The sequence below is a fragment of the Hemiscyllium ocellatum genome, unplaced genomic scaffold, assembly GCF_020745735.1.
Source record: "Hemiscyllium ocellatum isolate sHemOce1 unplaced genomic scaffold, sHemOce1.pat.X.cur. scaffold_2221_pat_ctg1, whole genome shotgun sequence".
Taxonomy (NCBI): Eukaryota; Metazoa; Chordata; class Chondrichthyes; order Orectolobiformes; family Hemiscylliidae; genus Hemiscyllium; species Hemiscyllium ocellatum.
The window spans coordinates 2,776-74,864 of record NW_026868013.1 but is presented as its reverse complement, the minus strand read 5'-3'; the positions used below and the strand labels follow the sequence as shown (position 1 = coordinate 74,864).

Sequence of the window (72,089 nt, the reverse complement as noted above, 5' to 3'; positions counted from 1 at the left end):
TGCACATCCACTAATTTCATTTATTGTATCCGTTGCTCCCGATGTGGTCTCCTCTACATTGGGGAGACTGGGGGTGCCTCCTAGCAGAGTGCTTCAGGGAACATCTCCAGGACACCACAACCAATTCATCACACTGCCCTGTGGCCCAACATTTCAACTCCCTCTCCCACTCTGCCGAGGGCATGGAGGTCCTGGGCCTCCTTCACCGCCGCTCCCACACCACCAGACGCCTGGAGGAAGAACGCCTCATCTTCCGCCTCAGAACACTTCAACCCCAGGGCATCAATGTGGACTTCAACAGTTTCCTCATTTCCCCTTCCCCCACCTCACCCTAGTTCAAACTTCCAGCTCAGCACTGTCCCCATGACTTGTCCGGCCTTGCCCTACCTGCCTGTCTTCTTTCCCACCTATCCACTCCACCCTCTCCTCCCTGACCTGTCACCTTCATCCTCTCCCCCACTCACCCATTGGACTCTATGCTACTTTCTCCCCACCCTCCTCTCGCTTATCTCTCCACGCTTCAGGCTCACTGCCTTTATTCCTGATGAAGGGCTTTTTCTCTGCCCTTTGGATGCTGCATGAACTGCTGTGCTCCTCCAGCACCACTGACCCAGAATCTGGGTTCCAGCATCTGCAGTCATTGTTGTTACCTCCCATCACATGACCCAACATCTCAGCACAAGCAGGACACACTGCGCATGCTCCAGCCAACAGTGACCCCGGGTGATTGATGTCAGCACCGAACCAATGAAAGGACGGTGGGCGGAGCAGGAGGACCTAGCGGGAGGTTAGTCCTCCAACCAATCACAGTGAATGAAGGGCGGAACTATTGTGAACCATGTGATCACCCTCGCGCCTGACTCAGAGTCGCTGTAATAAATGCTCGGGAAGTTATGGCGAGAAAGGATATGGTAAGGAAAGAAATAAACAGGGAAACGGGAGAAAAACTGTGTTGCTATGAGCGGAGAGGTTTTACAAACAAATTGTGCATGTCGGAAAACTCAAATGTGAACGTCCCAGTCCCGTGTTTGCAGTAAATGGGGAATTGCCTCAGCGGCTGCAGGCCTGAGTGAGCGCCGCCATCTTTATTCGGGACAATGATTCACTGGACACGTGCGGAGCCGCCATCTTTGTAGGGGGCAAGGTGCAGCCAGGCGCATGTGCAGAGTCATTGTGATGACAGCAGCCAATCCTGCTCTGAATCACCTCTGGGCTCCCTCAGGACCACTTTGTCAATGTCTAGCCTCCTCAGTCTCCAACCATGGGGGTATGTTTGGTCTGTTTAGTACTGTATTATTACTTTTATAGACCCTTTGTAAATGAGTTTTTCACTGTGGTCCAGCTCCTGACCATGTGCTGCTCTATTATCAGATTACTTTGTCTTGAATATTTTTGACAGTCAAGAATTATTTTTTCCAATAAGCAAGTGTATTTTCCTTCCATTTCTGACTATCAAATTCTGAACCATTTTCATTCCCTGTAATTCATTTTGCACTCCCTGAAACATCAACTGTGTTTCTCCTTCCACAGATCCCAGTGATTAATGCCAAAGCCCTGTTGCCTGTGGAGAGGGTGATGTTTGACTTTCTTGTACAGCTGCAGTTTGTGTGGTGAAGGTGCTCCCACAATGTGGTTGGGCAAGAGACATTACAGATTATTCATTACAGCAACAGTGATGATTTGAAGATAATGTCCAAACCAAGAACAGTATGTAGTTTTATTATCATGCTTTCACAAAAATATTATTGAGAACTTTAGATATGAGGCCAGAGATGGAGATATTTTTTTCAGGTGACCAAAAGCATTGCCAAAAAGTAGGTTTTGAGGGATGTCTTAAAGGTGGAAAGCAGACCTGTGAGGTTTTGTCTGCAAATTCCAGAACATGGTGCTTTAGCAACTGTAGAATCAGCCAAACAATTGAAATAATGAATTAACAAATCATTGGGAGTCTCGAAGAAAATGGATTGTTGACGTCTCAAAGGATGTGTGGTGAAGGGAGCTAGGGATGATCACAGCCAGGAATTATATGAAGAGTGAGTTTTCTAAATTGTTGTTGCTTATGAATAGGAGGCTTTAGATGGATCAACATGTTTTGGGAGAAGTGAGCACAGTTTTCAGTTTTTCTTGAGATTACAGAGAGGTTGAATTTGGGAGGCTGGCTAGGAGTGTGTTTGGATAATGAAGTCTGGAGATAACACACGATGGATGAAAGTATATGAGCTGAGACAAGGGTAGAATCAGCTAGAAATAGTGGTGTTGGAGTGGGACTGGACTGTCACTCTCATCTCACCTCTGCGATTCAGCTGGTTGTCAGGTTGTGAATCAGGGCAGTAACACAATCGGGAGCTGAGTGGCCCTGGTGGAGCCTAAAATGAGTGTCACTCAGCTGGCTGTTCCTGAGCAGCTGATGCTTGGTTGTCCTGCTAAGGACTACCTCCATCGCTTTACTGCTGATCGAGTTGGACTGATGGAGGGAAATTGCCGAGATTGGATTTGCCCTGTGTTTTTATTTGGGCAATGTTCCACATTGATGGTAGATTCCAGTGCTGGAGCGGTATGTGGCTTGATGGGTGGCAAGTTCTGGAGCACAAGCTATCAGTATTATTGCCAGAATGTTAGCAGGACCCTAAGCCTTTACACTACTTAACCATTCTGTTGATATTATTCAAAGTAAATTGAATTGGCTTAACGCTCACATCTGTGATGTGAGGAACCACTGGAGAAGGCTGAGATGGATCATCCCACTTTGCATCTGGCTGAAAATTGCTGCAAATGCTGTCATCTTTTGCATGGATGTGTGAGACCCCTCCATCAGTAAGGGTGGGGATATCTGTGGTGCTTCCGGCAACTAGTTGTTTAATTGTCTATTACCATTCACAACTGGGTGTGGCAGAACTGCAGAGCCCTGATCCACTCCATTGGATGTAGGATCACTTAGCTCTGTTGCTTGCTGCTGATGCTGTTTGATTATGCAGATAGTCCTGCTTGGTAGCTTCACCAGGTTGGTACTTCATTTTTAGGTATGCCTGGTGCTGCTCATGGCATACCCTCCTTTCCTGTCCGTTGTGATGGGTGAGAGCGGGATTTACAAACATATGAGATTACAGATTGTGCTGGAGTACAGTTCTGCTGCTGTTGTTATCCCACAGTGTCTCAGAGAGATCCAGTTTGAGTTCCTACATCTGTCCCATTTAGCACGGTGATAGTACCACTCAACTTTTTTTTCTCAACTTTATGGCGAGGCTTTGTCTCCAAAAGGACTGTGGGATGGTCGCTCTTACCGATACTGTCATGGACAGATGCATTTGCAGCTGGTAGATTCATAACGATAAGATGTAGTATCTTTTTCCCTCTTGCTGGTTCCCTCACCACCTGCTGCAAACCCCATTTGAACAGTTACGTCCTTGAGGACTGAGACAGCTCAGTCTGAGCTACTCTCTCAGCTACTGAGTTAGACTCACCTTCCCAGAAGTCCTTCGCTCCTGCCTCGCACCTGTAATGTTCCATGCCTTTTTTTCACTGGAGAAGGATGTGGAAGCTAGAGAGTTTGGAGAAATGAATAGTGAGAACTTGAAAAGTGTCTGTTACAGAGGAGGAGTTTCAGGATGTCTTAAATTGCATCAAGGTGGATAAAGCCTTGGGGCCTGATCAGGTGTGTTCCAGAAATTTGTGGGAAGCTCGGGAAGTGATTGCTGGGCCCCTCCCTGACATATTGGTATTATCGTTCGTGACGGGTGAGGTGATGGAAGACGGGTGCCATTCTTTTTTTTTAAAAAAAGGTAACAAAAGGCCAAGGAACACGAGAACAGTGAGCCTGAAGTCAGTGGCAGGCAAGTTGTTGGAAGGGATTCTGAGGGACAGGATTTACATGTATTTGGAAAGACAATGAATGATTAGAGAGTCAGCATGGCTTTGTGCTTGGAAAATTGTCACTCTAACCTGATTGAGTTTTTTTTGAAGAAGTGCTAGGAAGATTGATGAAGCCAGACTGTGGACATTGTCTATATGGGCATTGAACAAGGTTCCACAGAGCAGACTGGTTAGCAAGGTTAGATAACATGGAATGCAGGGAGAACTATCTATTTGGATACAAAACAGGCTTGAAGGTAGGGGACAGTGGGTGGTGATGAAGGGTTGCTTTGTGGACTGGAAGTCTCTGAAAAGCATTGTGCTGCAGGAATGGATATTGGGTCCTTAAATAAATGACTTTGATGTGAATATATGAGGTAGGTTTACAGAAAATACAAAATTGTAGGTGTAGTGGACAGTGAAGAAGGTTAGTTTAGAATACAACAGGATCTTGATCAGATGGGCCATTCGAGTGAGGAATGGCAGATGGAGTTCAATTTAGACAAATGTGAGCTGCTGCATTTTGGAAAGGCAAATCAGGACAGGACTTAATGCATTTAATGGTAAGTTCCTGGGGAGTGTTGCTGAAAAAAGAGGTACATTGTTCCTTGAATGTAGAGTCGCAGGTCGGCAGGTAGTGACGGTGGTGTTTGGTATGCTTATATTTATTGGTCAATGCATTGAATACAGAAGCTGGGAAGTCATATTGTGGCTGGATAGGACATTTGACAATGAGAACCTTTTTCCACGTATGGAGTCGGCTATTACGAGGGGGCATAGCTTTAAATTAGGGGGAGGTAGGTATAGGACAGATGTTAGGGGTAGATTCTTTACTCAGCGAGTCGTGAGTTCATGGAATGCCCTGCCAGTAGCAGTGGTGGACTCTCCCTTTTTATGGGCATTTAAACGGGCATTGGATAGGCAAATGGAGGGTAGTGGGCACGTGTAGGTTAGGTGGGCTTGGGTCGGCGCAACATCGAGGGCCAAAGGGCCTGTACTGCGCTGTATTTTTCTGTTCTTTGTTCTATGATAAAGCCATTTCAGGAATTCCGTTTTCAGTTCGAATTTTCCTGTTCTGAGAAGGATGTTGTGAAACTTGAAATGGTTCAGACAAGATTTACAAAGATTTGCTGCAGTTGGAGGATTTGGGCTACACAGAGGCTAAATAGGCTGGGGTTAATTTCCCTTGAGAATCGAAGACTGAGAGGTGACATTTGGGAGATTTATAAAATCACGAGGGGCGAGGATATGGTGAACAGCTGGGGTCTTTTTTTCCCAGGTTAGATGAGTCCCAAACAAGACCACGTGGGTTTAAGTTGAGAGGGCAAAGATGTAAAAGGGATCAAAGGGGCAACGTTTTCAAGCTGAGTGTGGTGTGTGGATGGAATGAGCTGCCAGATGAAGTAGTGGAGACTGATACAATTACAACATTTAAAAGGCATCCGATTGGGTACGTGATTAGAAAGGGTTTTGAGGAATTCAGACCAATATCTGGCAAGTGGGACTCCGTTAGTTTAGGATTCCTAGTTGGCATGGGCGAATTGGTCCATTGTTTCTGAGCTGTACATCTCAGCACAGATAATTCTTGGATCTGAGAAGGTTAAGCAGTGATTTCGACAAGGGGGAGATTTGTTTCTAGGATATTTTAGTTTGCAGAGAGAGGGGAATTGTTAACAATGTTACAATATTAGTAACTACTTTAAGTTAAATGGAAAATAATGTGAATATGTGACCTATATTTTACTGAGTACATTCTGAGCATCTGGAACAGTCTGAACAGCGGGTGGACACAGATTCAGCAGGTGTTCTCAAACAGATTTGCAATTTTACTACTTACGGAAAGATTGGGAGGCTGTGGGTAAATGCGAGGGGAGTTGGGACGGATTTGCAGCATCTCCAGAGGGAGAGAGTACAGCCTCAATGGGCTGAATAGCCCCCAGCCCCTGTGCTCTGTGATACTGCCCTATTCACTGTGAAGTATGAAGCTCATCCCAAGGCAGAGAGAGCGAAGAGCCCACCACTCACCTCACAATGGGGGATGGCTTGATTGATGGCAGCTCCAGACCAATGGGAGGAGAGTCTGTGCGGTCCTGCAGCCAATGGGAGTGAATGAGAGGTGTGACCAGCAAGACGACACCTGTCCATGAGCTGTGCAGGTGCAGTGTCACTGGGTGGGGGTGGGAGAGACAGCAGGGACTGGGACAGAGGCTGCTGGACCTGAATTACAAACTCCCGGTAAATTAAAACCAAAAGAACTGCAGATGCGGTAAATCAGAAACAACAACCAGGCGGTTCTAGAGAAGCTCAGCAGGTCTGGCAGCATCTGTGACGAGAAATCAGAGTTAACGTTTCAGATCCGGTGTCCCTGCCTCACAGCTGATGTTACTGTGAGAACAAATGTTGGTTTATATGTAGAAGGTAGGGTTTGGGGAGGATGTAAGGAGTAAAGGATAGGTAGGGATAGAGTGAGAAGAAAGGTTGGATAAAGGAGTGGAAATCGATCTGGCTGGGGGAGGGTGACTAGCTGTTAATGGAGACTATTAGTGGCTAACCATAGGTAGTGTGTAATGACAGGCTGTGAGACAAAGGCCTAGTGTGTGGGGTAGGGAGCTAGGACGTGGGGTTGTTAAGCTGTGGTTAACCACTAACTGTCTCCGTTGTAAGCTGTTCCCCACATACATCACTCCACGATTTGGAGCTGCAGATGGGCGGCACAGTGGTTAGCACTATTATATCACAGCGCCAGAGACCAGCGTTCAATTCCCACTTCAGGCAACTGTCTGTGTGGAGTTTGCACATTCTCCCCGTGTCTGTGTGGGTTTCATCCAGGTGCTCCGGTTTCCTCCCACAGTCCAAAAGTGTGCAGATTAGGTGAATTGGCCATGCTAAATTACCCGTAGTGTTAGATGTAAGGGATTGGGTCTGGGTGGGTTGCTCCTTAGGGGGTTGGTGTGGGCTTGTTGAGCCAAAGGGCCTGTTTCCACACTGTAAGTAATCTAATCTAAAAACAACCTCTTGAATATCTTTCCTAACCCCCTCTGTCCTCCTTTAATATGTATCTTAAAGTTGTTCTCTTTAATCAGCATTCGTGAAACACTTTCGGAGAATTGTCAGTGTGAAAGGCTCTATAAAATGCAGGTAGTTGTTGTTAATGTCTGACATCAGGAGAAACAGGAATGAACCCTCACTCTTATACCTCTTATAAGAAGATGGGGCTGGGACTGGAAGACCAGGCAGTGCCTGTCGGTCCTCCAACCAATCGGAGTGAATGAGGGGCGTGGCTATAAGCAACCACGTGATCAGCTTCACTGGCAGCACAGTGTGTGTTGTGACCAAGGCATTGGGAATGTGTGAAGGTGCAGGGCAGGGGTAAGGAAAGGCATATTGACCAGGAAGGGAAGGAAATTTTAATGGAACGGGCTGAGACGTTTTACAGAACTTAGTGCACATCGGAAAACACAAATTTGAAAATCCCAGGACCGTGTTTGTGTCAAACGGGAAAATGCTTCAAATGGTGAATGGTGCGAGTGAGCTCCGCCACCTTTATTGGGGGCAGTGATTCATGGGACATGAGTGTGGCATCCAACTTTGTGAGGGGCAAGCTGCAGGGGGACACATGCACAGCTTTGCCTGGCAGGGAGTGATAGGGCAGGATTTACAGAGTGTCAGAGTCAGGGTGATTTCAATGTCAGAGTGTGATGCTGGAAAAGCACAGCCGGTCAGGCAGCAGCCAATCGGTGGGAAGGAAGATGGACAAGAAGGTGGTGCCGAGTTGGAAGGCTGGATTGGGGATAAGGTGGGGGGAGTGGAAATGAGGAAACTGGTGAAATCCACATTGATCCCATGTGGTTGGAGGATCCGAACACAGAAGATGAGGCGTTCTTCCTCCAGGCATCAGATGCCTGGGATTTGGCGGTGGAGGTGGCCCAGGACCTGCATGTCCTTGGTGGAGCGGGAAGGGGAGTTAAAGTCTTGGGAAACAGGGTGTTTTACTGTTCCTTTCACACACCTTTTGTGAGTTAACTTTCCTCTGTTGCCCAACCCCTAACAACGTGCTGCTCTCTAAACGGACTGAATTTTCCACAATCACTTTGCCAGTGAATAATTCCTTTTTACAACAAAAGACTGCATTTTCCTTCCATTTCTGACCATCAAATTCTGCAACATTTTCATTCCCTGTAATGCATTTAGCACTCCCTGAAATATCAACTGTGTTTCTCCTTCCACAGATCCCAGTGATTAATGCCAAAGCCCCATTGCCTGGGGAGAGGGTGATGTTTGACTTCCTTGTACAGCTGCAGTTTGTGTGGTGAAGGTGCTCCCACAATGTGGTTGGGTAAGAGATGTTACAGATTATTCACTCAGCGACAGAGAAAAGTTGCAAATGTATGTGCAAATCAACAACAGTTTGTATTTTTATCATTTTTATAATTTCACAGAAATATTATTGATAATTTCTGACATTAGGCAACAGATGGGTATATTAGGTCAGGTGATCAAAAGAATTGCCAAATAAGCAGGTTTTCAGGAATACCTTAAAGGAGAAAACAGATATGAAAGGGTTAGGATAGGAATTCCAGACCGTGTTGCCTTGGCAACAGTAGAAACAGCCAAGCTGGTGAAGCAATGAATAAACACATCGTTGGGAGTCTGAAAGAAAATGAGTTGTCGAGATCTCACAGGTTGTGTGGTGCAGGGAGACAGGGATGTTCACAGCCAGGAATTACATCAAGAGTGAGAATTTGAAGTTGCTTGTAAACGGGAGCCTTTTGTTGGATCAACAAGTTATAGAGCAAGCAAACACTTGGGCAGTAGAGTTTAAGATATTCTTGAGATTATATGTAAGTTGAATGTGGGAGGCTGGCCAGGAGTGTGTTTGGATAATGAAGTCTGGAGATAACACAGGGATGGACAAGTATTTCAGTAAATGAGCTGAGACTAGGGTGGGGTTGGGTAATCTCACGAATGGAGAAATAGAATGTAGAGTCAGGCTCCTCCTCCTCATCATCATCATCACCCCCCCTCACCGATTCACAGATATTGTTCCTTGTTCTGTCTGTCTTTTCTAGTTATGTCCTGCTCACCCATTCTGCTACTAACTAATATTTGACTTCAAGGTTGTTGGAAAATCCTTCTCCATCCCCACTCTCCCTTTCCTTTCTGAAGTCCTTGTATTTGGTGTAACTCAAAGATCTATCCTTGATCCCTCCAGTTTCTCACCTACATACTGCCAGGAGGTGACATCGCCCAAAACCACTGTTAGGTTTCACATGTACACTGACCATGTCCAGCTCTCCCTCCCCATCATCCCTCCCCATTACTCCACTGTTATTCTGTAATCAAACTGCTTGCCACACTCCCACTACTCGATTAGCTGCAATTTCCTCCAATGAAACATTGCAATGGTTCAACCCATTGCCTTCAGTTGCTATTACAAATTCCTTTCCCTCACTGCTGAGCCCCCCTCTCTCACTGGGAACTGAGGCAGAACTACACTCTTCACAATATTGCTCTGCTATTCTGACCCCAAGGTGACCTTCTGCTCAGACATCTACACAATCCCAAGCAGCAGGAATTCCAATCTGTAAAATGTTGCTTGTCTCCCCCTCGCCCGTAGGAAGCCGATATGTTTGAAAGAGTTCACTTCTCATTCTTCCCAAATCGAGTGAGTAGAGTCCCGACTTCTTCAGCCTTTTCTTCAAAGAGAATCCCTTCAAACCAAGGATCATCCCAGTCAACCTTCTCTGAATGCCTCCGATGAAGTGATGTATTACCTTAAATAACGGGACCAAAACTTCTCTCATTACTCCAGATGTGGTCTCACTCGCACTGTATAAAGTTGCTCTCAGGTATATACTTCAAACTCTTATACTGCAAATCCCTTGAAATCAGGAGCAATATTCCATTCCCCTTCCTGATAGCCTGGTGTAACTTTGTGCTAGCTTGCTTTGTTTCCTGCACGTTTACCTCTTGCTCCCTTTGTGGTGCAGCTTTCTACAGTTTCCCCCAATTAAATAGTCCTCTGTTCTTTTTATTATCTCCTCCAAAATGAACAACTTCACATTTTCCCAAGTGATACTCCATTTGCCAACTTGTTGCCCACTTCTCCAATGAATCCCTCTGTGTAAACTGTTTATAGTCCTTTTGGAACTTTACTGTTATGCCTTTCCTAGGAGATTTTCCCCATCATTCTTCTAAACTTTTCCTGGGAACACTGGGCAGTGGGAAGCATGCAGAGTTCCTGTCTTTTAAGGGATACTCTATGGAATGACTGGGAGGAGCTTACTGCCTATTTGGTCAGAATGGAGACAACTTGCCCCTGAAGCTGCATGAGCCTTTCACCCCCCCCCCCCCCATGTGTTATTGATGACGCACAGCGGCAGCACAGAAGGGAAGAAGCAGCAGCAAAACCTGCTCTCCACATCTCACTAACACTTGGAACATTCTCTCCCATGTGTCCAAGATCTGCCCTGTTTAGTCACATGAAGTCCCAAGATGGAAACGGATAGAAACCCACGTAGATTTACCCCTGAACTGACTGCTGCCCTCCACAAGGGGTAATGTGTCCTGTCATCCTGGGCCAGGAGGAGGGGATGGTGTGAGTTTCTAACCTGAACTGACAGTAACGGATTATAATTAATTGTGATTACTCAAATGAAAATTAACCAGTGTTCACCCGATAATTGGGCTGGGAATTAATTTGACTGTTTCTATGCAATGGACTGAGAATGAAATGGTAATTCACAATAATGATGGTACTAAGTATATAGGCTCTTACGTAAAAATTACTATCGTGACAATTGAAGGAAAAATAAATAGATATATCATGCGCTTATTGTAAATTCATGAAAAATACAACTGCTGAATATGTTTAAAGCAATTTTTCTGATAATGAAAAGATAATTAGAATGCTTAGCACCAGATGGAATCACCAAAACAAAAATTATTCACTGTGACTATTCAGCTGCAGGCAGCTCCCCTTCCTTCCACAAATGTACAACTTCCAACAATTCAAAATGTACTCTGATTGATAAAGGGAAGAACAAACACATGTACGTTTTTTTCTCGTGTTTACAAAAAAAAGTCACAAATTGAATATTTTTAGCTTTAAAATATTTAACCCCTGCTGAAATCAGAAATACAATAAGCCTTCACGTTGAAGAAAAATGTAATCAAATCAAATCAAAATATACATCGATATTCACAATAATTGGGAGAGTGAACACTGCAATATCTTTCCATCAGTTGATGTACTGAGCTATAATTCCACTTTTATATCCCTTACTGGATTGATCAGTTATTAGTTATTAGCAATAACTAAATTATTAATATGCTATCAGTGAACTGAATATTAAAGAGAAATCTCACATTGCTGTTTGAACATACAATGTTCTAAAATAAACTGTAATTATTGGTGAAATGTCATTAGATATCTCTGAATCGATGAGGCTATGGTTACTTTGATTGTTGAAATGAGTGGCATTCAGATATTTCCAATGAGCATGGGACGGAAAATCAATCTTTTTGGTATAGACGTAAAAAAAAAGTTTTATTGGAGTATTGTCAATAAGAAATATAGGATTAAATTATGATGTGCATCTCACCTTACCGAATATTTTCAAGTTTTCTAAAAGGTTTCTAGTCCAACCATCAGTTTAAAAGGGGTCATTTTGGTTCAGCAGATCAGTAACTGCAAACATTTTCAACACATCTCCATCAAAGCTGATAATTCAGAAAAAAATACCAAAGCAATACCAAATGACAAAATATATCTTTAGGTTAGAGTCAAGTTCATTCTCTACTTATTTTATTCCTATTTTTGACACCAGTGACTAAATATTGATTAGATTAAATGTCATATGTGTTAGACATGAGTTTTCTCTCAAAGATCTGTGCAACACAGGAATGGGCCCTTTGGCCCATAACGTTGTGCGGAACATAATGCAAAATAAACTCACCCCTTCGGTCTACCCTTGGTCCATATCCTTCCAAATTATCTAAATGAACATTTAAAAAGCCCTAATGTATCTGCCTCTACCACCAACCCTGGAAGTTCATTCCAGACACCTACCACCCCCTTTGTAAAAAACAAATTGCCCCTCACATGCCCCTTGAACTGTCTCCCCTAACCTTAAACGCGTGTCACACACTTTTGACGTTTCAACTCTGGGAAAACCATTTTGACTGTCAACCCTATTTACATATCTCCTGATTGAATAGACTTGCATCAATTCTTCCTCCATCCTCCGCCACTCTACAAAAAAGCAACCTGAGTTTTTCTCATGTCTCCAAATCCAGGCAGCATCCTGGTAAACGCCCTCTGTACCCTCTCCAAAGCCTCCATACCCGTCCTATAATGTGGCGAATAGAAGTGAATACAATACTTTAAGTATGCCTTAACCAAAGTCTTATAAAGTTGCTTCATGCCATCCTTACTCGTGTAACCAGTTCCCTGACCAATAAAGGCAAGCATGCCATTTGCCTTCCTGACCACCCTATCTACTTGCATGGTCACTTTCAGGGAGCCATGGTCTTGAATGCCAAGATCCCTTTGAACAACAAAACTGTTCAGTGTCCTGCCATAACCTACTTTTCCTTAATATTTGAGCTCCCATAGTGAAACACCTCACAGTTGTATGAATTAAACTTTGCCTTCAATTTCTCTGCCCATATCTGCAATTTATCTTTTTCCTGCTGCATTCTTTGACAACCCTCTATATTATCCACAACTGCACTGAACTTTGTATCATCTGCAAACTTATTAACTCACCAAATTAGATTTTAATCCATGTCACTTACATATATTTGTCCTGCAAACAGAAGGGGTCCAGTGCAGATCCCTGTGGGAAAAAGACAGAAAATGAGGAAAATGCAGAATTCTTGAATAAATGAGGTTTCTTTCAATGACAAAACTATTCTGATGAATAATCTCTGAAGGTGTGATTTTTGTTTTGAAATTAACCCAATATTTTAATTCTCAGTTTACTGATCTTATTGAATATCTAGTGCAAACTGCTTTGAAAATATTGAATCATTTTAAGTGTTGAGTTCTAACATTAATTATTCTTTAATTGTAATTTCAATTATCACGCCATCATGAGAGTTGAATCTATTATTTCTTAGTGCCAGTATCATGATGAAATATTTACACTCGTTTCTGGTCAACACACCTGCAATCAAGCAAAGTTTTCTCACCCAACACTCATAGTAACTATCTCATTCTCTTTCATTTGAATTCTCATTTTAATTAAATGATTATTAATCAGTCTTATCAATTAAGAGATGGCTAACTAGTTTTCACATCAATATTTTAGTTCTTTCCCACATATTGCACAATTACATTGCAATAAGGGTTTTCTCATCATTCTTAAATTTGTTATCAGCTATTTTTGTGTCTGATTTCCAGTATCCACAGTTTTTTGCGTTCTGGTATTGATTGTATTTCATTTCAACGCTAACATTTCTATATTTCTGATTATTACAATAGAGCTAAGTATTTTTCATGTTAAACATTGTGTTAATTTCATGTGTTTCTTGTGTATACAAACCAGAATTAACAAATGTTTGCTCTATTCTTTTACAATAAATCTTGAATTCTTATAAATCACAATTTTGTGAAAATGAGGGAAATTATCTTTCGCTTAATAGTCACATTGAATGACTAATGCTTTACTTCCAAGTCATGAGCATTACAAAGCAGTTTAATTTTGAGTACATAAATAACTGCTTCAAACATATTTAATTACTTGATTATCATGAGATTTATATTTGTTTAAGATCATTGTCGCTTCGTTCCAACATTTTTAGAAACTACTAATTCCTTTTATGTGTCCATTACACACTGGAATTGTCGAATACAACCCAGTCTGATTATCACAAAAATATTTGAGCAGTTTTCCCTGTGAGTAAGCACAGTAAGTATGTGATTATAGTCCTGCCCTTCTTGCATAGGAACATTATGTAGGGCTCTGGTAATGTCTGTACTGAAAGACCAGGCGGTATGGATTCAATTCTAACCTTCAACAGAGATGTGTCAAAGCACATCAGAGTTGATTAGAAAATATCTAAGTGTCTACTGAATTGTTTTCAAACCAACATTTTATCAACTTGTGTCTGTTGTTCATTGTAATGTTCACAATACCTTGAATTTATTTGCTTCCGTTCACTGACTAAACTATGAATGTTATTATGCTGCTTCTAAGTACCTCTCAACTTTTAATAACTTTGCAGTCATAAAGATTCTACAGTGTAAATTACATTTAAGGTAAGGGGAAACGATTTAACAGGGATCTGAGGGGCAACTTTTTTCACAAAGTGTGTTTGGCTCACACGGAATGAGCTGTGAGAGGAAAGGCGATGGCTGGTACAATTATAACATCTAAAAGACTTTTGGACAGTTACATGGATAGAAAACGTCCAGAAGGATATGGAACAAACACAGGAAAATGGGGCTAGTTTAGTTTAGGGAACCTGGCCGGGCTGCCTGAATGGCCTGTTTCCGTGCTGTACCAAGCTAGCATAGTACAATTCAAACTTGACTGCGATGGGTAAAGGAGAGAACAAACGGGTGTTGATTCGATTTTGCGTCTATAAAAAAGTGACATGAATTTTAAATAATTTTGTCACAAGAAATAGTTCACTCTTATTGTGATCAGAAATACAATGAATGTGAGCATTGAAGTCAAATATAATTAAAACAATTCAACTGTGTTTATATGGTTAAAATAAAAATTGATATTCACAATCATTGTGAGTTTGTACACTGCCATATCTTCACATTACTTCATGTACTGAGCCATTATTGCATTTACTGAGCATAAATATACCCCCGACTGAACGGAACAATAATTAGATGTTAGCAACACTTAGATTTTGAAAATCTATCAGTGCACCGTGAAGAAGGAGAAATTGATGTAATTTTATCCTGATCGATGATCCAACATTTGTGTCTGAATCAGGAAGAGAGTAAGGAGATAACCAAAGTGAATATCAGAGTGACCACAAGATACAGTCCATGACATTTGATAGAAAAAGGAATTTGCATAATTCCATGGTTATTGAACGTTAATAATTAATTCCCTCCGCCGCTACTGAAACAGTCCAAGTCCAAGTACAACAAGATCTGGACAATATCCAGGTTTGGGCTGACAAGGGGCAAGTAACATACATCCCACACAAATGCAGGCAATGTCCATCACGTATAAGAAATAATCTAACCACCATCCCTTGACATTCGCTGGTGTTGCCATCATTGAACACCCACGATCAACATCCTGGGAATAATCATTGATCAGAAACTGAATTGGTCTCAGCACATAAATACGGTGGCTATAAGAGTAATTCAACTGCTGTCTCCTGAAAGCCTGTCTAACATCTACCAGACACAAGTCAGGAGTGTGATGGAATACTCCCCACTTGCCAGGATAGTGCTGCCCTAACAACACTCAAGAAACTTGATACCATACGAAACAAAGCAGCCCGCTTGATTGGCACAGCATCCACAAGTATCCACCCCCCCCCACCACCACTGATGCTCCGTAGCAGCAGTGTATACTATCTACAAGATGCACTGCAGGAAATCACTGACCAGCACCTTTCAAACCCATGGCCACTTCCATCGAGAAGGACAAGAGCAGCAGCTAGATGGAAAGACAACTATCTTCAAGTTCCCCGATAAGGTACTAATCACCCTGAATTGGAAATATATAGCTGTTCCTTCACTGTCGCTGGGTCAAAATCCTGGAAATCCCCACCCCAAGGTATTACATAGAACATAGAAAAATACAGCACAGTACAGGCCCTTCGGCCCTTGATGTTGCGCCGACCAAAGCCTACCTAACCTACACTCGCCCAATAACCTCCATATGCTTATCCAATGCCCGCTTAAATGACCATAAAGAGGGAGAGTCCACCACTGCTACTGGCAGGGCATTCCATGAACTCACAACCCGCTGAGTAAAGAATCTACCCCTAACATCTGTCCTATACCTACCACCCCTTAATTTAAAGCTATGTCCCCTAGTAACAGCTGACTCCATTAGCGGAAAAAGGTTCTCACTGTCAACCCTATCTAAACCACTAATCATCTTGTACACCTCTATCAAATCTCCCCTAAACCTTCTTTTCTCCAATGAGAACAGACCCAAGTGCCTCAGCCTTTCCTCACAGTTTTGTGCTGTATACCCACAGCAGGTAGAATGCAGCGGCTCAAGAAGACAGCTCACCACCAATTTCTCAAGGGCAACTAGGGACGGGCAATAAATGCTGGGCCCAGCCAGTGACAGCCACATCACATCAAATAAATATTATTATAATGTCTGCAAGATCAAAACAGCTCCACGCTGTCCTAGCTGCAATCTCTGCCCCTTATTGAAAAAGATAAAAGAATCTGACATTGCTCAACTTTCTCATCAAAACCAAGTACAGTATTCACCCCAGCCCTCTCTTATATGAACCAGCAGCATTTCCACCACCAACCGTAGATCCTCTTAAAATATTTTGTCAGTAACTTTTAATTAACTGGTTACTACAATTACAATGCAATCTCTACAAACAGATTAAATACCTTTTATGCAACAACAAATTTTCTAACAACTTTTCTCGATCTCTGTCATTCTTTTTAGTTCGATGAGGTAGGGAGGGATGGAAACACGACAGTGATGTAAGATATATGTAATACAGTGAGACAGGGAAGCTAGTATGGCTCATGTTGACTCTTAGACCCCACACAGTGAAGCAACACATTCACTGCATAATAAACATAACATAACATTTCAACCCCACTCACACCCGGCGTGACAGAAATAAAATGTGGATCGGTTGGACAGGATAGGTTTGTTACAGTTAGAGTTTGGGAGAGTGAGGGGTGACATGACTGAAGTATCTAACATCCTGAATGGTTTGAAAAGGTGGATGTGGAAAGGATGTTTCCACGTGTGGGTCATTCCTGAACGAGAGGGAACTGCTTTAAAATTGGGTTCACCCTTTCAGGACAGCGATGATGATATTTGTTTCCCATCAGAGGGCTGTGCAAATTTGGAACTCTCTGCTCCAGAAGGTGGGCTCACTGAGTATTTTAAGACACAAATTGATAGATTCTTGTTAAAGGACGTTGGCGGAAGATGGAATACAAATCACAAACAGATCAGGCCTGGTCTTATTGAATGGTGGAGCAGGCTCGAGGGGCCGAATGGTCACCTTCTGCTTCTCTCTCACATGATCCCCGGACTGAGAGCTTTGTTTAAAATTCATTCACTGGGATGTAGGTGCCACTGGCTGTGGGCAGCATTATTCCCCAGAGGGCAAATAAGAGCCAACCACATTGCTGTGTGTCAGGAGTCACATGTAGGCCAGACCAGGTCAGAATGGCAGCTTCCTTCCCCAAAGGACACCAGTGATCCAGATGGGTTTTTCCTGACAATCGAGAATAATTTCATCAATAGACTCATAATTCTAGATGATTATTAAATTCAAGTTCCACATCTGCCATGGTGGGATTCGAATGAGGGACCCCAGAATATTCACTGGGTCTCTGCATTAACAGTTCAGCAATGATACCACAGGACTGTTCCCGAGCTACAAAGGGTGGGAACCAAAACCTTGATCAAACAGGGAGAATTAAGGAGCGTTGAAGGGAATGGGGGAAAAGAATTACCAAGTTTAGGTTCAAGGCAACTGAAACTAAAGCCACCAACAGGGAGGAGAATTAAAAAAGAAACCCTCACACAGCTGGAATTGGATAAGTGCAGATACCCCAGGGAGGTGTGGAACTACACAGGGAGGACAGGGAGAAGGCACGGGTAGGTTTAAAAGCAGTGAACCAAATTTTGAAAATATCTTTCTGAACATAATGTAGATCAGGTTAAAACTGAGATAGGTGTCTGACACAACTTGCTGCAAGGACACAGACAGTAGAATCTGAAGTGATCATGAGGTAATGGAGGTAGAATGTGGGAGACAAGCTGGGACTGTATTGGAGTAGTCACGGTGAGAGGGAACAAATGCTGGATACAGGGTTTCAGCAGCTGATGGACTGACGCTGAGGTGAGCCATCGGAAACTGAGCAAGTGACCACCATCTAATAGGACAGAGAAACTGGTCCCTCAGCCTGAAACTGACTGACCACGTGGCTGTCAGTGACTCCATCACAAGTGAATGGAAACATTGCTCAGAGCCTGTTTCTGTAACATTCTACACAACCAGGAAATAAAAAGCGAAGAATGAGCTGAAAACAAGGCCCTGCTCTGTTAGAGTCTAAACTATTCAATGTTCAGTTACTGAACGTTATTGATTCACAGAATATTCTAACCTGCAGAATCACAGTAAAAAGGGAAAGTAAACAACATTCTTGGTAAAGACATAATGAAACAACTGCTTGTATAAAACAGCTGAGAACAAAGGGGCTAAATTCGCCACAAACTGACAAACACAGATACCATCGGTTTATAGATAGACAATGAAATTCTTCAGAAAAACACTTCCCTGCCTCTGGTGTGTGAACTGCCACTTATTTCCTTTGAAAAGAGTCTCTGTTTCCCCTCAGAAAAGCAGGTGTGTCGCGCACTTACAGACTGACTGACAGACAAAGGAAACCTGATCTGAGACTCGCAGGTTAATGAAGCTATTAGTGACAGTCCATTGCACACAACAAGAGCTTAGACCACAACAGATTCTAGTGAAACCAACAATGCAATGAAAAAGGTGAATTAGTCTTTATAATCATGCAGCCTCTCTCAATCAAATAATCCTAGTCAACTTCCAAACATTTTAAAACTATTAATACCAATGTATACATATTTATTTCCTTCCCTAATTTCCTCTAAAAAATATATCTAATTATTGTCTTCAAAGTACATTTTAAATGGTCAATTCATAATCACAATTCATTTCCAATTATTCTTAGAGCAAAACAACTTGCAAACTAAAATAGTTTTCATGTCAGTAATGACACTGGAAACTTTGTTATGTAGTTTAACCATATTTCCAAATATAGTTTTGGTTTATTATTGCAGTGAAGCTAAAATTAAAGTCTATTGATTTTCTCTGATATCCTTCCATTATTTTATTCCCTAATAACAATGCCCATGGTGTAATGGGTGACAAGCATTAAAATAAAATTGAATTTTCAATGCAAGAACTGGTACAAATGATCACATATTATTCAGTTCATTCATTGTCGTTGATGTTAAGAGTTATTTTCCCTGTATGATCAAGTTAAATTCACTTAAATAATCACAGTACAATTCTCACCTCTATAGATCTGTAAAGTGAATGTCAAGTTATAAATATTTCAAGTAAAACCAAATTCACATTTTGTTCTGTTTTATTCCAGGAACGATGGAATGTGTTACATTATTATGAGAAACAGGAACAAGTGAAGGTGGTGGCTCTCAGACGTGAGGCCTTAAAGCCAAACAGCCAGGTGGTAGTTACAGTGGGGGATGTACCTAGTGCCCCGCTCTCCTCAGAAGGCAGTGAGAATGGTGACACTGGGTAGAACAGGTTAGATAATGAAGCGCCCACATATCGACAGAGGGACGGCAATGGGTGGGATGACCCACCGCCCTGTAAATCCCAGAAGGCCGTGTCCATGGCACGACTGGGCATCAAAGCTCAACGTGGCTAGACAGTAGGGAGCAACAAAGGGAACTGACAGAAACCAAACCTTAACCGTTTACCCGGCTGAACGACAGGTGTTGGTGAATGAACACCCAGCCTGATAGAGAAATGGTAATAATGGGTCTTATTGAGACAATATGGATGAAGTAGTTGAGGTACACAGTCTCACCGAAGATGGTGTCAGCCAAGATCTCTCAGGCCAAGATTCCCTGATGTGTACAGCAGAAACTGTCCCTGCAATGTGAGGGTGGGGGTGTGAGCCGGTCCCCCCCCCCCACCCCAGTGCACAGCCGATCAGTACCTCCAGGCATTTACAGATATTACAGGGACACACTGGGGAGGAGACAGACTGAATGGTCTAAAATAACCTTAGTGTCTCAGGGACCTAAGGGTAATATCAAGGATCATACAGAGAGGAAGCCTGAGGTGTGTAAGGAACACGGGGGATTACCAAACCCCAAACTGTGATGATGAAATAGGTTTGATGTGTTTAAAAGATGACATGGGACCCCATTTAACTGTAATTATAAACATTGGACTCCCAGTGGGAGATAATTCTAACCACCTTCTGAATTGGTCATGAGAGCTGAGGCAAACGCAGAAACACAGAGGAATAGCTTCAGTACAGGGAGGGTAATCAGACCCACAATGGTACAAGGGAAGCAGGAAAGGGCACATAGCCAAGGAACGTAGGCAGAGAGAGGGAGGTAGATGTTCACATTGTGTGGCCTGTGTTCACGTAGGCACATGCATAGCTCATGAATATTTATTGATGCTGTGTTTGCCGTATTAATAAATATTAATACAGGAGCAGCTATATCAGTTACCGATATGGATTTGCTCCCACCCTCTCAATTACTAAAATGAGAGCAGTTGGAGAGGGAATCGAGGAAGCTGGATAAAATAATCCGATGCAGATCACCGATATGGCAAAATATATTCAGATATGGGAGTGTGAAACTGAGGAAGGGACCATTCTGGGAGTAGCCATTTTAGAACAGTTAGGAGCAACTAGTGATGTAGAAACCCGAACTGTAATATGGGAACAACCTGGCCAGGCCCGGGACAGGAAGCAAAGGAGAGGCGACATCTCCAGGGTAGATACCTTGCAGAGAGACTGGAACAGTCAGAGAATCTGGGGAGTTATAGCTAGGACCCAAACAGCAGTGCGGGGAACTCAAACAGGAATGTGGGTTATTACCTGTAGATCCTGTAAAGATCGAGGGCCCTCTCACTCCCCACACACACAGGATCCCATTAAAGCTGGGGCTGAGGAGGCAGTCATTGTGACAGTAACAGATTGAGAGAAGCAGGGAACAGTCAGACCGACAGTATCCCAGACTAATTCACTGAATCCAGACGGCTCATCCCATCTCACTATTGATTATACCTCCCTCAGTAAATCCGCCACTAAAGAGTATCCTACAGTAGCGAACCACACCACTGTATTTAATGGATTGAAATCGCAACAGGATATAGTCTCAGCCCTTGATATTGTGAATGGGTTCTGGTCCATAATGGCAGAATAAACTGATGTTTACTATCAAAGGAAAACAGTACACCTGGATCCAGTTATCTCAGGGATCCCATAATATTCCAGTATATCCCACCGATATATGGCTGATGGAGTTAGTCTATTTAATCTTACCAACACCTCATTACCTCAGTTGGTGAGAAAGAACATATCCAAATATTAAACATAGTATTGTGTCAGTTCAGGCAGGCCGGGCTTAAAATTAACCCACAGAGAGTGCAACTGGGAAGGTAGGGAGAGACGTACCTGGGACATCATATCAGGGAGATCAAATCAGGAAGGCAGAGGGGATAATCCCATTGGAACGAAAGGCCATGATTTTAAAACTATCCATCTGCACATCGCGAAGGGGTAAGGCAAACTTTAGATTGTTTAATTATTGGAGGCCTTTTGTGGAGGCCAGAATTGGCAGAACCATCACAAGCCCTGACAGAAGCACTGGCATTAGCCAGGGGTCAGGGAGTCAGCATATTCACAGACAGTCAGCATGCCTTTGGTATCGTTCATGACCATGTGTTGGTCTGGGCTCGGTGAGGGTACATCACCTTGTCTGGGGGCCACATAGAGCATGAGGAACCCGTCAGAGAGTTAGTGGAAGCAGCTGACTTTCCCAGTGAAGCAGCAATAATGAAGATTAGAGCTCACAGGGAAGTAGAAACCCCACACCAACGGGGCAGTGAGTATGTGGCTAAGGCAGGTAAAATACTGACTGAAACAGTGCAGACATTTGAGGAGATGGCAGTGGCAGGAGCTGCAGAAGTGAGAGAGGAAGGTTGAAAGATATTCCCAGAAACAGTCCCACAACAGGAGAAACAGGAATAGGAAAAGGGTGGGGCAGTAATAGGACAAGACAGAGTCTGGATGATCCAGCAGTGCCACCACACTGTAAAAGACAAACATTATTAAAAACATATCATGGGTCAGCCCATATTGGGCAGGATACAATGCAATATCAGATGCTCCGCTACAGGGGGAGGCCTGGATCAGGGAGAGATACAGCAGCTTTTTGTTGAAGGGGTGTAGTTTTGTACACGCTATATGAGCCAGGGAAAGCAATCAGGATAAAATGGAGGCACAGCAGGGACCTAGGGACCCATGGGAACAATTACAGATTTTACATACACCCCCATCCCAATCCCAGGGAAGGAAATCCTGCTGGGTCTTAATAAACAGGTTTACGCAGTGGGTGGAAGCATTCCCCTGCAGATTCTGACCAAGGGACACATGTTACAGGGAACGTAGTTAAACAGCTCTGTGGCCTGTTTGGTACTGAACAGAAACCCCATCTCCCATCCCACCCCCAGAGCTCAGGGACAGCAGAAGGAATGAAGCAGACACTGAAAGCTAGTCTGACTAAGGCCCTCCCAGAGACAGGCAGAGATGGGTTAGAGTACTCCCCACCATCCTAATTAAATTACCATCAACTCCAGCAAAGGGAACAAGGCAGTCCCCCTTTGAATTAGTGACCAGACGGACTACGCAGGTGCCACAGGGTGTGGCAGTGGGAGTGCCCGAGATGTCCAATGGCAAGGATAGCGTTAAACAATTCTTGAATGAACTGGCAAAGCAACTGCATGAGCTGAGATGGGAAGTTGCAGAGGGACAGCGAATCAGAAACTGGGAAAGGGAGCACAGAAATATCCGAGTTGACATTCCAAACCCAGGAGATCAGGTTGGGAGAAAATATTACCGGAAAGCATGAAGGAAACCCAGCCTTACTTGGCTGGGGAAGCCACAGAGTTCTCGAGAGGGAACTCTCCCATCATGCTTAAGTAAGGAGCGCTGAATAAAGGTCACCACGCTGCTAAACTCAGGCTCCTCTTTGATACTTCTCCCAGCAACAGTTGTGCAGGGGCATGTTGCTGTCTGGAGGTCTGTGGCCAGTGCCTCTGTTCCACAAGGATCAGAACTGGGACATCTGTTGTTTGCAACATATATCAGTGATTAGCAAGAAAATGTAAACAACTGAATTAGCAAGTTTGTAGATGGTACAATTGATGAAGCTGTGAACAGTGAAGAATGTTGTCAAAGGATACAACAAGAAAGATGAGTGAGAAGGTTATACGGAGAAATTACAGATAGATCTGATTTGGACAAATGTGTGGTGATGCCTTTTGGGAGGCACATTGCAAGAGGAATGTACACACTAAACGGAAGGGCCCTGAGCAGCATTGATGTACAGAGGGATCTTCAGGTGCACGTTCACAGCTCCCTGAAAGTGGTGAAGGAGGTGGATGGCAGGCTTGCCTTCTTCTGTCAGGGGAGTGAATATAAAACTGTAATTAGGCCACCTTTGGGGTATTGTGTGCCGTTTTGATCACCACATAAGGAGGGTGTGGAGGCTTTGGAGAGGTTGAAAACAGGTTTACCAGGATGTTGTCTGGATTGGGAGAGGTTGGAACATCTTGGGTTGTTGTCACTAGAAAGTCAGTGGCTGCGGGGTGACCCAAGAGGCACAGAGTGAATAATCTGACTCTTTTTCCAAGGTGGAAACGACAAATTCTAGAGGCCATAGGTTTAAGGGGAGAGGGGGGACGTTTAAAGGAAATGAAAACCAAAACAACTGCAGATGCTGTAAACCAGAAACAAAAACATTTTTGTGAAAAGTTCAGCAGGTCTAGCAGCATCTGTGAAGAGAAATCAGCGATAACGTTTCTGAGGAAGGGTGACCAGACCCGAAACATTAACTGATTTTTCTTCACAGATGCTGCTAGACCTGCTGAGCATTTCCAACAACATCTGTGCAAGTTCAAAGGGAGGTTGTATCAGGCAAGTTTCTCATGCAGAAGGTGGTCAGTGACTAGAATGTACTTGCCTGAGAGATGGTAAAAGCAGGAACAATCACAATGTTTATGAGGCATTTGGGCAGACACATAAGCAGGCATGGGTTGGCAGGGATATGGATCATATACAGGGAGATGGAATTAGTTTGGAATGGCATCATGATCTGTACAGACATAGTGGGCCGATTATCGCAGTGCTGTCCGGTTCTGTTTTCCGGGGGGTAGAATGTATGGAGTGAGAGATAATATTTTGAGTGGAATATGTCTCTTCTTCAGAATACATAGGAAGTTGATGCATTTTGAGAGAAGCAATGTAGAAAGGGAATATATATTTGATTGGAACAGACACAGGGAGCAGGACAGCAGGATGGGGGACAATGTGTACAAATCATTAAAGGAGAGAGAACATAAAGTGTTTTGAGTAAACGTATAGGATACTGGGCTTCATTAATAGAGCGAATGATAACAAACTCATGGAAAAGATGCTGACCATTGACAAAGCTCTAGTTAGGTCACAATCAATCATTGCATCCAATTCTGATCAACAGATTCCTGGTCAGAATGGGGAAGTTAAAATACCACAGAGGGGCCAGTTCCATACTTTGCTTTCTTTCAGGATGCATTGGCGACTCAAGGGTTAAACATTCTCCTGGCAAAGGACTTACTGCTGCATTGTAAGAGTACGAGGCCTGTACTCTTACAATACAGACAGAACACCTCAGTAGGGGGAGGCGGACTGTACCTTCGAAATAGAACATATTGCAGCCACACGTGGATTCCCCTGTAACCCCAGACAGAGGGATTTGTCCTTTCCAGACAAGACTGAGAGCCCTGGGCACAACCCTGTGAAACTGCCTCCCGCTCCCATTGTCTTACCTCCCCTCCATATTAGCATAGGTAACTGAATTCCCCATTTACTGAAGGAAGAACCCTTCTGCCTTAATCTCTTCCCATCAACACATAATCATGAGCAATACGATAATCAGTTTCTGTAATCCATTCACACTTTATCACAGGACGTCACCATTCATCAAGCTTTGTAAGGTCATAATCACCTACTTTAAACTATGTAATGGCAATCGCCCATGTGACTGATATGTCTTTGTCTAATTCCTATTAAATATACTGTCTCTATGGGTAAGGCAGAGATTCATGAAGAACAGTCTCTGCAAGTAGACACTCAGCTACTTTAGAGACACTTTGAAACTCTCGCTGGCTGCACAATAATAAAGCTACTGCTGTTGTGCAGAAAACTTGTCTCGTCTGGATTTGTGGAACAAAATAAGCACCAACAATGAAGGATATGAGTGATCTTCAGAGTGTGGAGTACAGATTACTGGAGAGGTTCACGATGAAGAAAATGCAGTCACTGAATTGATTTGAAGAAATTTGTATTTTCTTTGAAGTAAACAAGTTGAATATATTTTTGATAGAGCTGTATAAGATTATAACATGTCTAGGTATAGCAGTCAAAAATATCTGTATTCGATAGGTGATCGCACAAGAATTAAGATCAGATGTAAAGTTTTGATACAGCGGGAGATGAGCAAGTGTTTCTGCTGACTGTATTGTTTGGAAATATGCAGAACATGCTGCCTATTATGGTGGTGCAAGCAGAGAAGATGAATGATTGATAAAAACAAATAGATCAGATCCGAGGGAAATAAAATTGCAGAGTTTGTGTGGACGTATGGGGAATGAGAATATGGGATTCTGCTACAGTGCGCCAGCTTGGATTTGATGGGCCTCTCTCTGTGCTATAATGCATTTTATGTGGACTTGCTTTACTTGCTCTGGTCACCGATTAAATTGTCATTGAGGTAAATCTGCTCAGTGTTCCTACTCAGTCTAACACAGGCTGTCCTTCCTCAGCAGGAGATAATGTTTTACTGCTTTATACTGGGTTCTGGGAGGGGGAGGGGTGGTGGGTGGGGTGCGTAATGGTGTGTATAACAGTCTGCCAGCACTTATCTGAAATCAAAACACTAGTGCAGCCACACTAGGGACAGACTCTGGAAATGTGGGGAATGCCAGAAGGGAATTCTTTACCCATTCCCATCTGGAAACGGGCCAAACCAGACAGTGTGAGGAGAAGCTGTACACCTGCTCTGTGTGTGTGTGTGTGTGTGTGGGGGGGGGGGGGGGGGGGGGGGGTTGAGAGGAGGGGAAGGGATTCACTCAGGCATCCATCCTGCTGAGACACCAATGAATTTACTTATAACCACAAGTTGAAGGACTTTTTTTTTCTCTTTTCACACCAAGTAATGAACAATGGTATTGCCAGTCCATAAATTTTTTGCATATACAGAACTTAGCTTTGGAAATGTTCACAGCAGTGTTGAACATGTACAGATTCACACTGGGTAGAGACTTTTATTTTCCTTTATTCATTCACAGGATGAAGGTATCGCTGGCCCGGCAGCATTTCCTGCCCATCCCTAATTGCCCAGAGGGCAGGTATGAATCAACCCCATTGCTGTTTATATTGATATTAATCAACATGAATGTCAGACTAGATTAATTATCATCAAACTCAAATCCATTTGATATTCATATATTTACAATTAGTTTTCAATTCACCAAATGTAGCTGAAGGGAGTAATCTTCAAGTGATTCTAACAGAGAAGATACCTGAATACTTGTTCAGCAAATTAAAGCCTGTTGTGTTTAGATAGTAATAATTTTAAAAAGGTGACTTGAGAATAATGGAAGAAGTTGATTGTTGAGTAACTGATAATCTTGTTTTAATCTGGAGTTAATTTATAATTAGTTAGCAAATGGTAGGGAATCCCAGCCCCATGAAGTGCATATCCAGTTCCATGTGGGAAAACCAGGACATTTCTTGTATCAGCGACAACTACAAGAACACGGAGGTGACACTGGAAATGTCAGGAACACGAGTTAATCCATGGTTAAAGTACTACACTCACTCCTCGTCCCCACGTTGATGTGTTCTCACCAGAGAGGGTACAGAGGAGATTGATCAGAATGTTTCCATTATTGGAGAATGTCTGCTCTGAGGAAAGGTTGGATAAGTTGGGGATGTTTTCCGAGGAGGATGAGCTGAGATTTAATTTAAGTGATAAGATGCTGAGGAATCCAGATCGAGTGAATAGGAAGGAGCTATTCATAACAGAGAGGTCAGAAACTGGAGGTTTTAGATTGAAACTAATTCTCAGAAAGAAGGGGAGTGGATGGTGGTGGGCAGGAACTCACTGATGGGGTGGTAGAGGCAGTAGCCAACATCACGTTAGAATAAAAGGACATGGATGTAACTGAAACCCTGGAACATGCAGGGCTATGGACTAAAGTCTGCAGAATGGGATCATTGTGATTTATTTGACATTTCTCCAGAATATTAAACTCAAGTCCAATTTGAGAATTTATGAATATCATCCGACCTGAATTCCAAACGTCAGACTAAATTTGTCAGTAAGTTCCAGCACAGATCGAGGCTACTTGGTCCATCCTGTATGTGTTGGCTGTAATAGAACGATCCAGGCCTTACAGCGTTCTGTACTCACCAATGACAGCAACAATTTCAGACTGTGTACTCTGCCCTCTATGTTGATATAATCTGTTTGTTTTTCGATGTATTTCTTTGACAGCTGCTCAACTTGTTTCCTTGTTTCGTTCCCAGCCCTAACTCCATTCCCCGTGGCCTTGAGGGACTACCATTTCTGCTGTTTAATCTCTCCTGTCTTCCCCCGAGTGACAGGCTGTCTTTTTGTCCTTGTCTCACCCCCACCTTGCTCACAACCTGTTACATTTCTGATTGTTCCCAGACCTCTGTAACTTTCACTGCGCCCCCTGGGTCAATGGCACGAGTTTTGAATTTTCTTCCTCATGAGATAATCAGAAATCTTTCTGGTTGCAGTTTCCCCCAGATTTTATTTTGGAAAAAAAAAGAGCATTTGTGTCAGAGTCAAGTGTTTGTGAGCCTTCATCCACAATCCTGAGCACTTAGACATAATATGTGACCCTCCCACAGATGTGCAGGTTTGATGGATTGGCCGTGCTAACATGGCCTGTAGTGTGTAGGTTAGGTGGGTTGGTTTAGCCATGCTAAATGTGGGGTTATGGAGGTAGGGCCATTGCAAATTCGATGGATCGAATTAGTCTCTTTCTGCGCCTCAGGGATTCTGTGATTCTAACTAGTTGTGATTGTCGACACGTTTTCCTCATGCCAGGTTCATTCAGCTCAGGTACACATGCTGCCTTGGTGTTTCTGTTGGTTCTCACTCAATCCTTTCCTTCTGTTTTACAGCAATTTCACACTGTATGTGAGGGTGAGAATGCATTTGTAAATACAAATACTCCAACCGAAACCCGCACAGCTCAGGACCTGTTTCTGCTGCTGATGTCACTCACAGGGAACAGGAAAATAAAGGTTCAGTCATATATCTTACAAGGACACAGAGGTTACAATCACCAGGAATGGCTACACAGCTTAAAACTCTTTTCTCAAGAAATAAAGGACGCTGGAGAGACCCAGAGTAGGAAGCTTTGTGTCTGTATTTTCAGAGATTTGAGGTTGAAATCATTGGGTTTGAAGCATGTTTCATTGCCCCAGGTCATCAAAGCTGCTATTTAAATGTGCCTCTTTCTTTCTGTCCTTTTGTCTGAGTTAACAATCAGATGGATAGGTCAGTCAGTGTCTGTGTTTTCCCAAATCCCTGATTGAATCCGTCTCCCCCAACAAACTCAGGTGCCTCACCACACTCTGTGTCAGGGAGAAACTCCTGCCCTTACAATGAGAACTGTCTTTGCTGTCACCTCTCCTCGTGCTTCCGCCTAATCCCCACTTCCCTTCATTAAATCCCAGCTGCCTCTAGCCCACCCACATGAGCATGTTGAAGAGCATGACAGGAGAATGGATTGAAACCGAGAGTTCAATAGCCAGGATGAAATAGGAAGAAGGAAATAAATGGGGTTTTTGGATTCCAGGGGATACAGACTCCTGGATTAGTCCTTGTGGGCATTCCCGCAGTAATATGAGACAGCATTCCATAATGACAGTTAAACCCGGGAGGCAGGAGAGGGAGCTACTGAACATTAACAGGTTTAGTTCAAACACAGGAAGTTTGTTCAGACAGTAACAGTGTGTTAGACATGGAGGTGAAGTGAGCAGTGAGGGGAAATGTTACCACAAGCTGCAGATGGACAACTTTCATTGGAACAGGAGGAGGCCATTCAGCCCCTCAACCCTGCTCTTCCATTCAATAGATCTTGGATAATTTGTGGCCTAACTTGCAATTTTCAAAACTCTCCAAACTCATCAATAAACTCCTCTGCAACACACAAGATGAATATTGAAAAAACTAACCATCTGCAAATGCTGGGAAATCGGAAACAAAACCAGACAGTGCTGGAAATTTTCAGGAGGTCTGGCAGCATCTGTGGAGAGTGAACCTTTGGGTCCAGTGACCGGTCAGGTGACCAGCTGCAGCTGACCATTCTGCCTGTTCTGTAACACTCTCTGGAACAGGTTCTGGTGCGGGGGGGGGGGGGGGGGGGGCGGTGGTGAGATTGTCAATAATAACTGAGAAAACAGGAGGACAGGCTCAATCAGAATAAAATCCATTTTGGTCTTTCAGTTTTAATTCAACTGCAAACATTATTATTTCTGAAATAGGATCATAGGCCAGAAAACAACTCTTCATGTCATTGGATCTGGGAAACTGTGTTAATTCTGACCTGGTCCAGCCGACATGTGAGTCCAGACCCTGAATAATGGGGTTGACTCTGAACCATTTCCTGGGCAGTTAGAATGGATGACAAATGCTGCCCCAGCAAGTGATGCCGTGATCCCATGAACAAACAAAACAATCCAATCGCTGTGGTTAGTTGTGAACTCGCTGGTGTTATTGGAAGGTTTATGGGGTAAAGGGAGAAGAATGGCATTCAGTGAGGTGATCCTTTGGAGAGCTGATCAGCCAATCAGCCTCCTTTTGTACAGTAACAATTCTGTGAATAATTAATTCTGAGCCCTCTAAGGAAATATCAGAGCAGGGTTTGTAAAGAGATCAGATTGAATGAGTGTCTTGGTGAACACAAGTGAGGCACAGGCACAGAGAGGCTTTGGGATGGATTAAATTAAATTTTATACATTTGAACAGTCAGGAACATTACAGCAGTTAAAAATTGGAGTGATCAAGAGAGTGGAATTAGAGCAGCAAATAAATCTTCAACATCGATGCAGCTAAAGGGGATGTTGGGTAAAGATACTGTAGTTAGTGCTTATTTCATTCCAGGCACACCAGCCAGGGAGCACTTCCTTCCTGTATCTATCCTCTTGAGCTCTTGAAGATTTTTGTTCATTTGAAGTGTTTCATGTTTAGTTAGTCCAGAGAAGACAGCTTCAAGCTCCTCAATCTCTCCTGCCAGGGCAATGCTGCTGTTAGAATTCAATTCACTGGGGCATGTTACTGGCTGCTTCATGGACTGGAACTTGCAATTGAGACTGTAAGGTAACTGTATAAAATACCTTCAATGGTATTGCCAGTCGTGAGTGGTTTTAGGAAAATGACCTTGACTTACGGGCATTGAGTGCCAGAGCACTTCCTGTTGTGGGGCATCCTGTTTAGATACAATCTATTGATAACTATTAGAACTGACTAGCACTGGCTCTGTCAAAGTGGTCAGAGCATTATGGCTGTCATTGAAGATGGTAACAAACTTCCCATGGGTTAAAAATCGTAAATGATATAGTAGGTACGAAGTCTCATAACACTGTTGGAGTATTGATGTTGTTGTTAATCACATTAACTCGGCAGGAGTTGATTGAATTCATATTGTCTCTTTCTGAATCTCAGGATGTCTCTCTGGGCAATGAGTCTCCACAAACAGCAATGAGCAGGGGTCATCTGTTTTGATTTAAATTGCTCTATAGCACTGCTGCTTCACAGCACCAGGTACAAGGTTGGAGTCCAGCCTTGGTCAACAGCCTGTGTGGAGTTTGCACATTCTCCCCAAACTCAGCAATTAGAGATAGAAACCATTTCCAGGATATGGGCATCACTGGCTCAGCCAGCATTTATTCCCCATCTCTAGTTACCCTTGAGAAGATGGGAGTGAGCTGCTGTCTTGTACCATTCACAGTCCATTTGGCGCAGAAAGACCAACAATGCTGGGAGGGAGTGTGTTGCAGAATTTTGGGCAAGTTATTCTCCATGTTTGGTTCTTCAAATGCTGGTTAACTTAATCACAATCTGCATACGAGTTTGAGATTTCAGTCTGCAAATCTTCACCGTCTAGCACCCTGTATAAAGGAATATGTACAGGTTAGAAATTCAGAACAGACAATTCTAGTTTCTCTATAATATCTTTTTCCCCTTTCTTCCCCAAAAGCTGTAACCCTTCAGCCCACTTACTCTCTCCCACCATTCTGCCTCTGCTGTCCCTAATGTACACCCTCCCCATTCTCATGGAGTTACTGATAAACAGATCCATGCCACCACTTCCTGTTCTGGTTAGACTCTGCACCCTTTCTGGGTTTACTCCATTTCACGTCAGTTACTGCAAGTCAATAATGTTACAGCAGAATAAATCAAAAGAAAACAGAAATACTGGTAGCAGATCCTGGACAGAAGAGGAACCTTCAGTCTGGGAGAATGACTCAGATCCTTCTTTGCTTCCCATTGGTCGATTCACAGCATTACGACAAGTTGGGGATGAAACTTGGTCCCATGTGGGTGTGGTGACACTTTGAACCCCCAACCCATCAATACTACAAGCTGATTGATTGGCTGGAGGAGGAACCTTCCGCTAATTACCCCAAAGCACATGCTCCAAAATCCGCCCATATTCTGTACATGTGCAGTTCTGGGCTTCCCCTCACACGGATGGTCCCTGCCTCAGGGATTGTGGGAGTTGTCGTCCCCATGAAGCCACTGGAGACATGTTTCTACATAGTGAATGAAAAGTGTGGGCTGGAGGGTGTTGTGTGTAGGATCTCCAATCATACACGGGCTGTTACTGGATTTCACTGAGACACCTGCTTCCACAACCCGATTTCTGAAGGAACATAGATTCCGCCAATTGCAGGGTGGGGAGGTTAATAAGGGGTAGCAGACTTTAAGCAGAGGTAGCTGAGTGGTTAGCACTGCTGCCTTACAGCGTTGGGGACCCATGTTTGATTTCAGCCTTAGACGACTGTGTGGAGTTTACACGTTCTCACCATGTCTGCATGGGTTTCCTGGGGTGCTCGAGCTTCCTCCCACAGTCCAAAGATGCTCAGGCTAGGTGGATGGCCTATGCTAAATTGCCCACAGTGTCCATGTATGTGCTGGTGAGGTCATCAAGCATGGGAAATGCAGGGTTACAGGGATAGGGTGGGTCTGAATAGGATGCTCATCATAGGCTGGTGTGGACTCGATGGATGAATACCCTGTTTCTGCACTATAGGTACTCTATTCTACTCTCATGAAGAAGAATGTACCTATCTCAATGTGTTGCAAATCTGTGGCATTCCCTACTCAAAATGTGGTGGATGCCAGGACAATGAGCAGATTTACTGAAGAGATACAGATGTTGAATTTGCAATGAGATGAAGGGTGAGAGAGAGCAGGTGGGAAAACCCAGCTGAGACCGAGGTGAGCTCAATCATCACCGTATTAAATGGTGGAGCTGGTTCGAAGGGCTGCATTGCCTCTCCTGTGCCCAGTGCCCATCTTCTTATGGTAATAACTGGAAAGCTGAATCCAAAACTCACCACCTTCACCAAAAGGAGATTTTCGGAAAAAGCAGGATAGTCAGGTGGATTAGCGTTCCAAACTTAGATAGTGAGGAAGCGTGTAGGAGATAATGATTTTGCAATTTTAAACTGAGGGGAGACAGTGATTTATGGTTTTAGATTTAATCGTACATTCACAGCGTGCAGAATACTCTTGTGAATATCTATCCTGTACTTTATTACAAAGCGAAGGTCTTTGACAATGAACTGCACAACACCAAGGAAACATTGCCTCACCTCGTATTCTGATAAATCTGGTTGAACTTAGAACACAGCTGGAAAGCTGGAAGATTAGATCCAATCTTAAGATTCAGGGCTTAAACAAAGGAGGCTACAATAGGATGAGGCAGGAGTTGGCTAATGTAAACTGGAAGCAAAGATTTTACCGTGGGAAAGTTGACGGATAGTGGGGGAATACCAAAGCAATTTTTCGAAGTGCTCAGCAAAAGTATATATCAGGGAAAAGGACGGACTGTAGGAAAAGGCATAATCTGCCCTGGGTGGCTCAGGAAATAAGGGAGTCTATCAAATTGAAATAGAAGGCATACAAATTGGCAAAGACCAAGGAGAAACTCGGATATTAGAAAAAAACTTTAAAAATCAACAGAAAGCTAGATGGGATTGGGGGAGAAAAGTGATGAGTAGTTATCCCCAGGGCCAGAATAGTAGTTTACACTGCTAGAGGGGAACCTATTGTGTGGGGAACATATGGCCTCTGTAATTGTTGAAGCACTTCACTGTTACCATAGAGATAATCCTGATCAAGTTACAAATCACAGCACACTCCAAAAGCTTGTACTTCCAAATAAACCTGTTGGACTATACCCTGGTGTTGTGTGATTTATAAGTTTGTCTACCCCACCCCAACACCGGCTCCTCCATATCAGAATCCTGATAGACAGCTCCACTGAAACTGAACTGCCTGTCAGATACTCGAGGGAGCCACGTTTGGGGGGGGGGGGGGGGGGGGGGAGTGGTGTAGGTTTTATCCATAAAGTGCTAAACTAAACTAGACTTTCTACCTGCCATTGCCATGGAGATAATAGTGAGAGACAGAATCTATTCAAAGTCCCAAACCACAAAGGTATAAGAAAGGGAGCTTTACATCAGATAGATGGGGAGTTACCTGATGCTGCCTGAAAGTGTTCTGTATGTACACTATCCAGGTAACTGCCATGTATCATCAATAAAGACTCAAAGAAGACATCGCAGAGTTCTGTACCTAGTTATTGCTATCCAGTAGGGTTCAGGAATAGGAGTACACAGCAGTCAGTCTTCACAGTGGAGGATACGAAGAACATGCCAATAATTGATAAGGAGACTGAGGAAGGTGTGGACCTAGAAACAACCATTATCATGAAAGAGTTAGAGCTGGGCAAGCTAGTGGAGATAAACGTACACAAATTTCATTGCCCTGATGGAATACATCCCAGGATATCCACAGAGTTAGTGGGAGAAATAGCAGATGCACTTTGAGTCATAGCATCCTGCAGCAGAGACAGGCCCTTTGGCCCAAACTGGCCCATGCCGACCAGAATGTCCATCCACACTAACCCCATTTCCCTGCACTTGGCCCACCTGCTTCTGACCCTTTCCTATCCATGTATTTGTCCAAATGTCTTTTACCTGTTGTGAGAGTGTACCCACCTCAACCACTTCCACTGGCAGCTCATTCCATATACATACCCCCCCCGTGTAAAACAGTTGCCCCTCAGCTTCCCTTTTATTCTTTCCCCTCTAACCTTCAACTGATGCTCTCCAGTCCTGGATTCCCTTATCCATGCCTCTCATGGTCTTATACACTTCTAGAACAGTACCCACTCAGTTTCCTCTGCTCTAAACAAAAAAAAATCCTCACTTGTCCAACCTCTCCCTATAACTCAGACCCCTGAGCCCTGACAACATCCTTTTAAATTGTTCTGCACTTTTTACAGTTTAATAACTGAAACCTACACTGCATTCATCATATTTCCAGTATTTCCCCACGGCACTGGAACCGACGTGACAACGCCAATGGATTACAGTCCATGATCGAGAATGAACTCCTTTACAACAATCCCGTTTTCATAGTGTTTCCCATGGTGCAGGTATCCTTGTGTCTTTCTGGTTGTATGGTTAATTAAAGACTTGTCCTTCTACAAAGCAAAGCTGTGGCTTAATTGTTCCTGGGAAACATGCCATGATATTTCAGACTTTCAAAAACAAACAAACTCTCTCTCCACAGTCACCACCCTAACATGGACTTGGCTGTACCTCAGTATTTTTTCCAGTCACACTGAGATTTGAAATATTCGCCCACGGACAGAATACACACCTTTCCTTCCACACGAAAAGGCCAATGAATATTCAGATCGGCACGGATCAAGTAACTATCAGACCTGAAAATGAAGTTCAATTTGAATTTCTCATCCACAAATCCACCCTTTCAGTATCCTACAACTGAGAAAACAACTCACCGCATTAATACAGGATGGATCTTTATAAGACAATTATAGTATTAAATTGTAGTTTCATGTTTCCCAAAGTTTTAACTCTCAGTCTAGCAATCTCTTTCTTCTGTGAACTGAAATCCAAACCAATCCCCTCACTCCTTCCCTCCACACCCAGTTCTCACACTCTCTCTCCTCACTTTGAATTCAGTTTCCTAGCTCTTGTCTGCGGACTAAGAACCAAATTAATGAGTCTGACTCCGAGTCCAGCAGGGCGGGGGGGGGGGGGGGGGGGGGGGGAAGGGCGCGGGGCGTTGTTGGTGAATCCTCTGATGACAACCATCCTGCATGCACTGCTTCCTGCACACTCTGGCCAAAACCTGTCTTACTAAAATGAACCAAATTAGAACTCGAATTGCAGGCCCATCCTTGACATTTTCCATAAAAACCCTGAATCTTCACAAAAGAGTTCTGATAACTCTCTGCAAAATGCTGCCCCACTGATAGTCTGATCACATGTCAGGGTACCAGGAAATAGGCCATTCCCCTGGGTCCTGCTCCCAGAGGGAGGAAGATGCCAATAACAGATTAATCCCTCACAACCACAGCCTCCTTCCCAGGCACTGTGCATACTCCCACAATAGGCCAGCACTGTGCCCATACACTGGTCTCCCCTCCTACAGCACGTGCTCCCGATCATACAGGAGTCCAGGAGACTGACAGCAGCTGCTGCCCAATATATCAGAATCCCTACAGTATGGAAACAGGCCCTTCGGCCAAACAAGTCCATACCGACCCTCCAAACAGTAACTTGCACAGACCCATTCCCCTACCCTATATTTACCCCTGACTAATGTAACTAATACTATGGACAATTTAGAATGGCCAATTCACCTGTCCTGCCCATCTTTGGATTGTGGGAGGAAACTGGAACACCCGGAGGAAACCCGCTCAGACATGGGGAGAATGCACAAACTCTGGGTTTGGCTGGAATCAAAACCGGGTACCTGGTGCTGTGAGGCAGCAGTGCTAATCATTGAGCCGTCTCTATGGGCTGGAGAACTGGGGTAATGGGATTGTAAACAATGAATGAATGTGGAGGACACTGGAGGATGGACAGGTCAGTGAGCGACAGGAGCAGTGCAGCAGCAGGAGGGAATCCTGGACAAACTGAGCAATGGGAGAGTCTGACAGGAGAGAAACTACAGGAAGGTTCTGTTTAGAGGCTGAGGCTGGGACAGCTGGGAAACAGTATGGCCTGGTGGCTTGGGCAGGTTTTCTAATCATCCTCTTCAAAGATGCTGTTCCTCAACGCTGAGCCTGACCCTCCTGGTCCAGAGGTAAGGACACTGCCACCATTTCCTGGTGGGCAAGGGATACGGGGACTGCCTTTCAAAAGGTTTCAAAAACCGGTGTTGGTAACATTAACAAGACTCAATACACAGTCACTGACAAAATGCTGGTGTACATGAACTTCATCCAGAATATTAACACCTATAACTGGGTAACGCAGACCCCGATGTACAGAGTTAAATCCTGGATATTAATAACAGATATGTGCATGGGAAATCATGTCTCATGAATCTGACTCAGTTTTTTTGAACAAATAACAAAGAGGATTGCTGAGGTCAGAGCATGGACATGATCTACATGGACTTCAGTAAGGCGTTCCTCATGGGAGACTGGTCAGCAAGGTTAGATCGTACGGAGTACAGAACTGGCCCGAAGGTAGAAGGCAGAGGGTACTTTTCAGGCTGGAGGCCTGTGACCAGTGGAGTGTCACAAGGATCGGTGCTGGATCCACGTTTCGTCATTTATATCCATGATTTGGATGTGAACATAAGAGATATTATAAATAAGTTTGCGGATGACACCAAAATGGGAGGTGTGGTAGACAGGGAAAAAGATCAGAGTACAAGGGGATCTGGATCAGATGGGTGATGGGCTGAGGAGTTCAGTTTAGAAAAATGCGAACTGCTGCATTTTGGAAAAGCAAACTTTAGCAGGACGTATACAGTTAATATAAGTTCCAGGGGAGTGCTGCTTAACAAAGTGTCCTTGGAGTGCAACTTCATAGTTCCTTAACAGTAGAATAGCAAGTAGATAGGATAGTGAAGGTGGCAGTTGGTCTGCTTGTCTTTATCGGTCAGAGTGTTTAGTATAGGGGTTGGGAGGTCATATTGCGGCTGTACAGGACATTGATTCGGCAACTTTTGTAATATTCCATGCAATTCTGGTCTCCTTCCTGTCAGATGGATGTTCTCAAAATTGAAAGGGGTCAGAAAAGAATTATAGGATGTTGCCAGGGTTGGATAGGCTGTTTTCCCTGGACCGTCAGAGGCTGAACGGTGACCTGAAGGAGACTTTTAAAATCAGGCCGGGCATGGATAGGGTAACTAGACAAGATATTTTCCCTGCCGGGGGTGGCGGGGGGGGGGGCGGGGGGGGGGGGGGGGGGGGGGGGGGGGGGGGAAGGGAGTACAGAACTAGGGGACTGGGAGGGGAGGGTAGACAGAGAGGGTGGGTGGATCGAGAGGGTTGGGACAGAAATGGGTGGGGACAGAGAGGGGAGGCACAGAAATGGATGGGGCCAGAAAACAGGATTAGAGAGGAGGGGAACAGACTGGGGGGGGGAACAGAGGGGGCGACCGACAAAGAGTGGGAACAGACTGAGGGCGGGGGGGGCAACCGACAGAGGGGGGAAAAGAGACGGGTGTGCGACCAACAAGGGGGCGACTGACAGAGGGTGTGACAGATTGTGGGACAGATCAAAGGGGGGGGGAATGCACGACCGACGATGTGGGGGGGCCGACAAAGGAGGGGGGGGTAAAAGAGAGTGGGGGGAGACGGGGGGGAACACAGAGGGGGAAGATGGAGAGTTATTTTATAGATCTACTACTCAACCCTGTTCGTGTTTTCTCCTCCTCACCTTACTTCCCTCTGAAGGGCTCAGAACAACTGCATAGTTCCTGGAGAGTGGGGTTTCAGGGAGATCAGGTGCTGAATGTGGCATTTGGGACACTGACCTTTAATGGAATGCGCTGGTCAATAAATGGACTCTGGTTCGACTCCACTGTCTGTGTGGTGTTTGCACATTCTCCCTGTGTGTCTGCGTGGGCTTCCTCTGGGTGCTGTCAATTTCCTGCCACAAATCCAAAGCCATGCAGGTTAGCTGGATTAGCTTTGGGTAATGATAGGTTACAGAGTTAGGGTGGAATGCTGTTCCGATGGTTGGTATGGCCTCATGGGCCGAAAGGCCTGCTTCCACACTGTGGGGATTCTGTCACTGAGTATAGGGGTTAGGAGGTCACGTTGTGGCTGAGTAGGGCATTGGTGAGGCCAGTATTAGAATACTGCATTCGATTGTAGTCTCCCTGATTTTAGAAAGATGTTACCAGAATAGGACTCAACCTCTTAATAGCAATTCCTGGGAAGTGTTGACAGACAAACAGACCGTGCAGTGTGGGTTGATAGTTCCTTGAAAGTGTGGTTGAAGGTAGACAGGTCGGTGAAGGTGGTGTGCGGTATGCTAGCTGTTATTGGGCAGTGCAGTGAGGATAGGAGTTGAGAGATCAGGTTTCGGTTGTACAGTTTATTGGCTCGGCCACCTTTGGAATCCCCAGACTGCTTTCAATTCCAGTCTCCCTGCTACAGGAAAGATGTTGGGAAACTTGCAGGAGTTCAGAAAAGTTTTACTAGGGTGTTGCCAGTATTGGAACATTTGAACCATAGGGAGCGGCTGAATAGGCTGAGGCTATTTCCCTGCAGCACTGGACACTTTAGGTGGCTTTATTGAACTTTATAAAATTATGAGGAGCAATGATAGGGTGACTAGTCATGGTTTATATTTTTCTCCCAGAGTCAGGGAGACCAAACAAATGTGAATCTTTTTTTCAAGGTGGAAATGACACATTCTAGAGGAGAGATGGCAAGTTTAAAGGATATGAAAACCGAACCAACTGCAGATGCTGTAAACCAGGAAGAGAAACAGAAGTTTCTGGAAAAGCTCAGCAGGTCTAGCAGCAGGTGTGAAAAGAAATTAGAGTTAACGTTTCTGAGGAAGGGTGACGAAACCTGAAACTTTAACTGAGTTTTCTTCACAGATGCTGCATGACCTGCTGAGCATTTCAACATCTGTGCAGGTTTAAAGGGAGTTGTTTGGAGTATATACCTGAGAGGAACTTGATGAAGTTTATAAATTGAAGTGAGACCACATCTGGGATTAATGACAGAAGTTTTGGTCCCTTTATTTAAGGAAATACATTTCATCAGAGGCATTTCACAGAAACCTGACTGGGATGATCCATCGTTTGCAGGGATTATCTTTTAAGAAAAGGCTGAAGTAGTTGGGACTCCACTCACTGGATTTGGGAAGAATGAGAGGTGATCTCATTGTAACATGTAGAATTCTTAAGGAATTTGACAGGGTAAATACTGAGAGGATGTTTCCCATCATGAGGGAGTCTGGAACCAGATTTTGGGTCAGTCACGGAATCATGGATTCTGTTTTAGATTCGTCAAGTTTAAGGCAACACCGACACAGGTAAGGGGTTTCAGTAGCAATGGAGCTGGGGTGAGGTGGAGACAAGCAACATTTTAGAGATTGGAATTCCTGGCGTTTGTGATTGTGTAGATGTCTGATCAGAAGGTCAACTTGGGGTTACAGATATGACAGCAATATTGTGAAGAGTATGGTTCTATCTCAGATAGTTCCCAGGGAGAGGAAGGGGGTTAGCAGTAAGGGAAAGGAATTTGTAATAGCAACTGAAGGCAATGAGTTTAACCACTACAACACTTCATGTTGCAGTTGTATAAGACTCTGGTGGCCTCATCTGGAGTATTGTGTGCAGTTTTGGTCGCCATACTATAGGAAGGATGTGGAAGCTTTAGAACGAGTGCAGAGGAGGTTTACCAGGATGTTGCCTGGAATGGTAGGAAAATCTTATGAGGAAAGGCTGAGGCACTTGGGCTGTTCTCATTGGAGAAGAGAAGGTTTTGGGGAGATCTGATAGAAGTGTATAAGATGATTAGGGGTTTAGATAGGGTAGATACTAAGAGCCTTTTACCGCTAATGGAGTCAGGTGTTACTAGGGGACATAGCTTTAAATTAAGGGTGGTAGGTATAGGACAGATGTTAGGGGTAGATTCTTCACACAGCGGGTTGTGAGTTCATGGAATGCCCTGCCCGTATCAGTGGTGAACTCTCCTTCTTTATGGTCATTTAAGCGGGCATTGGATAGACATTTGGAAGTTATTGGGCTAGTATAGGTTAGGTAGGATTCGGTCGGCGCAACATCGAGGGCCGAAGGGCCTGTACTGCGCTGTATCCTTCTATGTTCTATGTTCTAATGTTTCATTGGGGGAAACTGCAGCCAATCGCGTAGTGGGAGCGTGATGAGCAGTTTGATAACTGAGTAATGGAGAGGGATGATGGGGAAGGAGAGCTGGGCATTGTCAGTGTACATGTGAAACCTAACACGGTGCTTTTGGACGATGTCACCTCCTGGCAGTATGTAGGTGAGGAACAGGAGGGACCAAGGAGAGATCCTGGAGGGACACCAAATACAAGGAATTCAGAAAGAAAAGGGAGAGTGGAGATGGAGGAGGTGTTTGCAACAACGGTGGGGTCAAATATTAGTTTGTAGCAGAATGGGAGAGAAGGACATAACCAGAAAAGAGAGACAGATAGAACAAGGAACAATATCTGTGACTTAGTGAGGGGGAGTGATGAGGAGGAGGCACAGTCTAACACCAAAAACACTATTTCTACATTAGTGACGTCACCCAACTCCACCCTAGTCTCAGCTCATTTACTGAAACACTCGTCCATCCCTGTGTTATCCCCAGACTTCGTTATCAAACACACTCTTTGCCAACCTCCCACATTCAACTTACATGCAATCTCAAGAGTATCTAAAACCCTACTGTCCAAGTGCTCACTTGTACCAAAATTTGTTGATCCATCAACAAGCAACAATTTAAAATTCTCACCCTTGATGTAATTCCTGGCTGTGAACATCCCTGTCTCCCTGCACCACACAACCTGTGAGACCCCGACAACTCATTTTCTTTCAGATTCCCAACGATGTGTTTATTCATTGCTTCACCTGTCTGGCTGTTTCTCCTGTTGCCAAGGCAACACTGCCTGGAATTCCCACCCTAACCCTCTCAGACCTGCTTTCCTCCTTTAAGGTATTCCTGAAAACCTGTTTATTTGGCAGTTCTTTTGATCACCTGACCTAATATCCCCATCTGTGGCCTTATGTCAGAAGCTCTTAATAGTATTTCTGTGGAATTATAAACTTAAAAAAAAAACAAACTGTTGTTGATTTGCACACACATTGTCAACTCTTCACTGTCGCTGAGTGAATAATCTATAACAGCTCTTACCCAACCACATTGTGGGAGCACCTTCACCACATGAACTGCAGCTGTACAGGAAATCAAACATCACCTTCTCCACAGGCAATGGGGCTTTGGCACTGATCACTGGGATCTGTGGAGGGAGAAACAGTTGATATTTCAGGGAGTGTAAAATGCATTATAGGGAGGGAAAATGGTGCAGCATTTGGGATTTTCAAATTTGTGTTTTACAATGTGCACTACGTTCTGTAAAACCTCTCATTCCATACCGTGAAAATTTCCTTCTCTTTCTGGTCAATACGTCTTTCCTTTCCCTCTGCCCTGCACCTTCACACATTTCCAATGCCTTGGTCACAACAACACTGTGCTGTCCGTGAAGTTTACCACGTGGTTGAGTATTGTCCCGCCCCTCATTCACTCCGATTGGTTGAAGCAACAACTAGCACCTCTAGCCCCCGTTCCCCCATTAACATCAAGAATCCGAGGCCCATTGTGGGCTGGAGCATGCTCAGTGCTTCCTGCTTTTGCTGCTGTTCATCAGGTATGAGAGAGAGAGGGCTCATCCCTGTTTCTCCTGATGTCAGACAATAACAACAACTACCTGCATTGTAGGGAGCCTTTCACATTGACAAATCTCCTAAAATTCTTCACGGATGATGGAAACGTTGATTAAAGAGAACGATTTTTAGATACATCTTTAAGGTGGACAGAGGGGGTTAGGGAGAATATTCCAAAGGTTTGTGTACTCGGCAGCTCCAATTGTGGAGTGATATAGGTGGGCAACAGCTTACAATGGAGACAGTTAGGGGCTAACCATAGGTTAAGAACCCCATGTCGAAGCCCCCCACCCCACACACCAGACCTTGTTCTCACAGCCTGTCATTACACACTACCTATGGTTAGCCACTAACTGTCTCCACTAACAGCTAGTCACCCTCCCCCAGCCACATTATTATCCACTCCTTTATCCAACTGTTCTTCTCACTCTATCCCCACCTATCCTTTACTCCTTATATCCTCTCCCCACACTATCTTCTGCAAATAAACTGACTTTTTTTCCTCAGTAACATCTGTTCTATGGAAAGGACACCGGATCTTAAACTTTAACTCTGATTTCTCTTCACAGATGCTGCCAGACCTGCTGAGATTTTCCAGACCCTCCGGGTTGTTAGTTCTGTTTTACATCTTCCGCAGTTCTTTTGGTTTTAATTTACTGGAAGTTTGTAATTCAGGTCCGACAGCCTCTGTCCCAGTCTCTGCTGTCTCTCCCACCCCCACCCAGTGACACTGCACCTGCACAGCTCATGGACAGGTGTCGGCTTGCTGACCACACCCCTGATTCACTCCCATTGGCTGCAGGGGAACACAGACTCTCCTCCTATTGGTCTGGAGCTGCCGTCAATCAGCCAGGCACTATTGTCATGAGAGTGGTTGGCTCCTCCCTCTCTCTGCCCTGGGATGAGCTTCATCATTCACAGTGAATAGGGCAGTATCACAGAGCACAGGGGCTGGGGCTATTCAGCCCATTGGGGCTGTACTCTCTCTCTCTGGAGATGCTGCAAATCTGTCCCAAGTCCCCTCCCATGAGCCCATAGCCTCCCAAATCTTTCCTTAAAAAGTAAAATTCCAAGTCTGTTTCAGAATACCTGCTGAATCTGTGTCGTTCAGACTGTTCCAGATGCTCAGAACTTACTGAGTAAAATAGCGTTCACGTTTTCACCTTGTATTATTTGCCAATTACTTGAAAATAGTTACTAAAAATTGTGACAGTGTTAACAATTCCTCTCTCTCTCTGTAAATTCAAGACCTTGCAACCAAATCTGCACAAGATCGAAATCACTGCTTCACCTTCTCAGCTCCAAGGATAATTATCTGTGCTTCAGCTAGCTCTGCACAAAAGAGAGGAATGCATCTTAAATTATCAACATCAAAGAAACAGACCTTCGGTCCAATTCGTCCGTGCCAACGAGGAATCCTAAACTAATGGATTCCCATTTACCATCTATTGGCCTGTATCCATCAAATCCCTTCCTATTCATGTATCCAATTGGAAGCCTTTTAAATGTTGGGATTTTATCAGCCTCCACTACTTCATCTGGTAACTCCTCCCATACACACACCACACTCAGCTTGAAAACGTTGCCACTTAGATCCCTTTTAAATCTTTGCCCTCTAAACTTAAACCCATGTGCTCTAGTTTTGGACCCACCTAACCTGAGGAAATAGGACGCCAGCTGCTCACCTTATCCACGCCCCTCGTGATTTTATAAGTCTCCATGGAGACACCTCTCAGTCTTTGACTCACCTGAGAAAATAGCCCCAGCCTATTCAGCCTCTCCCTGTAGCCCAAATCCTCCAATCCTGGCAACGTTTTTGTAAATCTTGTCCAAACCTTTTCAAGTTTCACAACATCCTTCCGAGAACAGGGAAATTCAAACTGAAAACAGAATTCCAGAAGTGGCTTAACCAACATCCTGTCCAGCCACAATATGGCGTCCCAGTTTCTGTATTCAATGCATTGACCAATAACGGAGAGCGTTAATGGAGTCCCATTTGCCAGCGGTTCACCCTTATCCCTCTAAATCCTCCCTCTTCATGTACCAAATCAGATGCCTGATTCCAAGAACAGGGAGATTGGAACTGAAAACAGAATTCCAGAAGAGCTGTAATCAGTGCCCTGTCCAGCCACAATATGACGTCACAACAGCTGCATTCAATGCATTGACCAATAATGGGGAGCGTACCAAATGCTGCATTCACTACCCCGCCTCCCTGTGACTCTACTTTCAAGGAACTATGAACCTGCACTCCAAGGTCCCTTTGTTCAGCAACGCCCCTCAGGACTTTACCATTAAGTGTATAAGTCCTGCTCTGATTTGCCTTTTCAAAATACAACAGCTCACATTTATCTAAATTGAACTCCGTCTGCCATTCCTTGCTCCAATGGCCCATCTGATCAAGATCCTGTTGTATTCTGAGCTAACCTTCTTCACTGTCCATGACACCTCCAATTTTGGTGTCTTCTGTAAACCTATTGACCATACCTCATATATTCACATCCAAGTCATTTATTTAAGGGCCCAATATCCATCCTTGCAGCACATTGCTGCTCACAGACCTCCGGTCCGCAAAGCAACCCTCCATCATCCTCTGTCTCCTACTTTCAAGATAGTTTTGTAATGGCTTGCTCTCTCTGCATTCCATGTTATCTAACCCTGCTAACCAGTCTGCTTTGTGGAACATTGTTGAATGTCCATATCAACAGCATTCACCGCCTTCCTTATTCAATTTTTTCGTCACTTCAAAATACTCACTCAAGTTAGTGAGACCCAATTGTGCATGTACAAAGCCACATTGACTCTACCTGATCATTTCTGTCCCGCTGCGCCTTCCTTGTTCAGTCCACACCCTCCCACCAACCCACGCTCCACACACTTGACCCTCCCTTACCACCACGGGAGATGTAAAACATGCGGCCACACCTCCCTCTGACCTCTGTCCAAGACCCCAAAATGATCTTTTCACATCAGGCAGAGATTTGCCTGCACATCCCAAAACCTCATCTTCTGAATATGGGAAATTTAACATGGTTCATCCAACTAAACTACACATCTTTGGACTGTGGGAGCAAACTGGAACACCCGAAGGAAATCCTCACAGACACTGGGGAGAATGTGTCAACTCCAACACAGACAGTTGCCCGAGGCTGGAATCAAACCCAGGTCCCCGGTGCTGAGGAAGCAGCACAAACCACTGAGCCACAATACTGTGGGATCTTTGATGCTGATGAGCTGCCCCACTAATACCTCAGTCACTCACCCTGCCTTATTTCCTAAGAGGCAGTGATGATGGGGTGAAATCAGACAGTTAATTCAGAGACCCAGATAACGTTCTGGGGACAAGGGTTTGAATCCCATCACGGCAGATTTTGGAACGTGAATTCAATAAATATCTGGAAAAAATAATCTCGTGATGACAGGAATCCATTGTCAATTGTTGGAAAAACCAATGTGGCTCACTCATGACCTTTAGGGAAGGAAAATGCCATCCTTACCTGGTCTGGTCTGCATGGGACTCCAGACCTATAGCAACGCAGTTGACTCTTAACTGCCCTCTGGGTAAACGCAGCAATAAATGCTGGCCGAGCCAGTGACAGCCTCATCCTGTGAATGAATAAAGAAAACAGGTCAGGTTTTGTTCCTTTTCTCGTCGGTACATCCTACAAACTCAATCAGAAACGTTCTCGTACACACTGAACAAATACCTTTCCATCCAAGCCCTTAACACTACAGCACTCCGAGGCCATGTTGGTAAAGTTAAAACCACTTATCATTGCATCCATATTATTCTTACAGATATCTGAGGTCTCCTGGTAAAATTGTGTCTCAATTCCCTGCTGACTATTGGGAGAGGGTCTATAACACAATTCCAGTAAGATGGTCATCCCTTTCTTATTTCTCAGTACCAACCAAATAACTTGCCTGGATGTACTCCCAGGAATATCCTTCCGAAGCCCAGCCATAATGTTATCCCTAATCAAAAACACCTCTCCCACTGCGCTGTTGGTCCCTTTCTATCCTTACTATAGCATCTATACCCTGGAACATTAATCTGCTAGTCCTATCCATCCCTGAGTGATGCCTCTGTAATTGCTGTAATATCCCAGTCACATGTTCAAAACCATACCCTGAGCCCACCTGCCTGACCTGTCAGGTCTCTTGCACTGAAATAAATGCAGTGTAACTGGTCCGTCCCACCTCATTCTGTGACTTGCTCTTGCCTGCCTTGACAGTCTGACCGGTGAACAGTACCAGCCTCAGACTCACCTCTTTTCTCACTATCTCTTTAGGTTTACCCCGACTCCCTCACTGGTTTAATGCCTCCCGAGTGGCACTAGCAAATCTCCCTGCTCCTCAGGACCCCATGCTTTCCCCTTCCTATGCCATTGGTACCAATGTACAATGTCCTCCCACTGGTTATTCTCCCTTTTGAGAATATTCTGCTCCCTCTGTGAGACACTGGCACCAGGGCAGCACCACCCCATTCTGATGTCTCACTGTCAGCTGCAGAAATGGCAGACTGTGCCCCTGACTAGAGAGTCCCCCATCACTATCGATCGTGTGGAAATGGATATACCTCACATTATGTTAGAAGCCAGTCTCAGTACCAGTAACTTGGCTGTCAGTTCTGCATTCCCCTGAAAGTCTATTACCACCTACATTTTTCAAAACCGTGTACTTGTCTGAGATGGGGATAGCCAGTGGAGACTCCTGCAGTACCTACCTACCCCTCCTAGCTTTCCTGGAGGTAACCCATCTACCTGACTGTATCTGCAGTATCTTGCAATCCTGAGACGGCCACATATCACACCCCCCGCCTCCTGTCAATTCCTCACTGCCTTTAATCACTCCTCCACCAATCCATGCGTTCCAATAGGATTTGCAATCACACTTCCTGCAGACATAATCATCAGGATCATTGAGACTCTCCCTAATTTCCCACATCCGACAGGAACAGCACGCCACTCTACAACAGGCCATCTCTCCGCCTTCACAACCTACAGACCAAGTCAAAGACACAGTCTTACTGCTCAAAAAATACTGCCCGAGATTAGCAATGCTTACATTTCATATCTTAAACATTTAATCAAGAGACCCAAAGACATTAAAAAGAAATCCTCACCTTACTCACTATTGTAGATTTAATAAAATGAAGACGACTAAGATTGATATTTGAAGAGACTGAAACTCACTGAGCTGATCCCGGCTCGGAGTACTTCCAAGGGGGAGGTCTCTCTGAGGGCAGCTGTGAAATGTCACTGTTTCTCTTCTCTGCCCACCCCATTTTCAGAGAGGTTTTTAACATCACAGCCAGTCAGCTCAGAGAGGTCACTGCTTGGTTTTATTCACTCGGGGTTGCCTTTGCTGCCCAGACCAGTATTTATTGGCCACCTTCACTTGTCTTGGAGAAAGTGGTGGTTAACCGCCTCCCTGAAATGCTGCAGTCCATTTACACCACAGTGATGTTTGGACAACAGTCCCCCTCTGGCCCCACAACCCTCCCTGTCTCAGTAATCCCCCTCCGCCTTCAGAAATTACATGTCCGTGGCATCAGATTTTTATTTAGATTCATTTTTGTTTAATAAACACCCCTCCCCCCCAAAAAAGTGAAATATTTCACCCCCAAACAAATTTCTGTTGATTAACCTTTTGGAGAGGCCGACACATGGACGTTGCACATTGTTCACGTAGAATGATGGAACTTTCTTTAAACATTGCTAAAAAGGGGAGGCAATGGCTTAATGGTATTCCTGCCAGATGAGTGACATGTGCAATGTTCCGAGGGTTAGGGATAGAATCCCAACATGGCTGTGCGGACATCAGAATCCAATACAATCTAGAGTGAAAAGGCAAATGATGACCATGAAACTATTGTCGATTGTCAGAAAACCCATCTGGTTCACTCATGTTCTGTAGGGAAGGAAACGGTCATCCTCACCTGGTCTGGCCTACATGTGACTCCAGACCCACAGCAATGTGGCCAGCTCTCAACTGCCCTCAGGAAAAATACAGTAAACACTGTTAACAAATACTCCGCAGGAATCATTGAAAAACTGTCTGTTCCCTGAACTAAAACGGAGTTTCAGCTTCACCTTCTCCCTGTCTCCCCTCGCCCTGTTTACACCCAACTCCAAAACACACTCATTGAGCCAAGCAGCCCTCACAGTGCAGCCCTGTCATTTTCATTGTCTGCTCACACCTACACTGCCCTCAGCCTCCTGTACTGTTCCAGTGTATCTCAATGGGAGCTCAGGGACAGCATCTCATCTTTCAGTTCAGCCCTTTGTAACCCCAGAGTCAACATGGACCTCAGCAGTTTCTGAATGAACAGACCGTTGTCAGAATCTGGAACGTTCCACCTGAAATGGTGCTGGAATTCGAGTCCAAAAGGACTTTTGATGGGAAGTTTGCAGTTAATTGAAAATATGAAGTTTACAGGTTAACATCATGAAGTGAGTGATTGCAAGATCTCTCAGATTTAGACCCAAAGAGACCAGGTGTAATTTGGATAAATCTGTGCTCCCTCTCAGGCCAATAGCTCCTTCCTCAGCTGCAGGGCCCACAACATAGCGCACACCCAAAGGGTGATCCAACCACGAATTTGTACATCTTCCTGCTTAACAAAAATATTGGAGATATTTTCCACAAACCTTTCTCCTTCCACATTTAAACGTCAATGATATTCAGATCCTGATGACTCCATTGACTGTAAAAACTTACTTTTGAGATCCCAGCCTCAATTATTCTGATTTAATATCCTATGAAATGAATTCTCAAAACAAAACTCAGAGCCAGTGCAGGAAGAATACAAGACATATTTTTCTCTTGGTATGTGACTGATGTGTAAATGCCTCTCTTCAAATCGTACACCACCCCCTCCCCCCACATCCCCCATCCCAGAAAGAGGACATGTCCATGCCCCTCACTGTACCTTGCCCCCAATAAAGATGGCGGCCATATCCCAGGACCTATCACCGCCTGAGGGCTGCAGCTATTTACCCATCTGCTGCAAACACGGGAAAGAGTTTCTAATTCAGATTAATGACCCGCACAGAGTGTAATTAAGACTTCCCAGTCAAAAGTGACTCATTGTCTCCGTCTCCGAGGCCACTCTCCCCTTCCATGTTTGCCTCTCCCACATTCACCAACGGCTGAGTCACGTGACACTGCACAGGCGGAGTTACTGGTCACGTGTCATCCCACTGGCCACGCCCCTCATTCAATCCCATTGTTTGGATGACCAGCTGGTTCCACTTTGTCCACCAGTCCCACCCCCTTTTCCTATTGGTCCGAAGCTGCCATCAATCAGCTGGACCCCATTGTGAGGTCAGTGGTGGGATCCTCCCCCTGCCTGAATCAAACCCGGAAGGTGGATGGATGGTGTCAATCAGGAACAACAAGCAGGAGGTGCTGGGAAAGCTCAGCAGGTCTGGCAGCATCTGGGAACAGGAATCTGTCCAGTGGCCCTTCCTCAGAACCGATGGGAGCTGGGAACATTAGAATCCTCACAGTGTGGAAACAGGCCATTCGGCCCAAAGGTTCCACAGCGTCCCTCCGAATGGTATCCCACCCAGACCCGTTCTCCTACCCTATTACTGTATATTTCTCCTGAATAATGCACCTAACGAGCCTGTTCCCTGGCCAACATCTCTGTCTCATGCTTACTGCAGTGTTCCAGTGAAGCCAGAACATACCAAATGGCCCATATTTCAAGGACTGCAATTTCCCCTCCCATGGGGTCAATACCATCCACGATATCTCTTCCACTTCCCGCACCTCTGCCTTTGAAACCCACACCTCCAACTGCAACAAGGATAGAACACCCCCCCAAGCTCCCCCCACCCACCCCAAGTCCTTACCTTCCACCCAGATACAACACATCATCCTCTGCCATTTCCACCAGCTACAATGAGACCGCATCACCAGATTCTTAAGGGGTTTGACAGAATAAATACTGATGTGTCTGAGGGTAAATATTGAGAGGGGAATCCGAAACCAGATTCTGAGCCAGTCACAGAATCAAGGGTTCTGTTTCGGATTCATCAAGTTTAAGGCAACACAGACACGGGTAAGGGGCTTCAGTAGCAATGGAGCTGGGGTGAGGAGGAGACAAGCAACGTTTAAGAGATTGGAATTCCTGGTGTTTGGGATTGTGTAGATGTCTGATCAGGAGGTCAGCTTCGTGTCAGATATAACTGCAATACTGTGAAGAATGTAGTTCTGCTGAATAGTTCCCAGTGAGAGGGAGAGGCTCAGCAGTAAGGGAAAGGAATTGGTCAGGCAACGGGTTTGACCATTACAATGTTTCATTGGAGGAAACTGCACCTCATCGAGTAGTGGGAATGTGGTAAGCAGCTTGATAACTGAGTAACAGTGGAGTAATGGAGAGGGATGACGGGGAGGGAGAGCTGGGCATTGTCAGTGTACATGTGAAACCTAACATGGTGCTTCTGCACAACGTCACCTCCTGGCAGTATGTAGGGGAGCTACAGAAGGGACCAAGGATAGATCCATGAGGGAGACCAATTGCAAGGAATTCAGAAAGGAAAGGGAGAGTGGAGATGGAGCAGGATTTTTCAACAACCATGAGGTCAAATATTAGGTTTTCACAGAATGGGAGAGAAACCATTCACATAACCAGAGAAGACAGAACAAGGAACAAATCTGTGAATCGGTGAGGGGGACTGATGAGGGGGAGGAGAGAGAGTTGGAAAGTCTATAGTTTAGTGAGATTATGGTAAAGGGTCAAAATGAGCTCTGATAAGGCTTGACATGAGATTGGAGAAGGTTTGGACAAAAACCGGGAACACCACGTGAGACAGTTTGACTCCGTGGGCTAGTGGGAGGGAGGAAGGGAGGGAGGGAGGAAGGGAGGAAGGGAGGAGGGAGGGAGGGAGGGAGGGAGGAAGGGAGGAAGGGAGGAAGGGAGGGAGGGAGGGAGGGAAGCAGCAGATCGGATTATCTCAGTCTTAGTGACAGAGAAACTCCATGTGCTCCAAACTCTTGTTGTTGGAGAGAAGGATGGAGGAGACAGGATGATGGACAGTGTTTCACAAAGAAACAAAACCTGGGTAAGTGATATTTCAAGTGAGTGAACAAACCTAATGTATTTAACTTTTATCCAAAATATTAAAACAAACAACTGAAATCCTGGTTCGAATCCCATCTTGGCAGATGGTGGAATCTGAATTCAAGAAAAAATAACTGAATTAGGAATCTCCTGATCTCCATGGAGCCATTGTCAATGGCGGAAAAAATCCTGCCAACCTGACAGTGGCCCAGCCAGCTACTCACTGTATTAGTCACTGCAAAGTCTCAACAAAGGAATGGAACTGGATGGGCCACTAGGCAACTAACAAGGCACCAGAAAATACAACCACAGAATCAGCCCTCTCGATGGTGCAATGTCCTCCAGACTAACATCTGGAGTTTGGTGCCAAAATGTGCAGAGCTGTCTCACAGACCAATCAAGGAACAGCCTGACATACCCTTACAGACAATGACCAGACACCACCATCATCATCCCAAGATATTGAGATTGTGGTGATGGAAAAGCACAACAGGTCAGACAGCATCCGAGGAGCAGGAGAATCGACGTTTCGAGCCTAAGCCCTTCATCAGCCTGACCTGCTGTGCTTTTCCAGCACCAGACTCTCGTCTCTGATCTCCAGCACCTACAGTGTTCCCTTTCCCCTGAAATCTCTGGATATGTCCTGTCCCCCACCAGTAGGACAGACCAGGCAGAGGTGGTGGCACAGACAGGGAGGATTTGCCCTCGGAGTACCCAGCATTGACTCCGGACACCAGGAAATCTCATGGCTCCTGCTGATTACCACGTACCATCCTCCCTTGGCTGATGAATCACTTCTCCTACATGTTGAACAACATTTGGAGGAAGCACTGAGGAAGTAAAATGGTGTCAAACGTACTCTGGGTACAGGATTTCAATGTCCACAATCGAGACTAGCTCTGCAACAGAATTACTGACTGAGCTGGTCCGGTCCTAAAGGATAGAGCTGCTCAACTGAGTCCGCAGTGGGTGGTGAGGGAACCAACAACAGGGAATAACATACTAGATCTCATTGTTATGAATTGACCAGCTGCAGATACATCTGTGCATAACATATCGGTAAGATCGACCATTACACATTCTTTTTGAAGACACAAGTCTTGGCTTAAAGTTGAGAAAAACCTCCACTGTGTTGTGTGACACTATCACCGTTCTAAATGGGACAGACTTTGAAGAGATGTAGGAACTCAAACTGGGTATCTCTGAGGCACTGTGGGAGATCAACAGCAGCAGAACTGTACTCCAGCACAATCTGAAATCTCATGGGTTTGTAAATCCTGCTCTCACCCATCACAATGGGCAGGAAAGGAGGGCAGGCCATGAGCAGCACCAGGCATACCTAAAAATGAAGTGCCAACCTGGTGAAGCTACCAAGCAGGACCATCTGCTTTTCAAACAGCATCAGCAACAAGCAACAGAGCTAAACGATCCCACAACCAATGGAATAGATCGGAGTTCTGCCACACCCAGTTGTGAACGGTGATGGACAATTAAACAACTCACTGCATGAAGCATCACAGATATTTCAACCCTTACTGATGGAGGGGCCTCACACATCCATGCACCAGATAAGACAACAGCATTTGCAGTCAGAAGTGCAAAGTGGGATGATCCATCTCCAGTGGTTTCCAACATCACAAATGCGAGTTTTAAGCCAGTTTGATTCAGTTTAAATAACATCAAGAAATGGTTAAGTAGTGCAAAGGCTACAGGCCCTGCCAATATTCTGGCAAAGTACAGATGGCTTGTGCTCCAGAACTTGCCATCCACCAAGCCAAGTACCGCTCCAGCACTGGCATCTACAGACAATGTAGAACATTGCCCAGGGATGTTCAACACAAAAACACAGAGCAATCCAACCCAGACAATTTCCCTCTGTCAGTCCACACTCGATCAGCAGTAAAGTGATGGAAGATGTCATCAACAGGGCTACCAAGCAGCAGCTGCTCAGCAACAGCCAGCTGAGTGACACTCATTTTAGGCTCCACCAGGGTCACTCAGCTCCCGATTGTGTTACTGCCCTGATTCACAACCTGACAACCAGCTGATCACAGAGATGAGGTGAGGGGGACAGCCCAGTCCCACTCCAACACCACTATTTCTAGCTGATTCTACCCTTGTCTCAGCTCATACACTCTCATCCACCTTGTGTTGTGTTATCTCCAGACTTCATTATCCAAACACACTCCTGGCCAACTTCCTACATTCAACCTCCCTGTCATCTCAAGAAAAACTAAATCTCTGCCCAAGTACTCCCTCGTACCAAAACTTGCTGATCCATCAAAAGGCTCCTATTCATAATCAACAACATAGAGCAACAGCAATGTACAGCATGGAAACAGACCCTTCGATCCAACCCGTCCATGCTGACCAGATATCCCAACCCAATCTAGTCTCACCTGCCAGCATCCGGCCCACATCCCTCAATTTAAAATTCTCACCCTTGATTTAATTCCTGGGTGCGACCATCCCTAGCTCGCTGTATCTCACACCCTTTGAGACCTCGACAACCCATTCTGTTCAAGACTCCCAATGATCTGTTAATTCATTACCTCACCTGTGTGGCTGCTTTTACAGTTGCCAAAGCAACAAGGTCTGAAATTCACAGACAAAACCTCACAGGTCTGCTTTCCTCCTTTAAGACACTCCTCAAAATCTACTTATTTGGCAATGCTTTTGGTTGTCTGACCTAATATCACCATCTCTGGCCTTACGTCTAAAGTTCCCAATAATATTTTATAAGGGATACAGAGAGGTTAAGTGAGTGGGCAAGGATCTGGCAGATGGAGGACAATGTTGGGATACGTGAGGTCATCCATTTGGGTCGGACTAACAGCAAACTGGATGATGAAATGGTGAAATATTGCAGCATGCTGCTGTACAGAGGGAGCTGGGTGTCCTTCTGCATGAATCACAGGAAGCTGGTTTGCAGGTACAGCAGGTAATTAAGGCAGTGAAATTATAAGCATGAAATTAAAACTACAAACTGTTCTTAATTTGGACATGATCTTCAAATCATCACTGTTGCTGTCATGAATACTCTGTAATGTTTCTTAACCAACCACATTGTGGGAGCACATTCACCACACAAACTGCAGCTGTACAAGAAAGTCAAACATCACCCTCTTCACAGGCAACAGGGTTTTGGCATTAATCACTGGGATCTGTGGAAGGAGAAACACAGTTGATGTATCAGGTCTCGGTACCTGCCGTAGGCAGCATTCTCTCCACCTACCAGCCTTAGCCTTAACAGGAACATACTGTCTATATACTCTCATTGTCGCAGGCCTATGGAGGCAATAGCAGATGAGGACAGAGAAGCAATCATTCCCAGTAAAGAGGCAATGTTGGGAAAGATAACAGCCTCAAGGTAGATGGGTCTCCTGGCTCTGATGGAATGCATCCCAGAGACAAAAAGAGATGGTGGGAAGGCGGGAAAGGAATAACAAATAAACCTCTGATAATTCACTAAAATTTGTTGGATTCTGGGATGGTTTGGACAGACTGGAAGCTGCAAATGTGGTGCCACTATTTTTCAAAAAGGACCCGTTAGCTTAACTTCTGTCATGGAGAAAATGCTTGAATCTCTCAAGGAAGTAGTGGTGAGATATCTGGGTAGAAATTATCTCATTTAGCAGACACAGCATGGATTCATGAAAGGCAGATCATGTTTAACGCATTTACTGGAATTATTTGAGGATACGACGAGTGCGTTGGACAAGGCGGACTCAGTGGAGGTGGTGTACCTGGATTTCCAGAAGGTATTCGATAAGTTGCCACACAAAAGGCTGCTGTATAAGGTAAAGGTGCACAGCATTATGGGTAATTATCATTGATACAGGATCGGTTAACCAACAAAAAATACAGGATGGGGAAAAATGGGTGTTTGGATTAGTGTTGGCACTACAACTGTTTGCACTTTACACAAATGTTTTGGAGTTGAGGACAAAGTGTCCGGTATCAGAGTTCACATTTGATACGAAGAGGAGTAAAGCAATGTGTGCAGAGGCCACTGTCAGTCTGCACAGGGATACAGATAGATTAAGTGAGTGGGCAAGGATCTGGCAGATGGAGTTCAATGTTGGGATATGTGAGGTCATCCATTTTGGTCGGACTAACAGCAAACTGGATGATGAAATGGTGAAATATTGCAGCATGCTGCTGTACAGAGGGAGCTGGGTGTCCTTGTGCATGAATCACAGGAAGCTGGTTTGCAGGTACAGCAGGTAATTAAGGCAGTGAAGGGAATATTGTCCTTCATTGCTAGAGGGATGGTTATGCTGCAGCTGTACAGGGTGATGGTGAGGCCACACCTGGAGTACTGTGTACAGGTTTGGTCTCCTTACATTAGCAAGGACATACTGGCACTGGAGGGAGTACAGAGGAGGGTCACTAGTTTGAGTTGGGAGTTGAGAGGGTGGTGTATGTGGAGAGATTGAGAAAACTGGTTCTATAGTCATTGTAATTTAGAAGAATGGGAGGTTGGATAGGAAACAAATAAAATTATGAAGGGAGTAGTTAAGATAGAAGCAGGGAGGCTATTTCCACTGGGGGCAGGTCAAACTACAGAGCATTACCTCAAAATAAGGGGGAGCAGATTTAGGACTGAGTTCAGGAGGAGCTTCTAGCTAAAGAGTTGTGAATCTGTGGAATTCCCTGCTGAATGCAGCATTTGACGTTATCAACTTGAATGCCTTTAAAGCAAAATGTAGATTTGTGAACAGGAAAGGAATTAAGGGTTATGGTGGGAGAGCAGGAATGTGGAGCTGAGGCCATGAAAAGATCAGCCCTGATCTTATTGAATGGCAGAGCAGGCTTGAGGGGCTTGATGAAAGTTCTTGCCTTGTGCCATCAAAATTGGCCTTTGTGCAATTCAGAACCTTAACTTGTAGATCTGGTCTATTATTTTATGTAACTATTTTAAAACTAGTAGAATTACCAGAGAATCCCAGCAGTGTGGAAGCAGGTCATTCAGCCCATCACATTGATACTGACCCTGACAGCCTCCTAACCTCCTCCTGTAACATTGCATTTCCCAGAGCCACCCAACCTACACATTCCAGAACATTATGGGGAATTCAGCCTGGATAATCCACCCAACCTACACATCCCTGAATACTGTGGGCAATTCAGCCTGGATAATCCAACCTACCCTGCACATCCCTGAACACTGAGTAATTCAGCCTGGATAATCCATCCAACCTACACATCCCTGAACATTATGGACAATTCATTCTGGATTATCCACCAAACCTGCACATCTTTGGACTGTGGGAGGAAACCAGAGGACCCAGACGAAACTCATGCAGAAAACCCCAATAAGGTGATCATCCCTTTCTTATTTCCGAGTTCCACCTAAATAACTTCACTGGCCGTACTCCCAGGAATATCCTCCCTAACCAAAAAAATAATGCTATCCCGAATCAAAAATGCCAGTCCCCCTCCTCTCCTGTCCCGCTTTCTATTCTTCCTATAGCATCTATACCCTGGAACATTAAAGTGCCAGTCCTATCCATCCCTGAGTGATGCCTCTGCAATTGCTATAATATCCCAGTATCATGTTCAAAACCATACCATGAGCTCATCTGCCTTCCCTGTCAGGCCTCTTGCATTGAAGTAAATGCAGGGCAACTGCTCAGTCGGACCTCATTCTGTGCCTTGCCCTTACCTGGACCAGCCTCAGACATTCCTCTTTTCTCACTATCTTCTTGGGTTTACACCCACTCCCTCACTGGTTTAATGCCTCACGAGTATCACTAGTAAATCTCCATGCCTGAATATTAGATACCTTCCAATTCAAGTACAATCCATCCTTCTTATGCAGGTCAACTCTACTCCAGAGGAGATCACAACGATCCAAAAATGTGTTTCCTTTTCCCCTGCACCAGCTCCTTCGCCACTCATCCAGCACCCCCTCCCTGTAATATGGACATTTTTCAACATGTCACCATTTATTTCCCCACATTCTATATCTCCCATGTACATCTTCACAGTAAACACTGCCACAAAATACTGGTTTCCTATCTCGCCCATCACCTGCAACTCCACACAACAGCTGCCTTGATGATCTTTGCGGGTCTCTATTTTCTCCCCAGTTAGCCTTTTGTTCATGTATTTATAAAAGCCCTTTGGATTATCCTTAACCCTATTCACCAAAGCTATCTCACATCCCTTTTTTGCCTCCTGATCTCCCTCTTAATTATACTCCTATTGCCTTTAAACTCAAAAATGTTTGGATTGGAATAAATGCAAAATATAACATCCTGACAAAACAAACGAGGGCAGGACTTACACGCAATAAAATTAGGGCCCTGAGTAGTGATATGGGAACAGAGAGACCGAGGGCTTCACAACTTTGAAGTCTGCGTCACATGTAGATGGTTAAGAAGGTATTTAGCAGGCTTGCCTTCACTATTCAGGCCTTAGTACAGGAGTTGCAACGTTGTGTTGAGGACGTACAGGACTTTGGGGAGGCATTTTCTGGAATACTCTGTCCAGTTCTGGTTGTGCTGCTATAGGAAGGATATTATTAAATTGGAGCACGTTCAGAAGAGATTTACCAGCATGTTGCTATGAATGGAGTGATGTTGTTCTAAGGAGAGGCTGGATAGGCTGGGAATTTTTTCACTGGCGTACACGAGGTTGAGGGGTGACCTTATTAGAGGTTTATAAAATCAGAAAGAGTGTCGACAAGGTGAATAGCCGGGGGAGAGGGGGATTCAAAACTCAGGTGCATTCATTTTGATAAGAAATGAGAAAGATTTGAGAAAAGACATTAGGGTTTTAAAAAAAAATGTGGAATGAACTTCCAGAGGAAGTGGTGGCTGTGAATACAATTACAATATTTAAAAGACATTCAGATAAGTACATAAATAGGAAATATTTGGATGGATGTGGACCAAGCAGAGGCAGGTACAATTAGTTCAGTTTGGAATTATGGTCGGAATGGATTGGTTGGACCACAGGGCCTGTTTCCTTGCTGTATAACATTATGACTAATCCTCACTAACTCTAAATTCCTCTATCCTCACAACTCTCCCGATCACTGTCACCTCATCTAGCTTCACAACTTTTCCTTATTTATATAATTCCTCTCCAGCCACAGAACGCTCCCTATCTCATGTCCTCCAGTTTCTCAAATCTCTGTGATATGTGCCTTTCTTTAGTTCCAGCCTTGAGGCTGCCCTCATTCACTCCGATTGGTTGGAGGACAAACTGGTCCGACCTGGTCCTCCAGTACTGCCCTCTGGCTTTATTGGCCTGCGCTGACATCAATCATCCGGGGCCCATTGTGAGGTGAGTGGTGGGATCCTCCCTCTCTATGCCCTGGGATGAGCTTCGACATTCACAGTGAGTGGGGCAGTATCACAGAGCACAGGGGCTGGGGGCTATTCAGCCCATTGGGGCTGTACTCTCTCCCTCTGGAGATGCTGCAAATCTGTCCCAATTCCCTTCCCATTTGCCCATCGCCCCCCAAATTTTCCATTAAGTAGTAAAATTCCAAATCTGTTTATGAATAACTGCTGAGTCTGTGTCCAGCTGCCATTCAGACTGTTCCAGATGCTCAGAACTTACTGAATAAAATAATGTTCACATATTATTTACCAATTACCTGAAAATAGTTACTAAAATTGTGACATTGTTAACAATTCCCCTCTCTCTGCAGATTAAATATCCTAGAAACAAATTTGCACCTGGTCAAACTCACTGCTTAACCTTCTCAGCTCCAAGAACAATTATCTGTGCTTCTGCTAGCTCTCCGCAAAAGAGGAACACATCTTATTTTCATTTATTAGTGTCATAGAGATGTACAGCACAGAAACAGACCTTTGGTCCAATTTGTCCATGCCAACTAGGAATCCTCAACAAATGGAGCCCCATTTGCCAGCAATTGGTCCGTAGCATTTGAAATCCTTCCTATTCATGTACCCAATCTGATGCCTTTCAAATGTTGTAATTCAATTAGCCTCCACTACATCATCTGGCAGCTCATTCCACACACATACACCACACACAGCTTGAAAACTTTGCCCCTTAGATCCGTTTTAAATCTTTGCCCTCTCAATGTAAGCCCATGTGATCTTGTTTTGAACCCACCTAACCTGGGAGGAAAGACCATGGCTGTTCACCTTATCCATGCCCCTCATGATTTTATAAATCTCCATGAAGTCACCTCTCAGTCTTTGATTCTCCAGGGAAATTAACCCTGGCCTATTCAGCCTCTCCCTGTAGCCCAAATCCTCCAATCCTAGCAAAGTCTTTGTAAATCTTGTCTGAACTCTTTCAAGATTCACAACATCCTTTCCAGAACAGGGAATTTCAAACTTAAAACATAATCCCTGAAATGGCGTAATCAATGCCCTGTCCAGCCACAATTTGACGCCCCAGCTTCTGTACTCAATGCATTGATCAATAAATATAAGCATACCAAACCCCACCTTCACTAGTCTGCCTATCTATGACTGTACTTTCAAGGAACAATGAACCTGCATTCCATGATCTCTATGTTCAGCAACATTCCCAAGGACTTTACCATTAAGTGTATGAGTCCTGCCCTGATTTGCCTTTCCAAAATCCAACAGCTTACATTTGTCTAAATTGAACCCAGTCTGCCATTCCTCGCCCCAATGGCCCATCTGGTCAAGATCCTGTTGTATTCTGAACTAACCTGCTTCATTGTCCACTACACCTCCAATTTTGGTGTCTTCAGTAAACCTACTGACCATATCTCATATTCACATCCAAGTCAATTATTTGAGGACCCAATATCCATTCCTGCAACACGCTGCTGCTCACAGGCCTCCAGTCCACAAATCAACCCTCTGCACCACCCTCTGCCTCCTACCTTCAAGCCAGTTTTGTATCCAAATGGCTAGTTCTCTCAACATTTCACGTTATCTAACCTTGCTAACCAGTCTGCTTTGTGGAACATCGTTCAGTGTCCATATAGACAACATTCACAATCTGCCTTCATCAATCATCTTTGTCACATCTTCAAAAAAAATTCTCAATCAAGTTAGAGAGAGAATTTCCCACACACAAAGCCATGCTATCTATCCCTAACCATTCCTCGTCTTTCCAAATACATGTAAATCCTGTCCCTCAGAATCCATTCCAACAACTTGCCTGCCACTGACCTCAGGCTCACTGTTCTCTTGTTCCCTGGCCTTTCCTTACCACCTTTTTAAATAATGGCACATGCCTTCCAGCACCTCACCTGTCACCAATGACAATATAAACATCTCAGGGAGGGGCACTGCTATCACATTCCTAGCTTTCCACAAATGTCTGGGATACACCTTAACAGGTCCCAGGGATTTATCCACCTCGATATGATTCAACACATCCAGTACTACCTCGTCTGTAATATGGTCAGGAGCCAGGCAGCAGTGGACAATTCATTTACTGAAAGGTCTGTGAACATAATAGTAAAATACTAAACAGAGCAAAAATACACTCAGAGACTGAGGAAGCTAGATAGTGAACAAGTGGACATCAAGGTGCTCAGAGGCGAATCGGAGCAGTTTTATGATCCCACAGTCAGAGATGTCTAGCACCGAAACAGACTCTTCAGTACAACCCATCTATGCCAACCAAATATTCGAACCTAATCTATTCCCATTTGCCAGCACTTGGCCGGCATCCCTCTGAACCCTTCCTATTCAACTGCCTTTGAAATGTTACAATTTTTGTTGCCCTTTAGGTCCCTGTTGAATTTTCCCCTCTCACCCTTAACCTATATCCTCTAGTTCTGGGCTCCACCACCCCAGGGTAAACACCTTGTCTATTTACGCTATCCATGCCCCTCACGATTATATAAATCTCTTCAAAATTACACCTCAGCCTATGACACTCCAGGGAAAATGGCCCCAGTCCCTATTATGCCTCTCCCTGCAACTCAAATCCTCCAACCCTGGCAACATCCTTGAAAATCAATTCTCAAACCTTTCAAGTTTCAGTGCCTCCTTCTGATAAGAGGGAGACCAGAATTGCACACAATATTCCAAAAGTGGCCTAACCAATGTCCTGTCCAGCTCCTGTACTCAACGCTCTGACCAACAAAGGGAAGCATACCAAATGTCTTCTTCACTGTCTTATCGACCTGTGACTCTACTTTCAAGGAACTGTGAACCTGCATTCCAAGGTCTCTTTGTTCAGCAAGACTCTCCAAGACCTTACAATTCAGTGTGAGTCCTGCTCGGATTTGCTTTTCTAAAATGCAGCACCTCACATTTACCTAAATTAAACCCTATCTTCCATTCCCCAGCCCATTGGCCCATCTGATCAATATCCCATTGTATTCTGAGACAACCTTTATCACTGACCACAACACCAACAATTTTGGTATCACCTGCAAACTTACTAACTGTACCGCCTCATCCATTTAAATGAATGACAAAACAAATCCAGAGGAAACAAATATCCATTTCTCTGTGTTTGAATCTACTCTGTGTAAATCCTGCCCTATGACTCTCTATCAGGGAGAGCTGCACATACTCCCCTCTGAACTTTGCCCCCTACAAAGATGGCGGCTGCACGTGCCCAGAAAATCGTTGCCCCGAATAAAGATGGCGGCACTCACTCGAGTCAATCGCGAGATGAGGTATTTTCCCGTTTACTGCAAAGACGAGAGTAAGTTTCAAATTTGTATTTTCCGATGTGCACCAAATGTTTACAAAACCTCTCAGCCCAGACCAACACCATTTTCCTCCCACTTTGTGCTGTTTATTCCTTTCCTTACCGACAGCTCTCCGCCTACACTATCGCGCTGTCCACGAGGATGATCACGTGGTATAATCAAGTCCCGCCTCCCATTCGCTCTGATTGGTTGGAGGCCCAACTGCCCCGCCAGGTCCTCCAGCCCCGTCCCTGTCCTTCCATTGGTCCGCCGCTGACATCAATCATCCGGGGACCATTTTTGGCTGGAGCATGCGCACTGCTTCGTGGCTTTTGTTGCTGTTCATAAGTTACAAGAATGAGGAACAAAGTTAAAAACACACAACCACCTGATGAAGCAGCAGCAACGCTCGTGTTTCCAAATAAACCTGTTGGACTATAACCTGGTGTTCTGTGAATTTTAATTTTGTCCATCCCAATCCAACACCAGCACCTCCAAGTCACGAGTGAGGGAGGAATGTATAACATAAGAACTAGGAACAGGAGAAGGCCATCCTGCCCTTTGAGCTTGCTCTGCCATTCAACAAGATCATGGCTGATCACTTCGTGGACGCAGAACCATTTACCCAAGTTCTCACCGTATTCCTTAATTAATTATTTATTTGTTTTAAAAATGCTACCTTAGCTTTAAAAACGTTTGCTGAACTAGCATCAACTACTTCCCTGGGCAATGAATTCCATTGAGGTTAAGAAGTTCCTTCTCAATTCATTCCTAAACTTGATGCCTCTAATCTTGAGGTGATGCCCTCTTGTCCTAGATTCACCTGCCAGTGGAAACATCCTCTCTACTTCTATTTTATCCATTTCATTCATTATTTTATATGTTTCCATTCTTCTGAATTCCAATGAGTATTATCCCAATCTACTCAGTCTCTGTTAAACCAACCCCCTCAACTCTGAAATCAACCTTGTTAACCTCCTCTACACCCTCTCTAGTACCAGTACATCCTTTCTCCACGAAGGAGATAAAAACTACATGGAGTATTCCAGGTGTGGCCTCACCAGCACCCAATACAGCTGGAACATAGACTCTGCTTTTAAACACAATCCCTTCAGCAACGAAGGACAAAATTCCATTTGCTTTCTGAATTGATTGTTATACCTGGTGATCAACCTTCATGCAGAAGGATACTCAGGTGTCTCTGCATAGCAAAAATGCAACTTATTAAAATTCAAGTAATAATTTCTTTTTTAATGTTACTCCAACCAAACAGTATTACTTTACATTTATGAACATTCTATTTCATATGACCGATCATTGCTCACTCTATGTATCTATGTTCTTCTGCAAAGTTTCACAGTCCTCCGCACACTTTGTCTTGCTACTCATCTAAGTGTCATTTGCAAACTTTGACACCCTACATGTGGTCCCCAACTCCAACTCATCTGTTTCAATTCTAAATAATCGCAGTCCCAACACTGATCCCTGAGGCACACTACTAGTCACTGATTGCCAACCAGATCCCCACACTTTGCTTCCTGTTAGTCAACCAATCTTGTATCCATGCTAATTCTCTACTCCTAACACCATGCACCCTTATATTATGCAACAGCCTGTCGCACAGCAACTTGTTGAAGGCCTTCTGTAAATCCAGGTACACCGCATCCACTGGGTCCCCGTTGTCCACCTTGCTCAAAATGTCTTCATAGAATTCCAAAAGATTTGTCAAGCATGACCTGCACTTTGGGACAATTTCTATCAAGTCCCTCCTATTTCTTCCCTGATAATAAACCCAAGCATCTTTCCCACTACAGAGAAGAAGCTAACTGGGGTATAATTCCCCATTTTTTGTCCACCTTCTTTTTAAAATAGTGGTGTCACTTTTGCTGCTTTCAAATCTGCTGGGACTGCCACAGAGTCCAGTGAAGTTTGGAAAATTACTGTCAGTGCATTTGCTATTTCTCCTGGCATCTCTTTTAGTACCCTGGGATACGTTCTGTCAGGGCCAGGAGAATTTTCTATTATTAGCTCAATTACCTCTAACAGTCCAACACTAGCTATTCTGTAATAAAGATAGTTTCCAAATCCTCACCTACCTTTGTTTCTTTGTTAATTACTGGCAAGATATTGGTATCCTCCACTGTGATGTCCCATCACTAAATGCTTCTTCTCTTTTTCCAATGGACCGACATTTACTTAAGCCACTCTTTTCTCATTATGTATGTTAATAGAAACTTTTGCTATCTGTCTTTATAGTCTATGCTAGTTTATTTTTCTCATGTTTTATCTTACGTATCTTTGTGGCGCTTCTGTGGATTTCTGTTGACCAATAAAGTTTTCCTAGTTCTAGTTTCATGCTGGTTTTGGCCACTTTGTATGCCTTTCAATTTGATCACTTGCCCTAGATACCCATTACAGAGAACACATTTTCTTACAGTCCTTCCATTTCACTGGAATATACCTTTGCTGAGGACTTGGTAAAATGTCTTTGAAAATCTTGCACTGCTCATCCACTGTCCCACCATAAAATCTTTGTTTCCAGTCTACGTTATCCAGGTTCTTCCTCATTTTATTGTAGTTCCCTATGTCCAAGCACAGGACCCAGGTATTAGGTTTTATCTTCACACTCTCCATATGTATTAAATTCAACCATACAGTGATCACTTCTTCCGAGAGGATCCCTAACTCTGAGGTCACTAATTATTCCTGTTTCATTGCACAGGGGCCAGATCTTGGATAGCTTGCTCCCTTGTAGATCCATTTCATACTGTTCAAGTAAAATATCACAGATACACTTAATGAACTCCTCAAAGCTACCCTGATTGAGCTGGTTTGACCAATCTACATGTAGGTTAAAATCACCCATGATAATAACCATATCATTTTTACAGGCATGAGTTATTTCTTTGTTTGTTGCCAATCCCGATGTGATGTTATTATTTGGTGGCCTATACACTGCACCTCAGTGACTTCCTTGTTAGAATTTTGAATGCATCATTCCTGGTTCTCCTAATGTACAGCAATAACAACAACTACTTGCATTGTATGGAATCTTTCACAATGGCAAATCTCCTAAGGTGCTTCATGGATGATCAATACATTGATTAAGGAGAATGATTTTTTAAAAATCTTAAAGGAGAATAGAAAAGGTTAGGGAGACTATTTGACAGACTTCTGCCCTTGACAGCTCCAATTGTAGAGTGATGCAAGTGGGGTGGGTTGGAAAGAGAACATGCAAAGGGGAAACGGAGGAGTGCAGGCAGTGTATAAGGACTTAAGGACAGAGGAGGTTCCAGACTGAGACTGTCGGTCATAGACAGTATGGCTGCCTCATGGAGTTTGAAGCACTGCAATGGGTCCATGCAAGTCATATTAGTCAAGGATAGTATAACGGTGGCTGAGAGTACTTTTGATAAGGACTTGATTAGTCAGGTAGTGTGGGCTGAGGTTAGAACAGGAGAGGAGAGATCACACTGCTTGGAATTTTTTATAGGCCTCCACAGAGTTCAAGGGAAGTGGAAGAGAAGATTTGCAAAATTATTCTTGGTAAAAACAAAAGTACCATGGTGGTCATTATGGGGGACTTTAGCTTCCCCAACATTGACTGGGAATGCTATAAATCTCGTACGTTGGATGGATCAGTTTTTGTCCAGTGTGTACAGGAGGGTTTCCTGACACACTATGTCGAAGGGCCGACAAGTGGGGAGGCCACATTGGATCTGGTGCTTGGTAATGAACCAGACGAAGTGTTTGGTTTAGTTTTAGGTGAGCATTTTGGAGAGAGTGACCATAATTCAGATGCATTTAGTTTAGCGATGGAAAGGGACAGGTACATGCCACAGGCAAGAGTTATCAATGGGGCAAGGACGATTTTAATGAGATTAGGCAGGAATTAGGATGCATAGAGTTAGGTAGCAAAATGCAGGGGATGCAGACAATAGAAATGTGGAGCTGGTTGAAGGAACAGATATTGCATGTTCTTGATAAGTAAGTCCCTGTCAGGCAGGGAGGAAGTGATAAGATAAGGGAACACGTGGTTTACTACGGAAATTGCGTCTCTTGTTACGAAGAAGAAGGAGGTTTATGTGTTGATGAGGCAAGATGGTACAGATGGGGAGGTGGAGAGTTACACATCAGCTAGGAAGGATTTAAAGAGAGAGTTAAGAGCAGCAAAGATAGGACACGAGCAGTCTTTAGCAAATAGAATAAAGGAGAATCCTAAAGTTTTCTATGGGTGTGTGAGGAATAAGAGGATATGGTAGGAATCGGTCCAATCAAAGACAGAAATGGGAAGTTGAGTCTGTACCCTGTGGAGATCAGAGAGGTGCAAATGAATATTTCTCGTCAGTTTTCACTCAGGAAAAGGAGAGGATTGTAGAGGAGAAGAATGTGGTATGAGATATTAGACTAGAAAGGATTGAGACAAGTTAGAAACGGTGTTATCAATTCTAGAAGGGGTGAAAGTAGAGAAGTCCCCTGGGCCGGATGGGATTTATCCAAGGATTCTCTGGGAAGCTAGGGAGGAGATAGCAGAGCCTTTGGCTTTGATATTTGAGTTGGCATTGTCTACAGGTCTGGTACCAGAGGACAGGAGAATTCCAAGTGTTGTGCCTTTGTTCAAGAAGGGCAGGAGAGATGACCCAGGTAATTATACACCAGTGTGCCTGACTTCTGTTGTAGGAAAGGTTTTGGAAAGGATTATAAGAGATAAGATTTATAATCATCAAGCAAACAACAATTTGATTTCTGATAATCAACATGGTTACGTCAAGGGCAGGTCGTGTCTCACAAACCTCATTGAGTTTTTTGAGAAAGTGAGCAAGCATGTAGATGAGGGTAGGGCAGTTGACGTGGTATACATGGACTTCAGTAAAGCTTTTGATAAGGTTCCACATCGTAGGCTGTTCGAGAAAATGCAGATACACGGAAATGAGGGTGAGTCAGCGGTTTGGATTAGAAACTGGTTTTCTAAAGGAAGACAGCGAGTGTTGGTTGATGGAAAATATTCAACTGGAGTCCAGTTACTAGTGGTGTGCCACAGAGATCTGTTTTGGGACCACAGCTGTTTGTCATTTTTAGAAATGACTTAGACGCAGGCATAGGTCGATGGATTAGTAAATTTGCTGACGACACTAAAGTTGGTGGAGTAGTGGATAGTGTGTAAGAGTGTTACAGGTTGCAGGGGGACTTGGATAAACTGCAGAATTGGGCTGAGAGGTGGCAAATGGAGTTCAATGCACCTAAATGTGAGGTGATGCATTTTGAGAAGAATAACAAGAAGGCAGAGTACTGGGTCAATGGAAAGATTCTTGGTAGTGTGGATGTGCAGAGGGATGTCGGAGTCCATGTACATAGATCCCTGAAAGTTGCCATCCAGGTGGATAGTACTGTTAAGATGGCGTATAGTGTGTTAGGTTTCATTCATATTGTAATTGAGTTCCAGAGCCGCAATATCATGCTGCAAATATAAAAAAAGCTGGTGCGGCCGCACTTGGAATATTGTGTGCAGTTCTGGTCCCCATATTTCGGGAAGGACATGGAGGAATTGGAAAAGGTGCAGAGGAGGATGGTGCCTCGTCTGGAGAGAAGGTCTTATGAGGAAAGGCTGAGAGAGTTGAACCTGTTCTCCTTGGCAAGAAGAAGGCCAACAGTGAATTTGATAGAGACATACAAGATGATCAGAGGCTTAGATAGGGGAGACAGTGGAAGGGTTTTTCTAGGATGATGATGTCAGTGAGCACGAGGGGCATAACTGCAAATGAGGAGTGATAGATTTAAGACAGATGTCGGAGGCAGGTTCTTTACTCAGAGAATGTTAAGGGCGTGGAATGTGCTACCTGCTAATGTAGACAACTCAGCCATATCAGGAAGATTTAAACAATCCTTCGGTAAGCACATGGGTGATTTTGGGATAGTGTACAGGGACGAGCTGAGAACAGTTCACAGGTTGGCACAACATCACGGACCGAAGGGCCTGTTCTGTGCAGTATTGTTCTATGACTATTGTGCTACAAGAGATTTCTGCTGTCCTAAGCAGAGTGGCAGATCTTATATTGTGGGCTTACGAAATGTCACTGATCTCTACCAAACATGTACGAGGTAAAGTCAGGGCAATAATAAGATGCTGCAAAAGGAGGGGAACAGGTAACTGCATACAAAACCCTGCTCCTTCTCATCTATTTTCACCTCCAAAACTGAGGGAGTTCCAGAAAAGCACCTCCATATCCCACCAAAACACTTTGCCCCTCAGTTGGGATATCTGGCTGTGCACGAGGAGTGGAACAGTCTGTACTGGGGCTCTGCAACACTGGGTAAAGACTAAAATCATCTCAGCATTGATAGCCCCACCACATTGTATGCATTTTCTATTCTCACATAATGCCACTAGGCCATCACTTCACCTGTTCACAGGTTGCACATCCCAGTGCAACATGAATCGAAACCCAATCTTTTTGCACAATTGTTTGATCCTGAACCCTGGTGATATCACTCAGTATCCCTCCATGTGGGGTCCCTCACCGTGTGGGTCTAATTGCTGCCTCTATCAACGTCTCTTACTCTTGCAGCTACTCCAGATCCTGAGCCAACAGAATTTTCCACTCCAGAGAGATGAGGCAGTACAGACCCGGAATGGAGATTGGGATTTTCCAGATCTCTGTGGGCTCAGTGCCGTTCTACATGTGTAACCCTCACAAGTATCAGTCTAATTTCCCATTATGCCTATTTGTGTGTCTTCTACAGATGCTCAGGGAGTTCGTGACTCAAGAGACTTGCCAACTGCTGGTTGGGAAGATGATTGGTCAGCCAGAGAGTCAAAGGTCAGGGAGGTCGGGAGCCTTCAATAAATCCTGCCGCCAGGTAAGATCATTCACAGTGCACAGATCAGAGAGCAGTGAGAGGGCTTCAAACATCAGCTAACAGGACATGACATAGATGCAGTGCTGGAGGGGGAGCACAATACAGACACACCCCAGGCTCAATCACCACCCCTACTTTAAGTTTTGTTGTACAGAGACAGAGTCGGGAGTTCCCAGTTTTCAATCCAGGCGTGTGCTGTCTTGGTGAGCACCAGGATAACAGAGGGGAATGCAGGCCTGCAATGAGATGCTGGGAATGCTGCCTGGGATCTTTCTGTTCCCTAATTCCTCTCCAACACTGTGTGTATGACTCGTCTTGTGGATCAGTGTCTTCAATCATTCTAACACCTATAACAGTTCCTATCTCTGTCATGTCCTCTCCTCTCACCAATTTCTTGACATATTTGAAACGTCCAGTCCAGATCCAATCCATATCGCTGTAACTTGCGTCAGTTTCTCCAACATGCCTTGTCTCGATAGGCTCCTCCTCCAACAACTGAAGACATTGGGTCTGTTTCTGTGCTGCATGATTCTTTATTCGAGGTTTCCTAAACGGAATGAGTTAGCCCATTTCCCTTCAAACCTTCCCCTCTCCATGTACCTGCCCAAGTGTCTTTTCCATGTTGTAATTGTACTTATTTTTACCATTTCCTCTGGCAGTCCATTCCGTCTATGCACCATCCTCTGTGGAAAATGTTGCCCCTCTGCTCCCTCTTTAAATTCTTGCTCTCTCATATCACGTTTATGCCTCTAGCTTTGGACTCACCTACCCTTGGCAATTCACGTTAGTTAGGCCCTACATTGTTTCATAAACCTTCATAAGGTCAACCTGTGGCCTTATTGATGACAGTGTTACTAATATCTCCAACTCATGTACTCAATGCGCTGGCCAATGAAGGCAAGTGTGCCAAATGCTGCTTTCCCCACCCTGTCCACCTGTGATGTCACTTCCAAGGAACAATGTAACTGCACCCCTTGGTCTCTCTCTGTTCGACAACACTGTCTAGGGCCCGAACATTAACTGTGTTAGTCCTCCCTGGTTTGTCTGAACTAAATCCAACACCTGAATTAAACTCCATCTTTCATTCCTTGGCCCACTGGCCCAGTTGATTAACATCCCCTTCGATATCTATATCCCCTGCCTACTCTTCCATTAATCTTGGTATCCAGAGACTCCTATATTTTCACTCAAATTGTGTATGTAAATGGTGCACAACAGTGATTCCAGCACCAATGCTTACAGCACACTACTGGTCAGAGGCCTCCAGTCTGAACAACAACCCTCTGTCTCCCACTGTCATCCCATTTTGTATCCAGTTGGCTAGCTTTCCCTGATCCCTTGTGACTTACCGTTACTAACCAAGATATTATGCTACATCCTGACCAAGGGTTTGCTGAAGCCAGAAACAACGTCTGTTGCTCTGCCGTGTTCTATCTTTTTGGTCACATCTTGAACAAACTCAAGTCAAGTTTGTGGGACATGTTTTCCCAAGCACAAAGCCATGCTGGCTGTTCGTAATCATAGAAAGAAAGTCCATATCTTTCCAAATGCATGTAATTCCTACCTCTCAGAATGACCTCCAACAACTGACCCACCCTGATGTCTGGTCATCAGTCTGTAGTTCCCTGGCTTCCTCTTGCAGCCTTTCTTAATTAATGACACAACATTATAATCATAGTCAGAGAGTCTTACGCACTGTTCGGTTAATGCTAACCATACTCTAAAACTGATCTTGTCCTACCTGCCTGTTCCTTGATCATATCCCTTCAAACCTTTCCTATTCCTGTCCTAATTATAATGTCTTTTAAACATTGTAATTTTCCGCACATTCACCCCTTCCTTGGGAAGTTCATTCCACACGCATCCCACCCTCTGTGTAACAATGTGACCCTCGCGTCTTTTTTTAAAATGTCTCTCCTCTAAACTTAGGAATGTAGTGCCTTGTCTTGAAACTCCCCTGTCCATGGGAAAAGACAACTCCCATTAACTCTATCTATCCCCCTCATTATTCTATAAACTTCTATGAGGTCATCTGTCAACATTCAGGTTTCAATGAAATAATACCAACCTATCCAGCCTTTCTTTATAACTGAAACCTTCCATAACCAGCCACATCCCAGTAAATCTCATCCGAACCCTCTCCAGCTTAATAGTATCCTTCCTCTAACTGGGCGACCAGAGTTGGACACAGCATTCCAAAAGAGGACTCACCAATGATCTGTATAACCTCAATGCGACTTCCCAACTCCTAAATCCAAAGGACAGAGCAATGAAAGCAAGTGTGGCAAGCACCTTTTTAATCATCCTATCTCTCCATGTTGCAAACTTCAAAGAAATATGTACCTGTACCTCGATGTCCCTCTGTTCTACAACACACTCCCGAAGGTCCTACCATTAATTGTATAAGCCCTGCCCGTGTTTGTTGTACCAAATGCATTCCCTCACATTTATTCAGATTGAACTCCATCGACAGTTTTTCAGCCATTCACACATTTCATCAGGATGCCTTTTGTAATCTCAGAAAACCTTCTTCACTGTCCACAATTCCACCTTCCAGTCTACCTGCCTATCACACATAGTACAAATATCTCTGCTAGGGGCCCTACAATGTCTTCACCAGCTTCCCACAATGTCCTGAGCTACATTTGATCAGGTCCTGGGGATTTATCTACCTTTGTGTTTTAAAACTTCCAGCACCTCCTCTTCGATAATGTGGACTCATTTCAAGACATTGGCTCATAGAGATGTACAGCTTGGAAACAGATTGTTCGGACCAACTCCTGCATGACGTATCTAGTCACATTTTCCAGAACTTTGCCAATATCCCTCTAAACCCTTCCTATTCATACACCCACCCACATGCCTTTTAAATGTATTTCTATCAGCCTTCACTATATCCTAGGGCAGCTTATTCCATACACTCTGCAGGAACCAGTTGTCCTTTAACTCCCTTTGAAACGTTCCCCTTGCACTTTAAAGCTATTCCCTGTTGGTTTAGAATCCCCCAGCCCTTGGGAAAAGGCCTTGTCGATTGACCCTATCGCTGACCATCATGATTTTAAACACCTTTATCAGGTAACTCCTCAGCCTCCCATGTTCAAGTGAAAACAGCCCCAGCTTATTCAGGCTTTTCCCTGAAGCGCAAACCCTCCAACCCTGGCAACATCCTTGTTCATTTCTTCTGAACCCTTTCATGTTCCATAACATCCTTCCTGTGGCATTGAGACCAGAATTGCACACAGTGTTCCAATAATAGTCAGGACAAACACTGTTTAGTTCCCTGAGCTCCCCAGTATTTATCCACAGTAAGGTCCAAAGTGAAATATTTGTTTAGAATCTTGTAATTCCACACATCGTTGGCTTCATTGATCATTAAGGATACCGGTTTTGTCCCTTGCTCTTCTTTTGCTCTTAATACACTTGTAGAATCTCTTTCAGTTCTCCTTAACTTTCTCTGCCAAAGCTATCTCATGTTCCCTTTTTGCATTCCTGATTTCCATCCTAAGTGTATTTCTACAGCCCCGATGCTCCTGAGGGGATTCCCTTGAGTCAGCCAGTTATATTTGACATGTGCCCCCTTTTTCCTGACCAGAGCCTCGAAACTCAGCCAGTGTTTTCTAATTCTGTCAGCATTGAGCTGCACACTAACAGGAACATGCTGGCGCTGAATGCT

General features: G+C 44.3%; 1 long non-coding RNA gene across 3 annotated transcripts; it reads right to left on the bottom strand.

The window, feature by feature from the left end:
• Positions 1 to 29,907: 29,907 nt before the first annotated feature.
• Positions 29,908 to 61,733, bottom strand: LOC132811500 (uncharacterized). Of its 3 annotated transcripts, none has more exons than XR_009643297.1 (6): positions 61,682 to 61,733; positions 45,365 to 45,473; positions 41,338 to 41,443; positions 37,974 to 38,089; positions 33,741 to 33,856; positions 29,908 to 31,045 (listed from the first exon to the last, which is right to left on the bottom strand). It is a non-coding gene; the product is annotated as an uncharacterized LOC132811500 (long non-coding RNA). The 3 variants fall into 3 exon arrangements; XR_009643298.1 differs by lacking the exon at positions 61,682 to 61,733 and adding an exon at positions 47,517 to 47,631; XR_009643299.1 differs by lacking the exons at positions 37,974 to 38,089; positions 61,682 to 61,733 and adding an exon at positions 47,517 to 47,631.
• Positions 61,734 to 72,089: the final 10,356 nt, after the last annotated feature.